The 70,186-nt window shown below is 43.6% G+C and overlaps 1 long non-coding RNA gene across 1 annotated transcript; it reads left to right on the forward strand.

The window, feature by feature from the left end:
* Nucleotides 1–32,619: 32,619 nt before the first annotated feature.
* Nucleotides 32,620–56,052, forward strand: LOC124622646. The gene is made up of 3 exons (XR_006980667.1): nucleotides 32,620–32,755; nucleotides 35,931–36,021; nucleotides 55,953–56,052. It is a non-coding gene; the product is annotated as an uncharacterized LOC124622646 (long non-coding RNA).
* Nucleotides 56,053–70,186: the final 14,134 nt, after the last annotated feature.

Consider the following 70,186-nt stretch of genomic DNA (forward strand, 5'->3'; position numbering starts at 1 on the left):
GGTAGAACGATGGGTTCGATGACGGTTTGGATGTACCGTGCACTATTCAGTGTCCCCTCGACGATCACCAGTGGTGTACGGCCAGTGTAGGAGATCGCTCCCCACACCATGATGCCGGGTGTTGGCCCTGTGTGCCTCGGTCGTATGCAGTCCTGATTGTGGCGCTCACCTGCACGGCGCCAAACACGCATACGACCATCATTGGCACCAAGGCAGAAGCGACTCTCATCGCTGAAGACGACACGTCTCCATTCGTCCCTCCATTCACGCCTGTCGCGACACCACTGGAGGCGGGCTGCACGATGTTGGGGCGTGAGCGGAAGACGGCCTAACGGTGTGCGGGACCGTAGCCCAGCTTCATGGAGACGGTTGCGAATGGTCCTCGCCGATACCCCAGGAGCAACAGTGTCCCTAATTTGCTGGGAAGTGGCGGTGCGGTCCCCTACGGCACTGCGTAGGATCCTACGGTCTTGGCGTGCATCCGTGCGTCGCTGCGGTCCGGTCCCAGGTCGACGGGCACGTGCACCTTCCGCCGACCACTGGCGACAACATCGATGTACTGTGGAGACCTCACGTCCCACGTGTTGAGCAATTCGGCGGTACGTCCACCCGGCCTCCCGCATGTCCACTATACGCCACTCGCTCAAAGTCCGTCAACTGCACATACGGTTCACGTCCACGCTGTCGCGGCATGCTACCAGTGTTAAAGACTGCGATGGAGCTCCGTATGCCACGGCAAACTGGCTGACACTGACGGCGGCGGTGCACAAATGCTGCGCAGCTAGCGCCATTCGACGGCCAACACCGCGGTTCCTGGTGTGTCCCCTGTGCCGTGCGTGTGATCATTGCTTGTACAGCCCTCTCGCAGTGTCCGGAGCAAGTATGGTGGGTCTGACACACCGGTGTCAATGTGTTCTTTTTTCCATTTCCAGGAGTGTATTATGTCCAACAAGATAGAAACTTAAAACGATTAACTTGTGTATTGGTACTGATGCAAAGATGAACTCGCAACATATTACTAAGGGTCGAATACAGGATACTAGAGTGAAACCTTGCTTATAAGGCCCTCATTAACCCAGATCTCCGGTTGTCCGTAAAGTTTTTTTTTAAGTGTAGTATTCGAAGAGTGGATAGATACCTCTATTGGGGCACAAAAAACGCTAATTCACTCCCGTTTTACAAGACTCTGACTGGAAAGTGAGGTACCAGTTGCCTCATTCTACCTTCCTCAGCACCTTTAAAAAATTTCCCAAAATGTTTGGCATGCCAATATGTTCGCGCTCTTTTTAACGTGCAAGTCACATTTCACTCGCACACGAACCCCTAACTGTAACTCAATCACGCCGCCTTGTCCATCGCTATTAATTCGTTCGTCCATCCAATCCAACTTGCCCTTTGTCACTCACACATTCAGCCAACTCATTGTCATCATCTTTTCGTGGCGCTGTTCTGTCACTGTCAACTACAGGGTGAGAATTATTGAACTACATAAAAAAACGTAAATTAGTTACAAACTACGGCGTGCACACACTTTATTCAATACGTAAACGTTACTACAGATACTCGGATTTAGGTTATGACATGTTTGATGTGCCTGCCATCGTTTGTGATGATGTGGCGCAGACGAATGGCGAAGTTTTGCATGACCCGCTTAAGTGTCGGAACATCGATGTTGTCGATGACCTCCTGAATGGATGTTTACAGCTCAGCGATGGTTTTGGGGTTACTGCTGCACACCTTGTCTTCAACATACTCCCACAAAAAGGAGTCGCATGTGTTCACGTCCGGAGAACATGGCGGCCAATCGAGACCCATACCAGTGGCCTCTGGGTACCCCAGACTCAGAATGCGGTCCCCAAAGTGCTCCTCCAGGACATCAAACACACTCCTGCTTCGATGGGGTCGAGCTCCGTCTTACACAAACAACATCTTGTCGAAACTAGGGTAATTTTAGATAATAGGAGAATATCGCACCGATTATTCTATGATCCGACACGCACACCACAACGTCGTCCGTTGAGGGTGAAGAGACTTCTCGCTCGCGAAATGCGGATTCTCAGTCCCACAAATGCGCCAATTTTGTTTGTTGACGAATCCATCCAAATGAAAGTGGGCTTCGTCGCTAAACCAAACCATGCAGGCGCATGCTATTCCCATCGTGTCCCGCAGCAAACTGTGCAGTTTGAAGGTCCCAACATAAACCATTCAGAAGCTATGACGATTTTATTTCATATGGCTAAATAATTGTCCCCCTGTATGTTCCGCTGACACTGTGTTCCTCTCTTTCTCTCACATTACCCTTGTCTCCTTCGCTCTTTCTGCTCCATAGTCACTGTCTGCTATCTTCCAGTATTTTTACTTTTCCGTCTCCCTCCCACTGCCGTCTCCTCTCTCAGCATAAAAAAGCGCAAATATGCCAAAATTTTGAAAGGTACTGAGGAAATAGAATGAGGCACTTGGTACCCCAATTTAGTCAGTCAGTCTTTTAAAACAGGAGCATATTACCCCTCTCTCTGCTCCGATAGGTGCATTTTTCCGCTGGTTCCTTTCTTTTCCTTGCTACAACAAGGCGTGTCACTCATATGAAAAGCACTTCATGGGTCAGGAATATTTTGATGGTTTACTTATCTGATATTGAAAAAAAAATAATAATTTTACACCCCAGAACAGATTTTACGTGCGAAAAAGTTTTGCATATGCTTCAGTACTACAACTTGGGATACCAGGACCCTTCTGATGATAACGGAAACACTTCATAGGATATTTCTCGGTACTACTTTATAAACTCGGTACTACTTTATAAACTACGATCTCGCCTCACACTGAATAATACGTGTTCACATTACAAATAGGGCAAATTTGCATCTCCGTATCTGAGAAACGGATAAAGATATCAACAAAATTTTCAAGGCTGTTCGAGGTCGAGGTATTAGGAAAACATCGTAAAAGTACAACATAGCCATCTTGGAATCCGCGGCTCGGTTTTGATAACCAAAAACCGTGCTTTTGAAGTGTTTCTCTATAACGGATAAATATTTCTTTTAAAACAATAAGATGGCACTTCTAGACAAACGCCTAGAAATTATAGCATTAGAATTTGAACAATTTAATGCGGTCGTTTATTATTTAGATTTCGCCTCACACCGCAATTTAGGTGCGTATTTTACGTGTACAAATAGGATAACTTCGAACGGATAACGATATCAAGAAATTTTCAAGCTTGTTCGAAGATCAGGATCTTAGGAATATATCGTAAAAGATTCGTCCATTAGCTGTCCATAGCCGTCCTCGGTTTAGGTACCCCAAAAGCCAAGTTGCTTCGCATTTTCTCTAGAACCGCCCATGAACTAAATGGTGCCTAAACAGCCGCTCAAGGTACACCATGGAACACATATAAAGCAGAAAGAACCAATCGATTTACTCTATTTGCGCATCCATTTGTTTAAGTTGGGGAAGTGTGTAGTATTCAAATTCTGACAATGTATTCCACGCTAGTTACAGTACGACTATCCTTCTGTGGGTATACAAATGACCCCTATCCCAGTGGCAATCCAAAACACTTAACCCCACCTTTCCATCAGTATTGGAAACTGAGGTATGAGTCCCAAAATACACCTGTTTTTATGCGCAGCGTTTTGGAACATACAATGACGGAAAAAAATAACAGCATCATAAAATAATTAATGTAGCATAATAAAATTTCGTGAATACATTTGTCTAGGTAACATATTTCAGTGATTAACAATGCAAGATCACAGGTTAATTTAAGCAGAAGATAAGCCATTGCAAATGTGAAAAGCTGATACATCAATAACCGGTGTAAAAGCCAGAACTTGACTGCAAGGAAGCAAAAGTGCATGCATTTTGTTGTACAGGTGCCGGATGTTAGTTTGTGGGATGGAGTTCCATGCCTGTTGCGCTTGGTCGGTCAATATAGCGATGGTTAATGCTGTTTGTGGATGACGTTGGAGTTGTCGTCCGAAGATTTTCCATAAGTGCTCGATTGGAGACAGACCTAGTGACCGAGCAGGAGAAGAAAGCATGTCGACACTCTGCACAGTATGTTGGTTTACAGCAGCAGTATGTGGGCGAGCGTTATCCTGTTGAAAAACACTCCCTGGAATGTTGTTCACGAATGGCAGCACAACTGATCGAATCAGGAGATTGACGAACAAATTTGCAGTCAGAGCACCTGGGATAACCACGAAAGTGCTCCTGCTATCATTCGAAATCGCACCCCGGACCAGTGTCTCTAACCCTCAACTGGCCTCTTCCTAACCAACACACGGCCATCAGTGGTACCGAGGCAGAACCAGCTTTCATCAGAAAACACAGCAGACCTCCACCCTGCCTCTCAATGAGCTCTCACTTGACACCAATGAAGTCGCAAATGGCGGTGGTTTGGAGTCAGCAGAATGCACGCTACAACGTGATTGTTTCGGATCTGTCCTTGATTACCGATTTGTAACAGTTCGTTGTGTCACTGTCGTGCCAACTGCTGCTCAAATTGCTGCAGCAGATGTACGAGGGTCACTCCAAAAGAAATGCACACTAATTTTGTAAATATACAGTTCTCATTCGACATGTGTGAAAGTTTTACAGTGTGTAGATACATCCTTCCCGCTTGTTATCAAACTTAGTTCAACCTGTTCCCGTGAGTGGTGCCATCACAGCATGTCTTCAAGATGGCTGCTACACTTGACGTTCGTCAGAAGCAACTTGTTGTCATAGAATTTCTGTGCTGTGAAAACAGGACAGTGGGAAACATCCACAAGAGGTTGAAAAAGGTGTATGGAGATGCTGCTGTCGATCGCAGTACAGTTAGTCGGTGGGCAAGCAGGTTACGTGCAGAAAGCGGACACGGCAATATCGAGGATTGTCCTCGCAGCGGCAGGCCTCGTGCTGCACACACTCCAGACAATGTGCAGAGAGTTAACGAATTGGTGACTGCTGACAGGAGCATCACAGTGATCGAATTGTCACGCTACGTTGGTATAGGGGTAGGAATTGTTTGCAGAATACTGAAAGTGTTGACGTTAAAAAAGGTTTGTGCCAGGTGGGTTCCCAGGATGTTGACAATGGCTCACAAAGAAACAAGAAAAACGGTATGCAGCGAGCATTTGAACAGTACGAGAATGGTGGAGATGAATTTCTAGGAAGAATTGTGACAGGTGATGAAACATGGCTCCATCATTTTTCACCAGAGATGAAGAGGCAATAAATGGAGTGGTATCATGCAAATTCACCCAAGAAAAAAAAAATCAAAACTGCACCTTCTGCTGGAAAAGTTATGGCTACGGTGTTTTTCGATTCTGAAGGACTATTGCTAGTGGACATCATGCCAAGTGGAACCACCATAAACTCTGATGCATATGTGACGACACTGAAGAAACTTCAAGCTCGACTGAGTCGTGTTCGACCACATCGGCAAAAGCAGGATGTTTTGATGTTGCGCGACAATGCACGGCCACATGTCAGTCAAAAAACCATGGAAGCGATCACAAACGTCGGATGGAGAACACTGAAACACCCACATTACAGTCCTGACCTGGCTCCATGTGACTATCATCTCTTTGGGAAACTGAAAGACTCTCTTCGTGGAACAAGGTTTGAAGATGATGACTCCATTGTGCACGCTGCCAAACAGTGGCTCCAACAGGTTGGTCCAGAATTTTACCGTGCAGGTATACAGGCGCTGGTTCCAAGATGGCGTAAGGCAGTTGAGATGGATGGAAATTATGTGGAGAAATGAAAATACTGTTCCTAAAGGATGTATCTACACACTGTAAAACTTCAAACATGCAGAATAAAAGATGGATTTAAAAAAAAATAGTGTGCATTTCTTTTGGAGAGGCCCTCGTAGTACGACGCGCCAGAGCCACACGCCGAACACGATGGTCTTCCCTATAGGCAGTGCCACGTGGGCGTCTGGTGACAATACTTGCGACCGTACACTCTCGTGACCACCGCTGCCAGCAATCATGTATAGTGGTTACATTCCTGCCAAGTATTTCTGCAGTATCGTAGACGGAACATCCAGTTTCTCGTAACCCTGTTACATGACCTAGATCAAACTCAGTGACGTGTTGATAATGACGCCTTTGTCGCCTTAAAGACTTTCTTGACATCAACTCGCCACGTCCAGTCTCAGAGGTAACTAATGCTCACGACCGTTAGAGCGGGTATTTAATGCAAACCTGATTTGCGTCCTCATAGTGGCACAGAGCTACTAGCGCCACTCTCACGCGACTGGCGCGAAATTTGAATATACAGGGTGGTCCACTGATCGTGACCGAGACACATATCTGACGAAATAAGCGTCAAACGTGTTGTGGACTGGCAAGACAGCCAATCCACAATGACGGGTAGCCGAAAGGCACGCGTTTAAGCTCACGCAGGCTGGCGTGAGGTCTGGAACAGTTAAGGGAATTTATAGTAGCAAAGAACGTAAGTAACTACTGGAATACTTAACTTTAATTCATAATTGGTGAACATCGATCTGACGGTACATGCATCACAAGATAAATAGCAAATGGTAATGGCGCCTTGCTAGGTCGTAGCAAATGACGTAGCTGAAGGCTATGCTAACTATCGTCTCGGCAAATGAGAGCGTAATTTGTCAGTGAACCATCGCTAGCAAAGTCGGCTGTACAACTGGGGCGAGTGCTAGGAAGTGTCTCTAGACCTGCCGTGTGGCGGCGCTCGGTCTGCAATCACTGATAGTGGCGACACGCGGGTCCGACGTATACTACCGGACCGCGGCCGATTTAAAGGCTACCACCTAGCAAGTGTGGTGTCTGGCGGTGACACCACAAAACGAAAATACTACAAAGAACGAAACTCGTCTAGCTTCAAGGTGGAAACCAGATGGCGCTATGGTTGACCCGCTAGATGGCGCTGCCATAGGTCAAAAGGATATTAACTGCGTTTTTTTTAAATAGGAACCCCCATTTTATTACATATTCGTTTAGTACGTAAAGATATATGAATGTTTTAGTTGGACCACTATTTTCGCTTTGTGATAGATGGCGCTGTAATAGTCACAAACATATGGCTCACAATTTTAGACGAACAGTTGGTAACAGGTAGGTTTTTTTAATTAAAATACAAAACGTAGGTACCAAAATGAGATTTTCACTCTGCAGCGGAGTGTGCGCTGATATGAAACTTCCTTGCAGATTAAAACCGTGTACCGGACCGAGGCTCGAAGTCGGGACCTTTGCCGTTCGCAGGCAAGTGCTCTACCAACAAAGCTACCCAAGCACGACTCGCGCCCTGTCCTCACAGCTGTACTTCTGCCAGTATCTCGTCTCCTACCTTACAAACTTTACAGAAACTCTCCCGCGAACCTTGCAGAGCACTTGCCCGCGAAACGCAAATGTCCCGAGTTCTAGTCTCGGTCCGGCACACAATTTTAATCTGCCAGGAAGTTTCAAAACGTAGGTACGTTTGAACATTTTATCTCGGTTGTTCCAATGTGATACATGTACCTTTGTGAACTTACCATTTCTGAGAATGCATGCTGTTACAGCGTGATTACCTGTAAATACCACATTAATGCAATAAATGCTCAAAGTGATGTCCGCCAACCTCAATGCATTTGGCAATACGTGTAATGACATTCCTCTCAACAGCGAGTAGTTCGCCTTCCGTAATGTTCGCACATGCATTGACAATGCGCTGACGCATGTTCTCAGGCATTGTCGGTGGATCACGACAGCAAATATCCTTCAACTTTCCCCACAGAAAGAAATTCTGGGACGTCAGATCCGGTGAACGTGCGGGCCATGGTATGGTGCTCCGACGACCAATCCATCTGTGATTAAATATGCTATTCAATACCGCTTCAACCGCACGCGAGCTATGTGCCGGACATCCATCATGTTGGAAGTACATCGCCATTCTGTCATGCAATGAAACATCCTGTAGTAACACCAGTAGAACATTACGTAGGAAATCAGCATACATTGCACCGTTTAGATTGTCATCGATAAAATGGGGGCCAATTATCCTTCCTCCCATAATGCCGCACCATACATTAACCCGCCAAGTTCACTGATGTTCCACTTGTCGCAACCATCGTGGATTTTCCGTTGCCCAATAATGCATATTATGCCGGTTTACGTTACCGCTGTTGGTGAATGACGCTTCGTCGCTAAATAGAACGCGTGCACAAAATCTGTCATCGTCCCGTAATTTCTCTTGTGCCCAGTGGCAGAACTGTTCACGACGTTCAAAGTCGTCGGCATGCAATTCCTGGTGCATAGAAATATAGTACGGGTGCAGTCGATGTTGATGTAGCATTCTCAACACCGACGTTTTTGAGATTCCCGATTCTCGCGCAATTTGTCTGCTACTAATGTGCGGATTAGCTGCGACAGCAGCTAACACACCTACCTGGGTGGTTGACGTTTCACATATGGCTGAACACTTCCTGCTTCCTTAAATAACGTATCTATCCGGCGAACGGTCCGGACAGTTGGATGATGTCTAGCAGAATACCTAGCAGCATACATAGCACACCCCCGAGCAGCATACATAGCACACGCCCGTTGGGCATTTTGATCACAATAGCCATACATCAACACGATATCGACATTTATCCGCGATTGGCAAACGGTCCATTTAACACGGGTAATCTATCACGAAGCAAATACCATCCGCACTGGCGGAATGTTACATGATACCACGGTTGTGACTAGTACAGCGCCTTCTATCACAAAGCGAAAAAACTGGCCCAACTAAAACATTCATGTTTCTTTACGTACTACACGAATATGTAATAAAAAATGGGGGTTCCTATTTAAAAAAAAAAAAAACAGTTGATTTCCGTTTAGCCTATGGCAGCCCCATCTAGCGGGCCAACCATAGCGCCATCTGGTTTCCCCCTTGAAGCTAGACGAGTTTCGTTCTTTGTAGTTTTTTCGTTTGCTACTTATTTCGTGAGATATTTCGCCCGGTCACTATCAATGGACCACCCTGTGTATCTTCGTTCAGGTATACAAACACGCCTACCATTTTTAGTTTATGTCGCACAAGCTCTACTACTTGGTGTTGCGATTTCTGTTTCCTTTACTGTATAAGGTAGCTCATGCTATCGCATGCGGACCGATACGCTGGGTGTAATAGCAGCAACAACGGAAGGCGACAACCATTAAATTCAACCAACCGCCGTACATCGTTCCTGGCACGGTGTCAGCTAACAAGTTAACATTGAGTTATGCAGCAGTAGTGTATTGCCCCATTTGTTGTTATTCTTCTTGTTCTGCCTTTTTCCGTTTTTCTACGGTGTCGCCATTGTTACATGTGTTGAGACAATTTTAGTGACAGTTGGTGGCCTGACTCCACCACTTCCCCTATGACCAGGGTTGCCATCCGTACCGAAATATCGGGACCGACACCGTTATGGACGTTCTTGTCCCGACACTCCGATAAGACCAAATTTTGTCCTGATTTTGCAAAATACTTTTACGAGCTTGGCTCAAGTATTGAAGTAACGCCACCTGTCAGCGCAATATGTTTTCAGTTATATGCGTATCTGAACAGCTTTTTAAAAACGAAGCATGACTTGGAAGAATGGATGGAGGTCTATACACTCCGTTGAAGAAAGGCGGATTTAAGTTCTTAAGGAAACCAAAAATCCTGAACGCAAACACCAACTGTTAAAATTATGTATTTGCTTTTTATTCCCACACACAACGCCACTGTGGAAAGAGTATTTTTGCTGATGTCGGCCCAGTGAACTCTCCTCCCCCCTTTCTTTCCCTCATCTCCCTGCCGCCGTTGGATAAGCAGCTGCAGCAGCAAGTCGTATACTCTTAGCTCATTTATTTGTTACATAGTTTAATTCTTAATTTCTTTGCGTGTTTTTGGTATTTGCATTGTTTAATTCATTTATTTCGGGCGTATTATAGTATTTGAGAGTTGTAGCATCGCGTTTTAGTACCTGAATAGTGTAATATCGCGTAGTCTCCTTCCGCCGCCGAGCAGTGTGTCAGCAGCGCTCAAGTAGCAGCATTACTGCATTTACTAGGCAATCTTCTATTTTAATATCCGTTTAAATTTTGTGTCGAATTGTTTGTGCTCTCTGTAGATTAGTTCAGACGTTCTTTGCACAAGTTTTTAGCATGGGTAGGGACTGTAGCTGCTGTGTTCGGATGCAGGCTGAGTTGGCATCCCTTCGCTCCCAGCTTCAGGCAGTGTTGGCTTCGGTCACACAGCTTGAGGCTGTTGCCAATGGGCATCACTGTGGGGGTCCGGATGGGGGTTTGTCGGGGACGGCCAGCTTGTCCCACGCATCCCCCGATCGGACTACGACTGTGGCTGCCCGGGATACTGCCCACATTGAGGCTGATCCCTCACCTGTGGTAGAGTGGGAGGTCGTCTCGAGGTGTGACAGGGGGCGAAAGACATTCCGGAGGGCTGAACGGAAGGCCTCTCCAGTTTGTCTGACGAACCGGTTTCAGGCTCTGTCTCAGGCTGATACTGATCTTCGGCCTGACATGCCTGCTTGTCCTGTTCCAGAGGTTACCCCTCAGTCTGCAAGATCCGGGCAGTTGCAGAGGGTGGGCTTACTGGTAGTTGGGAGCTCCAACGTCAGGCGCGTAATGGGGCCCCTTAGGGAAATGGCAGCAAGAGAGGGGAAGAAATCCAATGTGCACTCCGTGTGCATACCGGGGGGAGTCATTCCAGATGTGGAAAGGGTCCTTCCGGATGCCATGAAGGGTACAGGGTGCACCCATCTGCAGGTGGTCGCTCATGTCGGCACCAATGATGTGTGTCGCTATGGATCGGAGGAAATCCTCTCTAGCTTCCGGAGGCTATCTGATTTGGTGAAGACAGCCAGTCTCGCTAGTGGGATGAAAGCAGAGCTCACCATCTGCAGCATCGTCGACAGGACTGACGGCGAACCTTTGGTACAGAGCCGAGTGAAGGGTCTGAATCAGAGGTTGAGACGGTTCTGCGACCGTGTGGGCTGCAGATTCCTCGACTTGCGCCATAGGGTGGTGGGGTTTCGGGTTCCGCTGGATAAGTCAGGAGTCCACTACACGCAGCAAGCGGCTACACGGGTAGCAGGGGTTGTGTGGCGTGGACTGGGCGGTTTTTTAGGTTAGATGGCCTTGGGCAAGTACAGAAAGGGCAGCAGCCTCAAACGGTGCGGGGCAAAGTCAGGACATGCGGGGGCCAAGCAGCAATCGGTACTGTAATTGTAAACTGTCGAAGCTGCATTGGTAAAGTACCGGAACTTCAAGCGCTGATAGAAAGCACCGAAGCTGAAATCGTTATAGGTACAGAAAGCTGGCTGAAGCCAGAGATAAATTCTGCCGAAATTTTTACAAAGGCACAGACGGTGTTTAGAAAGGATAGATTGCATGCAACCGGTGGTGGCGTGTTTGTCGCTGTTAGTAGTAGTTTATCCTGTAGGGAAGTAGAAGTGCATTGTTCCTGTGAATTATTATGGGTGGAGGTTACACTCAACAATCGAGCTAGGTTAATAGTTGGCTCCTTTTACCGACCTCCCGACTCAGCAGCATTAGTGGCAGAACAACTGAGAGAAAATTTGGAATACATTTCACATAAATTTTCTCAGTATGTTATAGTCTTAGGTGGAGATTTCAATTTACCAGATATAGACTGGGACACTCAGATGTTTAGGACGGGTGGTAGGGACAGAGCATCGAGTGACGTTATATTGAGTGCACTATACGAAAATTACTTCGAGCAATTAAACAGAGAACCGACTCGTGGAGATAACATCTTGGACCTACTGATAACAAACAGACCCGAACTTTTCGACTCTGTAAGTGCAGAACAGGGAATCAGTGATCATAAAGCCGTTGCAGCATCCCTGAATATGGAAGTTAATAGGAATATAAAAAGAGGGAGGAAGGTTTATCCGTTTAGCAAGAGTAATAGAAGGCAGATTTCAGACTACCTAACAGATCAAAACGAAAATTTCTGTTCCGACACTGACAATGTTGAGTGTTTATGGAAAAAGTTCAAGGCAATCGTAAAATGCGTTTTAGACAGGTACGTGCCGAGTAAAACTGTGAAGGACGGGAAAAACCCACCGTGATTCAACAACAAAGTTAGGAAACTACTGCGAAAGCAAAGAGAGCTTCACTCCAAGTGTAGCAGCCAAAACCTCTCAGACAAACAGAAGCTAAACGATGTCAAAGTTAGCGTAAGGAGGGCTATGCGTGAAGCGTTCAGTGAATTCGAAAGTAAAATTCTATGTACCGACTTGCCAGAAAATCCTAGGAAGTTCTGGTCTTACGTTAAATCAGTAAGTGGCTCGAAACAGCATATCCAGACACTCCGGGATGATGATGGCATTGAAACAGAGGATGACACGCGTAAAGCTGAAATACTAAACACCTTTTTTCAAAGCTGATCACAGAGGAAGACCGCACTGCAGTTCCTTCTCTAAATCCTCGCACAAACGAAAAAATGGCTGACATCGAAATAAGTGTCCAAGGAATAGAAAAGCAACAGGAATCACTCAACAGAGGAAAGTCCGCTGGACCTGACGGGATACCAATTCGATTCTACACAGAGTACGCGAAAGAACTTGCCCCCCTTCTAACAGCTGTGTACCGCAAGTCTCTAGAGGAACGGCAGGTTCCAAATGATTGGAAAAGAGCACAGGTAGTCCCAGTCTTCAAGAAGGGTCGTCGAGCAGATGCGCAAAACTATAGACCTATATCTCTGACGTCGGTCTGTTGTAGAATTTTAGAACATGTTTTTTGCTCGCGTATCATGTCGTTTTTGGAAACCCAGAATCTACTCTGTAGGAATCAACAAGGATTCCGGAAACAGCGATCGTGTGAGACCCAACTTGCTTTATTTGTTCATGAGATCCAGATACAGGCTCCCAGGTAGATGCTATTTTTCTTGACTTCCGGAAGGCGTTCGATACAGTTCCGCACTGTCGCCTGATAAACGAAGTAAGAGCCTACGGAATATCACACCAGCTGTGTGGCTGGATTAAAGAGTTTTTAGCAAACAGAACACAGCATGTTGTTATCAATGGAGAGACGTCTACAGACGTTAAAGTAAACCTCTGGCGTGCCACAGGGGAGTGTTGTGGGACCATTGCGTTTCACAATATATATAAATGACCTAGTAGATAGTGTCGGAAGTTCCATGCGGCTTTTCGCGGATGATGCTGTAGTATACAGAGAAGTTGCAGCATTAGAAAATCGTAGCGAAATGCAGGAAGATCTGCAGCGCATAGTCACTTGGTGCAGGGAGTGGCAACTGACCCTTAACATAGACAAATGTAATGTATTGCGAATACATAGAAAGAAGGATCCTTTTTTGTATGATTATATGACAGCGGAACAAACAGTGGTAGCAGTTAGTTCTGTAAAATATCTGGGAGTATGCGTGCGGAACGATTTGAAGTGGAATGATCATATAAAATTAATTGTTGGTAAGGCGGGTACCAGGTTGAGATTCATTGGGAGAGTCCTTAGAAAATGTAGTCCATCAACAAAGGAGGTGGCTTGCAAAACACTCGTTCGACCTTTACTTGAGTATTGCTCATCAGTGTGGGATCCGCACCAGGTCGGGTTGACAGAGGAGATAAAGAAGATCCAAAGAAGAGCGGCGCGTTTCGTCACAGGGTTATTTGGTAACCGTGAAAGCGTTACGGAGATGTTTAGCAAACTCAAGTGGCAGACTCTGCAAGAGAGGCGCTCTGCATCGCGGTGTAGCTTGCTGTCCAGGTTTCGAGAGGGTGCGTTTCTGGATGAGGAATCGAATATATTGTTTCCCCCTACGTATACCTCCCAAGGAGATCACGAATGTAAAATTAGAGAGATTCGAGCGCGCACGGAGGCTTCCAGACAGTCGTTCTTCCCGCGAACCATACGCGACTGGAACAGAAAAGGGAGGTAATGACAGTGGCACGTAAAGTGCCCTCCGCCACACACCGTTGGGTGGCTTGCGGAGTATAAATGTAGATGCAGATGTAGATCTGTCCAGGTCCCCCGCCCCCCATTTGCCCTTGGCTGTGGTATGTCATCTTCGTGCCAACGTTTTAGTGCAGTGTTTCAAGTAAGTTTTAAGTGTTGTGTGTCTTTTCCGAAGTGTTGCGAACGGAAATCGTACTGTCGCTGGGTGTGATTTTTCTATCTCTTGCGCACAGAAACCAGACTGTCACCGTGATTTTTTAATTGTCTGTCTACTATTTTACCTGTCTGCTTCCTGTGTATTTTATTAGCATCGCCAACCCTTTGTTTTATGTTTTCACATCCACAATTTTCCGCCATTTTACAATTTAAGTCACCGTTTTTATCGCCTGCTTTTATTATTTATTATCTTCTTCTTATGTTTTAAAAATTCTGTAGGCCGAAGAACGGCGTACTAAGCTGCTGCCACCCCGCTCCCTTCGGGGGGAATCGAAACTCTATAAACGAAAAAAAACAGTGGACTAATGAAAGAAACCGATTACTGCCAGGGACTGTGGAATCTTACTCTGGTACCGCGCGCCGTGGAAATTGAATCCCCGCCAGACGTCATGGACATCGAACACCCCTGGAGGTCTCTGCAACATCGCGCCTTAAGCTGTGGCGGCGCGCGCCTCCTGGCCCGCTTTTAGTGTGAGGGAACACATGGTCCCAGGGGCCAATAGCGGCGCCCCCGCTAGAGTATTTAAGCGCCTGCCTCTCGCTCAGCCAGCAGGACAGCACTGGGCCGCCATACAAACTGCGCTCACCACACTGTTTACACCCATACATGGATAAAACGCCACATCCGGCTCCCATCGCGAACAACCAAGACACTGGCGCAGATCCTGTTCTGGAATGCAGACGGGATCAACAACAAAAGTGCGGAATTCGCCGCGCGCGTGGAGCGTAAGGGTATCCTTATCGCACTACTGAGCGAGACTAACAAGGGGAGGCCGCCAATTGTGAAATTCAGCTTCGATTCATACTGCGCATAATAACAGCTCATGGCCAGAGGTGTAATGTGGCAAAGCACCAAGATGCGCTTCTCAGCCGTTGTCGAGAAAATAGACAGTTAAAAGAAACCGTTGCGGTGAAATACTCTCTACGATTAATAAATTCCTTCAGCATCGTGGCGCAGCTGTAAGCGCTGGGGTTTGTAATCCGAAGGTCGCCCGATCGAATCTCGCGGCATGCAAATTTTTTTATTATTTTTTTTGTAAGTGTTGTGTGTCTTTTCCGAAGTGTTGCGAACGGAAATCGTACTGTCGCTGGGTGTGATTTTTCTATCTCTTGCGCACAGAAACCAGACTGTCACCGTGATTTTTTAATTGTCTGTCTACTATTTTACCTGTCTGCTTCCTGTGTATTTTATTAGCATCGCCAACCCTTGTTTGCTCAAACCACGCAACCAACTAAACTTCACCGGCTACTGCGTTACAATTTTCAACAACAGATGGCGCTGCGGTCTGGGAAACACTATAGTATGATATTTTCCACATATCCACCATGCGTAGCAATAACATGGCGTAGTCTCTGAATGAAATTACCCGAAACCTTTGACAACGTGTCTGGCGGAATGGCTTCACATGCAGATGAGATGTACTGCTTCAGCTGTTCAATTGTTTCTGGATTCTGGCGGTACACCTGGTCTTTCAAGTGTCCCCACAGAAAGAAGTCACAGGGGTTCATGTCTGGCGAATAAGGAGGCCAATCCACGCCGCCTCCTGTATGTTTCGGATGGCCCAAAGCAGTCACACGATCATCGAAATATTCATTTAGGAAATTAAAGACGTCGGCCGTGCGATGTGGCCGGGCACCACCTTGCATAAACCACGAGGTGTTCGCAGTGTCGTCTAAGGCAGTTTGTACCGCCACAAATTCACGAAGAATGTCCAGATAGCGTGATGCAGTAATCGTTTCGGATCTGAAAAATGGGCCAATTATTCCTTTGGAAGAAATGGCGGCCCAGACCAGTACTTTTTGAGGATGCAGGGACGATGGGACTGCAACATGGGGCTTTTCGGTTCCCCATATGCGCCAGTTCTGTTTATTGACAAAGCCGTCCAGGTAAAAATAAGCTTCGTCAGTAAACCAAATGCTGCCCACATGCATATCGCCATCATCAATCCTGTGCACTATATCGTTAGCGAATGTCTCTCGTGCAGCAATGGTAGCGCCACTGAGGGGTTGCCGCGTTTGCATTTCGTATGGATAGAGGTGTAAACTCTGGCGCATGAGACGATACGTGGACGTTGGCGTCATTTGGACCGCAGCTGCAACACGGCGAACGGAAACCCGAGGCTGCTGTTGGATCACATGCTGCACTAGCTGCGCGTTGCCCTCTGTGATTGCCGTACGCGGTCGCCCTACCTTTCCAGCACGTTCATCCGTCACGTTCCCAGTCCGTTGAAATTTTTCAAACAGATCCTTTATTGTATCGCTTTTCGGTCCTTTGGTTACATTAAACCTCCGTTGAAAACTTCGTCTTGTTGCAACAACACTTTGTTCTAGGCGGTGGAATTCCAAACCATGTTGTCTACAGCACACTTGCACGTTGTGAACAGCACACGCTTACAGCAGAAAGACGACGTACAGAATGGCGCACCCACAGACTGCGTTGTCTTCTATATCTTTCACATCACTTGCAGCGCCATCTGTTGTTGAAAATTGTAACTACTGTAATTTCGAAAGTTTGTCCGCCTGAAAATGTACTGTTGTCCCAAGCATATTGCAACAAACGGTGTATTTCTATCGCTGCTCGTTTAGTTTTTATTGCCATTTCAAATGTACCGGTCATTTTTGAAACACCCTGTATATATATATATATATATATTTGAATTACCAATGTATATATATATATATATATATATATATATATATATATATATATATATATATATATTTGAAGTACCAAAAAAATAATTAAAAAATTTGCATGCCGCGAGATTCGAATATAATTCCCGCCAATCAGTTGGAACAATTACGCATATAATAAGTTGTTGAAAGTCGTTTGTCGTGGAAAAATAATACTTGAAATAAAACACAATATCACAAATAATATTCAAGTGGATACAATTTATTGAAAAGTTCGGTATACACTCGCACATAATTAACAATTAGTGACCAGAAGTAGCTGGAGTATCGGAGGAACCAGAGTAACAGTTATCATAGAAACATGGAAAGCAGAAAACAGCACGTCATCGAGCACATCTGATGAACGATGCGTTTTTACAAGAACAATTGTTTTTTAAATTATCTGTTGAGAAACGCACCTGATTGACATTCTGAAAAACTGTTCCATCGTTCGTCAGGTTTGATGCATACCACGCGTATCGTATCATATCGGCAAAAATCGGAGAAGAGAATTGGTGGTGGACGATCGACTGGATTTTTATACAATCGTCTCAGGAGTTGATGTCACGGTTTCGCTCGATTAAAAAAGCACAATTTTGATGGCGCTTGATCAAATTTTTTACCTGCCGGTAAAAATACACGTCACACGGTTGGACGAGAGGAGTGCACTTTGGAGGAATGACTTTTATAGTGCACGTTGGTAACTTCTTATCATCCTGGAACATCTCATCGTATAATGCCGGGTTCGTTTGCCCACCCCAAGAGTCGATCAGAAGGATAAATTCTTTCTTTTGTACGTATGGTTGCAAAGCATTACGCAAGAAGTCCATGAACAAACCCGTTGTTAGTTTACCAGATTTGGTATACTTCTTGGCGTACTCGTCGACTGTCTTCTGCACTCTGGGTCCAAACGTACCTGTGGACTCTTGGAGGCATACGAAAACAAGAGACTAGACTCGTCCAGACATCGTGATTGAATATTGTGCCGTATACGAATGCGTCACCTTGTTCATGTCCTGTCGGGTTACCAGAACAGCCTTTTTGTTTGTTTGTTTGTGTGTGTGTGTGTGTGTGTGTGTGTGTGTGTGTGTGTATACATTTGTATTACAAAAAAAACAAATAATAAAAAAAAGTTGGATGCCGCGAGATTCGATCCGGCGACCTTCGGATTACGAACCCGAGCGCTTACCGCTGCGCCACGACGTTGTAGGAAAGTATTAATCGTAGAGAGTATTTCACCGCAGCGGCTTCTTTTAACTGTCTATTTTCTCGACAACGGCTGAGAAGTGCACCTTGGTGCTTTGCCACATTACACCTCTGGCCATGAGCTGTTATTATGCGCAGTATGAATCGAATCTGAATTTCACAATTGGCGGCCTCCCCTTGTAAGCTCAAACCACGCAACCAACTAAACTTCACCGGCTACTGCGTCTATCGTACCGACCGACCGGACGGCTCCGGTCATGGCGGAACAGCCACCATACACAAAGACATAGAACACACAAACATAGTGCTCCCTGAACTTGAAAAACTAGAGGCAACCGCCGTCAGGGTCATGTTCAACGGAGCCTACACTACACTGGTGTCAGTATACAACAGCCCTAAAAACATCAAAACACGCGACATCAGCACAATACTCAACATATCACCGCGCGTTATCGCCGCTGGAGATCTTAACGCAAAACACCCGGACTGGAACTCACGAATACGAAACTCCAACGGCAAGAAACTATACGAACACGCACTAGGACGAAACTACATCACACTAGCGCCGACCGAACCGACGCACATTCCCTACCGGAGGGGACATAGGACAGACGTGTTAGACATGGCCCTCATCAAGGACATAAGAACGACACTCAACGTTGCCGTTGAAAACAATCTGCCCTCAAATCACCAACCCGTTTTACTGTACATTGAAGAAACACTGCAGCACATGGAACAACGCAGGATGTTAGACTACAGGCGGACCCAGTTCAAGGAAACGCTTGACAGTCGCATCCCACCCACCCACGCGATTAACAAGACAGCCCAAATTGATGAGGCAGTTGAAACCCTCACCGACGCCGTCCAGGTCTCAATAGCAAACACCATACCAATCCGCACACCACAACAACACAGTGCTGCCCTGCCCCAGGAGATCCTGGGCCAAATCTCAATGAGGAACCGCCTCAGGAGACATTGGCAGCGTACCAGGCGCCAGCACTTCAAACAGCACATTAACAGGCTCCAGGGTATAATTCGGGAAAAAATACAAACATTTAAGACACAACAGTGGGTCCAGAAACTCAAAGGGCTGGACACCACGCGACCTGGCGTGTGGCAGCTGGCCCGACACTTCACCAGGGAGAAACTGTACACCCCCACGTTAGAAGGGCCCGACGGACCAGCATATTCTGCGGAAGAAAAAGTGGAACTGATGGCCCTCACACTCGCAGCGTCATTCACACCGAACCTGGGTCCCTCAGACCCAGCGTTCACACTTGCTACGCACCAGGAGGTCACACGCATTTTGGCCAAACCAGCGCACATCATCATCCGACAAGCTAGTACAGCTGAAGTCAAATGGGCCATCATGCATACCACCGCTAGGAAGGCCCCTGGTCACGATGGCATTCAAAACCGTGTCCTCCAGGAGTTCGCGGACAAAGCTGTAGACTACCTAACACACATCACGAATGGCATACTCAAGCACCAACACTTCCCCGCCTTTTGGAAGACGGCCAAGGTCCTGATGTTCAGGAAGCCGGGGAAAGACCACTCCCTCCCACAAAATTACCGACCCATCAGTCTGCTGAGCGCGCTCAGCAAGATCGTTGAGAAGGTAATATTAAAACGACTCACCAGGCACTGCATCACAAACGACACCCTGAGACCGGAGCAATTCGGTTTCAGGAATCACCACTCAACAGCACAACTCCTCCGCGCCGTTGAATACATAACACACGGATACAACACAAACAAAGCAACTGGGGCGGTGTTCCTGGACATCGAAAAGGCTTTCGATCGTCTATGGCACAACGGCCTAATACGCAAACTTAGCGACGCAGGGTTCCCCGACGGGCTCGTACGTCTCATACACTCATATCTCACGTACTGGAGTTTCAACACCGACGTGCAGGGCGAACAATCGACACGACATGGTATCCAGGCAGGAGTACCCCAAGGAAGCATCCTAGGGCACTTACTGTTTAACCTCTACATTAACGACCTCCCAGCTACACACAACACTACGGTAGCAATCTACGCGAATGACACCGCCATCCTTGCGCAAGATTGGAAGCCGTCTAACATTAATTCACGACTACAGGCTGCACTCAGAACGGCGGAGCCTTGGCTGGTGAAATGACGTGTTGGAGTAAACGTCGACAAGTGCGAGGCCGTTCTGTTCACTAGAAGACCGAAGCAACTGCGCAAACATCAGCACTGCTATCCAATAACACTACACACACGCCCGATACGTTTCCGCGAGATGGGCAAATACCTCGGTGTCTGGCTGGACAGGAAACTACTATGGGGGGACTACATTCAACACGTGACCAACAAAGCTAACGCGAGGCTCAAACAACTCTACCCTATGCTTAACAGGCGTAGCACACTGGACAGGAGGGTGTCTAAGTCCATGTACACGACACTTATTCGACCCCTGATGACGTACGCAGCCCCTGTCTGGGGATACGCTGCGCCAACTCGCCTGCGCCGTCTGCAACTCATACAGAACAAATTACTCAAAATCATAAGCAACGCTCCGCCCTACACACGCATCGCGGACCTTCACCGGGAATACCGGCTAGATACCATCTTGCAGGTATTCCTAAAACTCTCCACACGACTGTACAATAACACGAGACACTCGCGCAACCCGTTTATCCTTTCTCTGGGTAACTACGACCACAACCATAGATGGAAGCCTAACAGACCAAAGACATTACTGGCTAGGAACCAAACATCTATGGTCCATAGAACGCTAACACGACAGTACTGGCGAGCCCCTGCAACACAGCTATTATTGGCAACCCCAGATGTTCGACCAGCCGAAAAACAGGCAACCGCAGGGAAACTGTACACAGCACGCAAACCAACCACACATACCCCCTACACCGTCTGTGAGCCGATATAATCACACCTTGCATGCACTGTCGCAGATAGCAAGCCGCTACTGCCCTTACTACCCGTCCTACTGTCGCAGAGGTTTTTTTCCCTTGGTGCTAGCCTTGGTACTTTTTCTTCCTCTGCTCTTACAACCGCTACCCTTCGATCGCTTTCGTCCACTTTCTATCTCCTGATGGATCATGTTAATGAGTAATCTTACCCAGACGCATGGACAACGTCACAGCCCGCATCCTGTGACTCCTGATTCAAAAACTAATATGTTATACGGAGGTGACAGTAGAACTTTTGGTTTGGTCACCACGTTGGTGTGGGCGTGGAGAGGCCCCGTCCTTTACTTTACCTTTACCCGCTCAGCCAGCGAGTCTAATCGTTGCGTGAGTCTCGACACATCGTCTCGACATCAGACAACGTGTTTACCGTTTTCTGTTTTCATTACTCGTCGACGTCTGGGATTCGTTTGGTTGTCTCTGTCACTCCGTTGCTTCTTTCGTGTTGTCGTCGTAAGGGCTCCCTCCATCGCCCGTCGTTGTTTTGTGTCCGTCCTTTCCGTTGGTTTGTTTGTTCGCGGGCCGCTCTCCGTTTGGTCCCGCCGCGCTTTCTCGGCCACCCCGTTACCGTTCCGGTCGCGGTCACAACAGGTTACAACACTTACGTTGCTAGTTTAACTACGAGCTGACTTCCACGGATTTTTATAAACATGTAAAAGGGAAAAACACTTGCTGGAATAAGCGAAATATTCAGAAAAACTTGTATACCAGCTGCTTCTGCCTCATCATTTTCCATGTCATTGTGTTCTAAATAAAAAGTAATTATATATATACTAAGATGGTATCTGTTCTTTCGGACATGTCCGAAAGTGTCCGAAAGAACAGATAACATCGGTGACCATGCAGCTCGTTGGAATGAAATTACGATGAAATGAACGCCCTTAGCTGCTTACAGGCGTTGACATACGACAACGGGGACAGGTGAAAATGTGTGCCCCGACTGGGACTCGAACCCGGGATCTCCTGCTATCCTCTGTGTCCTCGGTGGCTCAGATGGATAGAGTGTCTGCCACGTGAAAAGTAATTATATTAAATAATTTTTTATTTCATTTCTACATGCTCATCTCACTGTGTCCCGACAAGGTCCCAATTAGATATGGCAACCCTACCCGTGGCGGAATTTGCGTGCCTCACCTGTCTGCGTCTAGAGTAAATCTCAAGTGTGAGAACGTTTTTTGTGGAGGACTTAGGTACTGGCCCAGTATTCACCAAGTTGCATGTGTAAAAGCGTCTAAAAGAGACAACCAGACTGGCAGCCTCACCTCTCCGAATGCCGGAAGCAGTGCGTTCATTCGCACAGCTATCCAGGAATTGCCCCGTCTGTGGCCTGTGTGAAATTACATAAAAAATAAAGAAGGTGGTTGATGCATTGCATAAATAAAGGTGTATTATTGGAAAAAAATGTTTCTGAATTTAAATTGGAACTTCAATGGTGTCCGATTGGAAGAATAACCGGAAATAATTGGAGACTTTTGTTTTAAAGTGCTGCTTTCTTACGAAATTACCGCCATTTGTTCATCTGTAGGCAGTGACGATAGTGATGATGGATTATCGGACTAAGTTGGCGCTCATTATGAAGACATAATTACACCTACAGAGGCTACAACTCATCTGGATAAAACAATGGGCTGTTTGAAAAGTGAGATGGAGACATCTTCGGCCGAACTAATACTGGTGAAACACCTATCGTGTTACACATAAATGACATATGATGTTAAAATGTAGGCTCAACCACCCGTCTCAGAGCACAAGCACTAAATCTTTTGACGCGTTTCCAAGGCGCAAGCCTTCATCAGCAGAATTATTGCACAAGCATCTTAAATGTGATAAAGACAAAAATATAAATATTAAAATTTCGTCGTCACTTCCCCTGTAACAGTGTCTTTGCGCTTCCGCATCATTCGTCCAGTCAATAAAACAAAAAAAAAACGAATCGGCATACCGGCAGCGTCACAATAACAGTTTTTTTGCGTGCATGATCCAGAGTTTATTTTATTGACTGTTCGTTTGTAAATCGTGAATGTAGAATACGTTTTAGTTAATAAGTCAGTATAGGGACTTCCTCTTCTTTAATCGATGTTCAAATCGACTGCTAGATTTATGCCTGTTTGTAGAATCGAGCCACATGCAACCACGACCACACGACACAACATAATCGCTACGGGTTCCACTAGCTAGTGGAAGTGGGGAGCAGGTTTGGTGTAACACCGCAATCTTTCTGTTGCATCCTGAAGTGGTGGTAAGTTCCTATGGGACCAAACTGCGGAGATCATCGGTTCGCTAGGCTTACACACTACTTACTCTAACTTAAACTAACACACACACACACACACACACACACACACACACACACACATGCCCAAGGGAGGACTCGAACCTCGGACGGGGGGAGCCGGTCGGCTACCCCGTGCGACTGTTATTGCTTTCTGAGCAACCCCCAGTTTTGGTATAGTTTTAACATTGAAAGTTCACATGTCATTGACAAAAATCAAAGCATATTACACACTGATAATAAACTGCAGACATTTGGGATCTTCGTGTACCAAAAGCACTCCATCTGTGTGTTTCTTCTCCTCTCCACACAACAGTTATCTTCAACTGCTCTGAAACCAAAGACTCGTCAGGCCCTTCAGTGGTCTGTCCTAGAATAAAACATTTTCTGTGAAACATCACCCTTGCCTAACATTACAGTCTACGAGCTACGATATTTCTTAATCTTCCTTTTACCATCTTGACATACATTTTATACTGCATATTTTGTACACTTATTTCACTGCAATTATCAGACAACTCTCTGTCGTCTTCCTCAGAGATGCGAATAAGCACTGTCTCAAGAACTGTCGCTGGTTCATAGTATTAGGTTAGTTCAGAAGTTCATAGCGGTTTTCTTTTGTCTTTTTTTACGCTATGGGGTTATTTACGGATTGTCATCTTTTATTTGTGGTTCACTGTTACTGTCTGAGTTTACATATTTTCATTTTGTCATTTGGAGTTGCGGACGCTAGAAAATGGTTCAAAAATGGTTCAAATGCCTCTGAGCACTATGGGACTTAACATCTGAGGTCATCAGTCCCCTAGAACTTAGAACTACTTAAACCTAACTAACCTAAGGACATCACACACATCCATGCCCGAGGCAGCATTCGAACCTGCGACCGTAGCAGTCACGCGGTTCCGGACTGAAGAGCCTAGAACCGCTCAGTCACAGAGGCCGGCAAGAGTAACAATCGGGAAGGCTGTGATGCTACTCCGCGATAACGCCAGCCCCCATTCGGCTACACTGACAAAAAACACTATACAGGAGTTGGGTTGGGAAGTCATTCCGCATCCACCGTATTTATCTGATCTTGTGCTCTAGGACTTTCATCTTTCCGGCTCACTATCGCACAACCTTCAAGGGACTTCCTTTCCGGATGAAAATGCGTTCCGAGCATGGCTGAACGAGTTCTTCGCCTCAGAACCACGTGATCTCTACAGTCGCGGAATAGAAAAGTTACCCCAGCACTGGAAGACTATTAAATAACGAAGTAAAGTACACTCCTGGAAATGGAAAAAAGAACACATTGACACCGGTGTGTCAGACCCACCATACTTGCTCCGGACACTGCGAGAGGGCTGTACAAGCAATGATCACACGCACGGCACAGCGGACACACCAGGAACCGCGGTTTTGGCCGTCGAATGGCGCTAGCTGCGCAGCATTTGTGCACCGCCGCCGTCAGTGTCAGCCAGTTTGCCGTGGCATACGGAGCTCCATCGCAGTCTTTAACACTGGTAGCATGCCGCGACAGCGTGGACGTGAACCGTATGTGCAGTTGACGAACTTTGAGCGAGGGCGTATAGTGGGCATGCGGGAGGCCGGGTGGACGTACCGCCGAATTGCTCAACACGTGGGGCGTGAGGTCTCCACAGTACATCGATGTTGTCGCCAGTGGTCGGCGGAAGGTGCACGTGCCCGTAGACCTGGGACCGGACCGCAGCGACGCACGGATGCACGCCAAGACCGTAGGATCCTACGCAGTGCCGTAGGGGACCGCACCGCCACTTCCCAGCAAATTAGGGACACTGTTGCTTCTGGGGTATCGGCGAGGACCATTCGCAACCGTCTCCATGAAGCTGGGCTAGGGTCCCGCACACCGTTAGGCCGTCTTCCGCTCACGCGCCAACATCATGCAGCCCGCCTCCAGTGGTGTCGCGACAGGCGTGAATAGAGGGACGAATGGAGACGTGTCGTCTTCAGCGATGAGAGTCGCTTCTGCCTTGGTGCCAATGATGGTCGTATGCGTGTTTGGCGCCGTGCAGGTGAGCGCCACAATCAGGACTGCATACGACCGAGGCACACAGCGCCAACACCCGGCATTATGGTGTGGGGAGCGATCTCCTACACTGGCCGTACACCACTGGTGATCGTCGAGGGGACACTGATTAGTGCACGGTACATCCCAACCGTCATCGAACCCATCGTTCCACCATTCCTAGACCGGCAAGGGAACTTGCTGTACCAACAGGACAATGCACGTCCGCATGTATCCCGTGCCACCCAACGTGCTCTAGAAGGTGTAAGTCAACTACCCTGGCCAGCAAGATCTCCGGATCTGTCCCCCATTAAGCATGTTTGGGACTGGATGAAGCGTCGTCTCACGCGGTCTGCACGTCCAGCACGAACGCTGGTCCAACTGAGGCGCCAGGTGGAAATGGCATGGCAAGCCGTTCCACAGGACTACATCCAGCATCTCTACGATCGTCTCCATGGGAGAATAGCAGCCTGCATTGCTGCGAAAGGTGGATATACACTGTACTAGTGCCGACATTGTGCATGCTCTGTTGCCTGTGTCTATGTGCCTGTGGTTGTGTCAGTGTGATCATGTGATGTATCTGACCCCAGGAATGTGTCAATAAAGTTTCCCCTTCCTGGGACAATGAATTCACGGTGTTCTTATTTCAATTTCCAGGAGTGTATATTATTGAAGACTGACGTCTCTGTTACGTGTATCTGTTGTGTCTTTAAATTTATGGAAAACGCTAAGAACTCATACACCAACCCAATATCTTGAAATCTATGTTTCTCTTCTACTGGAGAACGTTTAGAAACCCCAAGTTACCCATACTTGTAATTATTCATCCTTTAGTTTTTCTTGAGGCTTCTGCTAATTCCTGAAACTGTAACTGGCTAAAGGTGATACAAATATCTGTTTGACACACTCCCGTTTTCCTGTCACTAGGCTCTGATCATGGGCATCCGCAGAGATTTATCCGGGAAGAGACGGGGGGGGGGGAGGGGGGATGCTCAAAAATTGTCATTTTTCATATAAATGGCTTCGTCAGTTTCGACACATGTCGTGCTATAAGAACTACATTTTATAGGTGACACAAGAAACTTATGCCCCAGAAAATTGATGATTATGCCCTCAGTATATAAATAAAAACACCTTATTCCAGATTCCAGAGTGGGTGAGAGCAAATGCGCCTTCTTGCCTCCCCCCCCCCTTCCCCTTTCGGACGCCATAGCTGTAATGCCCACTGGGTAATCACACCTCATATTGTTCGCACTTGTGTGCACACTACACACCCATTTTCCGCAGTTTGAAATACTCTACATGTGGACACAAATTATTTTTATTGAACTGTCTTTTCCTCTTTCATTTATATGTCGTACACGTTGCTTAATTTTCTTGACAAGGGACTAATCGCTTTATAATTTTTTTTGTGAATCTTCCTTCATATAATAAAACTTGAGTAAATTTCCTTCGATCAGGCTTGGTGATCAGAGAAAAAACACGAAGATGTGGTTCTATATTCTTTCTCGTTGTTTCTGATAATGCTTAATTGAGTTATTTCACGTTACACACTATTATTCGTATTTAAAGAACGACACTCTTTAAGAGAAAGTCCAGTAGTCGATAACGAGCCTTAGGAACAAATGAACAAATCGTGTTTTGTTTTCTTTGTAAGACCTCAGCAGATATATTTTACCATCACCATACTTCGTACTTTGGGTTATCTGTATGATTTGGAACATAATAATGTGGTTGACCTTATTGATCGTGAAACACGGTAGTGCGACTGAGTTCTTGTATGGAATGAAAAGAAAGAAAAAGACAAACCCACTCCCAACACCTCATAGATAATTACTTCCCGCAAGTATAAGAGAACTGACAAACTTAATACTGATTCTCATACACATTTCATCAACAGCTGTATAGGCTCCAATCCTCTCACTTCTAAGACAGCGTTGGTCGGTACAGGATTTAACACATCACATTCTACGCCTACGTCTACTTACATACTCTGCAAACCACAGTACGGTGCTCGACGGAGGGTGCCTATTATGCGATAGTTCCCTAATATGAGACACCCCAACTGTGTTCATGTTAGGGGTTGCTCTCTGGTGGAGAGTTTCTTAAACACGTCTACTGCGTGCCAGACGACGACACAGCGAGTAGGACGCCATAGTTGAGCCGGACACTGTACGTAATTTCTTGCATTTGGAGTTTTTGCGACATCGATGTTAAGACAATATTTCAGCTTAAGGATAAGTGGATATTACTGCACTCTTTTCTTGTTGTTATTTATGACGGTATTACCTGTAATTACTGACAATTAGGTTCATTTTCCAACGAACGTTGTTAGCAAGTGCGTGATTCTTTGTGTAAGATGGCGAAATTCCTAATATGCGATAATATGGGGATCCAAATACGCGACATTGTGTCGCATATTACGATACCTACCGCATATTGGGGGAACTCGTTCTCCCACGATTTGTTATATGTAATTTACGCAATACTATCATGAGATAACAATATTTTATCATTTATTGTAGTACAATTTTGGCAACTGCGTTTATTTTAATTCGATTAAATTATCATAAACAGGGATTACTTTGACTATTCATATAACCAGAAACTGGAATGTTTTCTGGAACTTTCTTTCAAGGCAGTATTTTGCTCAGAAGTTGATCAATATTACTCCAAATCCAAAGTACTCCGTTCACAGTACTTATAAAAAATAATGTAACAAATAAAATCATAGAAGTTGAAGTCCTTTACGAAGTATATCTGATTATTGTATTTATTCTTTGTAGATGGCATTGGCACCTAAAAGGAAATTTTTGGTGGCCCTTACGAGAAATGTATGTTGGCGGCAATAGAATCAATCTGCAGCCAGCTTCAAATGCCGGTTCTTTAAATTCTCTCAGCAGTGTTCCTCGAAAAGAACGTCGGCTTCCCTCTATCGATTCCTGTTTCAGATCCTGAAGCATCTCCGTAACACTTGCATGTTGGTCGAAAGTACCAGTAACAAATCTAGCAGCCCGCATCTGAGTTGCTTCGCTATCTTCCTTTAATCCGACCTGTTGCGGATCCCAAACACTCCAGCAATACTCAAGAATAGGTCGCACTAGCGTCTTATATGCGATCTCCTTTACAGATGAACCACACTTTCCCAAAATTCTCCCAATAAACCGTAGTCGACCATTCGCATTCCCTTCCACAATCCTCACATCCTCGTTTCATTTTATTTCGCACTGCAACATTATACCCAGATATTTAAATGGCGTGGTTTATCAAGCAGCGCGCAAGTAACGATTTATTTGAACATTACGCATTTGTTTTTCCTATTCATCCGCGCTAACTTACGGCTAGTTGCCATTCATCACACCAATTAGAAATTTTGTCTAAATCATCTTGTACCCTACTTCAGTCACTCAACTTCGAAATCTTCCCGTACGCCACAGCAAACAACTGCAGATTGCTGCCTACCCTGTCCGCCAAATCATTTATGTATATAGAAAATAATAGCGGTGCTATCACACTTCCCTGGGGCACTCCTGACGACACCCCTCTCTCTGATGAACACTCGCTGTCGAGGATCTCGGCAGAACACGTGATAATCAGTAACCTTTTACCAGCCCTCCTTGCTCCCTCTGCCATATTCTAGATTCCAAAACAGTCACCATTAAAGATGGGTAGTTCGCGAACGAACGGGTGCAAAGGAACGGTTCACCAAGATGAACGAAAGGACCGAGGAACGAATTCCAAGGAACGATCGGTTCATAGTTCACTTCGGTCGTGGCGGTCTACTTATAGTTCCCGGGAACGAGGAACGATCGGTTCATAGTTCACTTCGGTGCCGGCGGTCTACTTATAGTTCCCGGGAACGAGGAACGATCGGTTCATAGTTCACTTCGGTGCCGGCGGTCTACTTATAGTTCCTGGGAACGAGGAACGATCGGTTCATAGTTCACTAGTGCACTTCGGTCGCGGCGGTCACTTCGGCAGTTCTCGTTCCAGCCTCGGACGCGTGCTCGTCTCAATCTCGGTCTCCCTCGGCCGCACTCGTCGTTCTTCGCATGACCACCTGTCTCAGTTCCACACTGACTGCTCCTAGTTAGTTCAGTATCCAGTTGTTCGTTTCGTTCACTGCGCTCGCCCATTTTACATGTGTTCCAAACTGTTCTTGCACTTTGTTCTGGCTATTCAGCGTCCACGACCAGTAAACAAAAAGTATTTTATAGTTACGTGAATTACATAAAAATTACGTTGTATGTAAAAGGTACGTCTTTTCAGGTAACGAAAGGGCATATCAGCTCACTTCATTATATCGATGAACAGCAGAAGACATACTTATAACAAGGCAAGTTTTTTTGTTATTCATATATTTTTTTGGTTTCATCGACTTGATTTAGCAGCTAACTTTCAATAATTTGCTTAATTTTTAGTGTAAGATAATTCGTATAAAACGATTTTCGTGTATCTTTCATATACAAAACATAACATTTAGGAAGGCTCTAATTATTTTTAAGTTTGGTTGTTTACAATTTGCATAAGCTGCTAGTTAGGTTTCTTTGAAGAAAAAAAAAGTTGGTTGTGAGTCATTTTGGCTCAGTAGAAAAAGCGGTGCCTCTCCATTTGAAAAGAGATAGATGATGATGTTTGGTTTGTGGGGCGCTCAACTGCGTGGTTATCAGCGCCCGTACAATTATCCAATCTTTGCTCAGTCCAATTTCGCCACTTTCCTGGATGATGATGAAATGACGAGAACAACACAAACACCCACTCATGTCGAGGCAGGTGAAAATCCCTGACCCCGCCGGGAATCGAACCCGGGACCCCGTGCTCGGGAAGCGAGAACGCTACCGCGAGACCACGAGCGGCGGACTGAAAAGAGATAGATTGCCAAAAATCGTATTTACTTATTATCTCAAAAACATTTGTTCAGAAGGAGCTTTCAAACCAAAAACTTTATTACTGCGAACTTAATTATTATTATTATTGCTGCATTAACTTTAATAATGCAACATAAAAACTTAATTTTTACTAAGCGTGTGACGCAAGTATGAGAAAACCACATTTTATTTTATGCTTCCATAAACTCTCTACTTCGCCTACGAACTCAGAGACAACGTGAAGTATATATAGGGTGTAAACGATTATTATTTACAACGTGGCATAGCTATGTAGTGGAAATCGAAACGAAGAATTTTATACAAGTCAATTGTGGTCTAAGTTGGAAACAGCCACCAACAGGTTTACAAGACTACATGTGCTATAGCCCACGCTCGTCGCGTGAGATTTTCGTGTTCTCTTCTCCAGCTCTCTACACATCGTCATCGATTGTTTCGAAATTGTTGCTTGCATTAGATTGTTATTTCTTCACTGCCTAGCTATGACACGTTTGTCTCTTTGTTATATCTGCTCGTAACGGGCAACACATCGTCCGTAATTGGCATGCAGTCTGTATTCGGGCCCGGTTTTCCGTGCGCCACCCTATATTATTTCCCTGCGATCAGCCACATAAAGCTACGGTTGGCTAAACGATAGGTTCTGCAGAATCACAGAAATTACTTCTAAAAGTGTGTAAGAATTCTGTAATGAATAAAAACTCTACACTCCAGGGGGGAGGCAAGTGCCCCTCTTGGTGCCCTCCATCCTTCAGTCACCTACACTACTAGTTTCCAGTTTTTCTTAAGAACCGTATACCAAGCACAAATGAACGGTGAACGAGTAAAAAATGAGCGGTTCCCAAAAAAGAACGATCAGCAGTGAACTAGTTCCCAAGGATGAACGAGTTTGCCCATCTCTAGCCACCACCAACATAACTGGGGAGGCTGCTATTTGTTGATTCGTAGCAAGGTACAATCCAAATTTTCCAGGCTCTAATCCCAGATGAACTGAAAACTTTCTATCACTTTGTATGACTTTCTGACTTCTGGTAGTCGTTCTGTATCTAGACTGCTGCACATGAATCGTTATACCGAACACTGTCAACGAAATACAACGCTGCACTTTACAGAACTGCTCAGGTTTCGACTTTTCAATCTTTAGGTTTGTCATCATATGAGCTGTGATATGAACAAATGCACAAAATATGAACACAATTTTCAAACTCCATAAAAGAGCCATAAGAATAATAACCAAAAATAATAGTCGAGCTCATTGTAAAGATCTGTTCAGAACACGGGATTTTAATTGCTCCATGTGAATACATTTACCAGTCAGTTGTACACAACAAAAATAGCATTGGTAATTACTGCACAAACAGCTCTGTCCATGGCCGTGCAATAAGAAATAGACTCAACTTACATTTACCAAGAAAAAATAAACATAAAACTCAAAAACGGCATTTTCTACCAAGGAATAAAACTGTACAATAAATTACCAAAAGAGATTAAAGAAATTTCAAAAATACACTTATTTAAAAAGGCAGCTAAAAAGTACCTGTTATGCAATACATTTTATACATTGAATGATTACTTAGCTAAAACAGAGTAGGGGTTTGATAAAAAATGTTATACAAATAAATAATAGTAATAATGATTATAACATATCCAACATTCCACATAACACCTTCACTTTATGTTTTTCCTTCTTTTTTTCCTTTCTAGAAATACCTACCCCCAAGCTATGCATGGCACAGTACTAACACCTCTTCCTCTTTCTCAGCTCGACATCTCACTCATTATCGAGGGATACTGACTCAGTTTTTCAGGACAGCAAATGGGAAGTTGCGGTACAGAAAATGGCCCAGAGATCACTAGTGTGTATGTGTGTGTGTGTGTGTGTGTGTGTGTGTGTGTGTAGTGTTCTGAAAATATGTGTGTATAGGTGTGCAGTGACTGATAGTTGGATACGAGTGAACAATGTGGCATTACATTATTCAATAAGTTATTTGTAAAAAAGTATTGTATACCAGGAGCAAACCTAATAATTGTCTCTAACTAGAAGTCTAGAAGTATATGTGTATACGAATTAGCTTATTTTACATTGATCTAAATTTGTAAATACTTTGACAGGTCCTCTATCCTTGTAAAAAGAGATCTACGGATGAATAAAGCTACTACTACTACTACTACTAACAGTGATTAAAACGAGTCCTTTTATTTTTCTCAAGATACTCATACGTTAGCCCATCGTTCAAGAGTTTTTACAAAAGTAAACAAAAGAACATGATTCTGTATCGCATAATAGATTCGCTAACGACAATGTCGCGTAAGGAAACAGCCTGTCCCTGATACGCGACACATCCTATACTTCCCTACGCGCCTCGAACGTTCCACAACGCACGATATCAGTGCAAGTGCGGCTGCAAAAGTGGCGACTGCTGCATCACGCAACTGTGTGACGGAAGTCTGCAAGTGCAGGTTGCACACGGCACCACAGCAGGGCTGTAGCGTATATGAAGACAACGACGTGATTATCTCATACACCACTCGAGACGCTGCTGTTTACCTGTGGATGACTGAAATGCCGCCTCCTGCCTGCTGTGCAACTTGCTGCGGGACCACCGAGCGTAAGTTAATTTACACTGACCGTGGCCATCTTCTCAGTAAACCACGTTGCTGCGGAATGTGTCACTTCCAGAGCTGATGAATAGCCGCTTCTGTTGCTAAAAAGTTCGTTATTTTTCTGCCGGCTTCAGCTTTTATGTTGCAGCCATTTTCTGGTGGAATCTGAAACCGTCATTGTAAATGCAAGCAAACTTTGGACGTAATGAAGTAACCAGTGTTTAAATAATTTACATAACAGGAATGGAGAAGTTTCGACATGAAAAAGCATTAAGTCTACTCACGTACAGTATTAGCACAGAAAAAAGAAACGCATAGCTTACATTGTACTGAATAAAAGTGAAATCAAAAGATTACGAGGGCAAAAGTCGGAGAGATTTAAGACTGATGCTTCCAATAAATACAGTAAGAAAAGTTGGTGAGTCGTGACTATAAAACCTGAACATTCTGATAAAAGTAGGTTATGGCCATGCTTTACCATTAAGAGAAATTCTATTTCGACGTGCTAGAGTTTTTAAAGTACGTGTTTTACCAATAGAAAACTAAAGGCAGTTGTTTCGATTTAACGCAATTCTAAAGCAGTTGCAGTAGCCGGTGCGTTCAGGTATGTATTCTAAAGTAATGTGTTCTAGCGTGAGCAGTCAAAAGTTAGAACACAGGAAACTGTAGACGCTGCTGGCGTACCGTGGACTCAACGTACACTAATAACTCCTGAAAGCAGCTAAGAAATTGTTTAGTGCCTTTAACGCTAGATAACTGAACTCTCGTAAAATTTTGGATTCCAGTAGGGTAAAAAACAGGACTTCTGTACTTAATTTGTAATGTAACAGATCATAAGCGATTTAAATTAACTGATGCATAACCTATAAATTATGACTTTCTTTGAAAAAATGTGGAGTAGGACACTTTACGATGGTTTAGCAGGAATGAAACGTGTTCCCCCCTTTAGTGATCTAGGACTAAAGGAAGGTCCCTGCTTAGACATTTTGCACTTCCTGTCGATCTCATTCTTGAGATGTTTGTATTCCTTTTTGCCTGCTTCATTTACTGCATTTTTGCATTTTCTTCTTTCATCAATTAAATTCAATATCTCTTCTATTCTCTCCTTGTCTAAACTATTTATCGTCCACGTTTCACTTCCATACATGGCTACACTCCATATAAATACTTTCAGAAACGACTTCCTGACACTTAAATCTATACTCGATGTTATCATATTTCTCTTCTTCAGAAACGCTTTCCTTGCCATTGCCAGTCTACATTTTATATCCTCTCTGCTTCGACCATTATGAGTTATTTTATTTACCCAATGTTAACTGGAATACTCTCTTTCAAATTCTGAAGGTGGCAGGTGTAAAACACAGGGAACGAAAGGCTATCTACAATTTGTACAGAAACCAGATGGCAGTTAACAACAGTCGAGGGGCATGAAAGGGAAGCCGTGGTTGGGAAGGGAGTGAGACAGGGTTGTAGCCTCTCCCCGATGTTATTCAATCTGTATATTGAGCAAGCAGTAAAAGAAATAAAAGAAAAATTCGGAGTAGGTATTAAAATCCATGGAGAAGAAATAAAAACTTTGAGGTTCGCCGATGACATTGTAATTCTGTCAGAGACAGCAAAGGACCTGGAAGAGCAGATTAACGGAATTGACAGTGTCTTGAGGATATAAGATGAACATCAACAAAAGCAAAACGAGGATAATGGAATGTAGTCGAATTAAATCGGGTGATGCTGAGTGAATTAGATTAGGAAATGAGACGCTTAAAGTAGTAAAGGAGTTTTGCTATTTGGGGAGCAAAATAATTCATATTGGTCGAAGCAGAGAGGATATAAAATGTAGACCGGCAATGGCAAGGAAAGCGTTTCTGAAGAAGAGAAATATGTTAACATCGAGTATAGATTTAACTGTCAGGAAGTCGTTTCTGAAAGTATTTATATGGAGTGTAGCCATGTATGGAAGTGAAACGTGGACGATAAATAGTTTAGACAAGGAGAGAATAGAAGCTTTCGAAATGTGGTGCTACAGAAGAATGCTGAGGATAAGATGGGTAGATCACATAACTAATGAGGAGGTATTGAATAGAACTAGGGAAAACAGAAATTTGTGGCACAATTTGACTAGAAGAAGGGATCTCTTGGTAGGACATATTCTGAGGCATCAAGGGATCACCAATTTAGTATTTGATGGCAGCATGGAGGGTAAAAATCGTAGAGGAAGACCAAGAGATGAATACACTAAACAGTTTCAGAAGGATGTAGGTTGCAGTAGGTACTGGGAGATGACGCTTGCACAGGATAGAGTAGCATGGAGAGCTGCATCAAACCAGTCTCTGGACTGAAGACTACAACAACAACAACATCAATAAAGTGGCGGAATACATCCAGGAAACTGTTGTTTCTTACTGTCCTCCACTCGTTGAGCGTCTTTTCCTCAGCATTTTTGTCGGATGGCGTAAACTACTATTTCTTAAAATATGTTTATAAAACATCCCTTCTTCACTATATGAAGAACTCCGACGTTGTTTCCAATTCTGTGCACCTTCTGACTATCTTGCACGAAGTGAGCTGTTACGACGGATTTACTGCCGAAGTTTTTCCGTTTTTGTTTTCTGTGTTCCATGTATAGTGTTTTAAAATTCCTTACCAATTTTCCGACTTACAGAAAGAGCAATAGGTTTCGTATACGGTAAAAGTCTACGTTTTAAATTTCATTTCGAAATGTCAATTTTCCTATAATGTAAATTATTTAAGCAATGATTACATTATTATGTAAAACATTTAGTTGCATTTGTGATATCAGTCCCAGATTCTGCTATGAAATGGCTTCAATATAAAAGCCGAAATCGGTCATGGACTAAAATAAGGAGCATTTCGGCAACTCGAGCGACTACTCATCACTTCAATACACAGTTGTGAAGCAACATCGCTCTCGAAACATGGACAAATTAATAACTTTCATAAATGTTCGAAAGTGATGTACAAGTTATATATAGCTACCCAATGGCCACCATAAGGCAGTAGACGATACGGTGCAAATTGTTGTAAGTTAGGTATCAGCTTGAGTCACCCATTATGCAGCTCGTAAAAAGAACGACCTGATGCAACGAGATGTCCCATGTAATTGATATATTTGTAAGTGTATACAAAGCCAAAAAATAATGGCACATTTTATTTTTGCAGCCTGCAAAGCTGACTGTAAATGCAGCTCCTCTTGCACTTGTACAAAATGCCCCTGCGGGACCAAAGACTCCAGTGGTTCGAAGTAAACGAGGTAAGCTGTAGTTGACACACAACTTAGTCTCTTCGTGCCTTAGAGTTTAGGACTGTTTGATATACATGCACTTTAATAACTGGTTAATTATATTATTCTGACTTCTACAGACATTATTTTGCTTCAGATTTATCACTTGCAAGAACTCGTGTCAGAGAAAATAACATGGTGCAAACTATTATAAATAGACATTGGAAAAAACCTTTCTTAACGTTAACAGCATCTTGTAATCGTACACGCGTTGTATATCGTTTCAAAGAGAGAAATAGTACAAGAATAAGTGCTAAGCTTTAGGATCACTTAGTAGAATATCACTTCACTTACTCCTGTCAAACTACACGACTGTGTAGATAGGGAAAAAAATCCAAGATTTCTACTTGGGGCAGGGGGTGGGGGGGTGGGGGGGGGGGGGGGGGGAACACGACTTGATATAGTCATCTTGGTGCTAGTTCTCCATATGTACTTTTGCTTCTACCCAGCCTCATTTCATTTAAAATATGAGACACAGACGATTCTGTAATGTAAGTGATGATGCTGATTCTGGCGAATAAGCTGAATAAGCTATAGACAATGTTGTATATAATAGTTAGCTCCTTCTACGAGTAGTGAAAGTAGGGGGAGACAGAAAGGAGGGCTGAAGAACGAAATGGACAGGTTTCTAACTTTGGGCAAGGGAGTGGATTTGAGCACGGGGAACTTTGTAAACAAGAAGTGTGAAGTTAAGCACGAAGACATGGAAGAAAGTGGCTGACTGGTTGTACTTGTCAGGAAGAGAGTGCCCGATGAAATGTCGTTGCAATGGTATTTCCAACAGAGTACTAAAGGCTTGTTCTCAACAGATAAGCTGGAGTCTCAGCCACATATGTAATAGAAATGCTTTCTTTCTGACAGACTGAATTATGCTATTATTAGACCATTGCATAAAAATGGGGATAGGACTGTTGGAGCACCAACCGCCCAATCTCACTTCTGACAGTTTTATCAAAAATTCTTGAAAAAGTAATGTGTTCAAGAGTAGATTCACACATTTGTAAGAATAATGTACTAACAAAATCTCAATTTGGTTTCCAGAAAAACTCCAACACAAATTTTAATATGTGTATATACTTTAACTGATGATATACTAAATGCTCGGAATAACTGAATACCACTGGAATTTTTTGTCATATGTCAAAAGATTTTTATTGTTTAAATCATAATAGGCTAAATATTGCGGTATGAGTGACAGTACCGAAACTGTTTAATTCATATTTAACTGCAAGAGTGCAAAAGTTGCAAATAAACAATTCACATTAAGTACAAAAATCAGCAGATTCATCAACCTAGGGAGGTATTAAGAATGTGGTCCCACGGAGTCCAGTCCTGGGTTCCTTATTGTCCTTGTGAGCGTGTGGGTGCTATTCTGTCATTCTGCGCAATGGATTAATCTGAGATGTGCCCTTTACCCTGTGGCTCCTGCAAGATGCAATTTCCACCCCCACACTACTACAGAAGTCAGACAGACGCTCCTAACGTTCTAAAGAGAAATGCCTGAAAAACTTTCAGCAATAAATATCTTCTGGAGTCGTCCACTGTAAGGAAATGACGCAAAAATTCACAAAATTTATTACGTAACTAGTGGGATACTTGGGTACTGGAATAGTGCTAGTTAGTGTAAGAAAAACAAGAAACTAACGAAAATTATTATTTATTTTTGCAAAAATTCTGAGAAATTGCAATGGCACTTTTAGTTATGAACTTAACAATTTATTTCCAGGTTCTTTTCGGAATGTGAAGTTACCTCTCAAGGATAGGATTCGCTAATGAAATTTCTATAAAAAGTTTAAGATTGTTATTGACTTGGCAGAATGGCTGAGAGCCGCGCCTACTCAACTTGAATAATTATCCGTTAGAATGTTAGGTACAGTTGAGGCTGTCGCATGTGAAATGCAGTGAAGTGTACTGTTGTGGAGGAAATATGGGGCTCGCAAGAGCTGTAGCGCACAATACCGTAAGCTGTGATGACTGCTGTCTGCGCTGCTTGCTGCTGACAAATAAGATAACTCTCGTTCTATCTGGATTGACCTCCGCCAATCAAACTCTCCCTACGCCTTGATGAAGTCAAGGACTCCTATTCGCCCCTAGTCTAACTATTGGCGTGGTACACCGGTCAGATAACCAGTCCATCACGATGCCACTCACAACTTCACTGGCAGGCATTTCACTATAACTCTGTCCGTTCACACCGCACAATAAGTGTGGCAGCCAACACAGTGAACAAAGCTTAATCGCAAGGACTCAATATAGAGTAGCATTCCGATTCGCTCTCGACAGAGGTGCTCTCCCAGTGAAGTACTGAGGAGAGACTTGTTCCTCACTCTTTGAGTACGCGTACGAGCGCGCACGCTCTCGTTATGTGTTCTCGCTCCAAGAACAACAATGGAACAGCCCCTCTCCATGTCAGATGTGAAGGGGTATACCTTTCGGTCTCTTCCATTACTCCTTCAGCTCAAGGCGTCAGAAATATCGTCTGCCAATCAGCATTGCTCTTCTAAAACGGGAGGATAACGTTTCGTTTAAGGCGACCAATCCGTAGCAATCTGTAGCATCGGCGTTTGGCGTCTCCGTGAAAATCTCTGAAACTGCGTGCTATGTTGTAAAGAATGCGCGACACAGTGTAGCGGAATTTGCTTTTAATCCTAACACGGGGTCATCCCCCCTTTCACTCGCGCAAACGCTGTCCGCTCCACAGGCGGCCGCCGGCCGACGTAGATAGCTCCCTGTGAACACCTCTGAAGGGACCGGCGTCTGGCGTGTGGTGTTTGCCTCTCCCGAACTAAAAGCTTTTGTGACCGTCATGTCTTGATGTGTGTGTGTACGCCAGCCTCGAGTATTTCAACCACGGAGCGCTTACTTGTTATTTGCATATCGTTTACATGAATTCATACAACATTGACTTTATCTTATCGAATTTGGGTTCGAATGAAGCGTCTTGATGTGCGGAATATGATTGTGAGGGCGGAATATATAAGCAATGAAGGTCAGGAGACCATGACGTCTTACATCCTGAATATATATTAATGACTTATCACTCTATATTCATGAAAATGCAAAGCTAGTTCTTTTTGCTAATGATATAGGTATAGTAATCACACACAACAAATGAAAATTATCTGAGGTATTTTGAAATAACATGTTTTCCAAAATTATTAAGTTGTTCTCTGCAAATGGGCTCATTAAATAGTGGTAAAACACAGTGCGTACAGTTCTTCAGAGCAAATGGCATAATACCATTAATAAACATAAATGCTGAACAGAAATCTGTAGATAAGGGAGAATATTCCAAATTTTTGGGTGTGTGCATTAATGACAGTTTGAATTGGTAGAAACACACTTGTGATCTGCTGAAACGTTTGAGTGCAGCTACTTAATGCTATTACGGTTACTGCACATTTTGCTGATTAACATATCAGTAACCCAGCTCCCTATGTCTATTTCCATGCACTGCTTTCATATTGCATCATATTTTGGGGTAGTTCATCATTAGGAAAAAAGTATTCATTGCACAAAGTATGTAATTAGAATCGTAGCTAGATCTGACCCATGATCGTCTTGCAGACATTTAAGGAAGTAGGGATATTCACACTGGCTTCACAATATGTGTATTCACTTATGAAGTATGTTTTCAATAACCCATACCAATTCAAGTGCAATACCATTGTATGTAGCTACAATGCTGTCAGAAAAATTTGACACAGAAAGGGGTGAATTACTCTTCCACAAATATCTTTTGTCACTTATCAAATAGCATCAAAAGTTTGACAGATAGGTAGCCAGGATTTAAAAACAAATTAAAAGAATTTCTGATTGACAACTCCTTCTACTTAATTTATAGATGTAAATTAGTAATTGTAAAATTATAAAAATTCGATTATGTCTTGTAAGGAAATCTATTGTTGAAGTGAAATGTTCCACAGCATTACAAATTGTCGTATTCATGATCTATGGAACAAGTACTAATCTAATATAATGTAAACAGAATGTGTAGTATTGTGGGATTTTATGAGGTGCATTCGAGTTCTAAGGCCTCCGATTTTTTTCTCCGGACTGGAAAGAGATAGAAACATGCGCATTGTTTTAAAATGAAGCCGCGTTCATTGTCAACACGTCCCAGAGATGGCAGCACCGTACGGTAGATGGAATTTTACTGCCAACGGCGAGAATGAGAACTGTTTTAAATACTTAAAATCGCGACGTTTTCCTTACTTGAACAGCGTGCAATCATTCGTTTTCTGAATTTGTGTGGTGTGAAACCAATTGAAATTCATCGACAGTTGAAGGAGACATGTGGTGATGGAGTTATGGATGTGTCGAAAGTGCGTACGTGGGTGCGACAGTTTAATGAAGGCAGAACATCGTGTGACAGCAAACCGAAACAACCTCGGGCTTGCACAGGCCATTCTGACGACACGATCGAGAAAGTGGAGAGAATTGTTTTGGGGGATCGCCTAATGACTGTTGACCAGATCGCCTCCAGAGTTGGCATTTCTGTGGGTTCTGTGCACACAATCCTGCATGACGACCTGAAAATGCGAAAAGTGTCATCCAGGTGGGTGCCACGAATGCTGACGGACGACCACATGGCTGCCCGTGTGGCATGTTGCCAAGCAATGTCGACGCGCAACGACAGCACGAATGGGACTTTCTTTTCGTCGGTTGTGACAATGGATGAGACGTGGATGCCATGATGGTGTCCATGTTCTGGGACAGCGAGGGCGTAATCCTTACCCATTGCGTTCCAAAGGGCACTACGGTAACAGGTGCATCCTACGAAAATGTTTTGAAGAACAAATTCCTTCCTGCACTGCAACAAAAACGTCCGAGAAGGGCTGTGTGTGTGCTGTTTCACCGAGACAACGCACCCGCACATCGAGCTAACGTTACGCAACAGTTTTTTCGTGATAACAACTTTGAAGTGATTCCTCATGCTCCCTACTCACCTCACCTGGCTCCTAGTGAGTTTTGGCTTTTTCCAACAATGAAAGACACTCTCCGTGGCCACACATTCACCAGCCATGCTGCTATTGCCTCGGCGATTTTACAGTGGTCAAAACAGACTCCTAAAGAAGCCTTCGCCGCTGCCATGGAATCATGGCGTCAGCGTTGTGAAAAATGTGTACGTCTGCAGGGCGATTACGTCGAGAAGTAACGCCAGTTTCATCGATTTCGGGTGAGTAGTTAATTAGAAAAAAAATCGGAGGCCTTAGAACTTGAATGCACCTTGTAGTTGGGTGGTTATTATAAAGGACCTCAAGGCTGCTTTGCAGTCGAAGGTTATTCGGAGGTATTTTAGTGTGTCACATGAATTGAATGGTTATGAATTATGAGTTGGAAATCAGAAAGACAGAAAAGATAGATGTTTAATCGTATGATAATTACCTGAATTAGATTCGTTCACAGGCATCAGAGTTTACACCAGGAGGTGAAGTTTTTCACCTGCATCTGAGTTTGGGAAGTTTGGAAGGCTGAGTGGAGAACAAGGAAGATGGTGCCACCGGTATACTGGAGTAGATAGAGAAAATCAGATTGCTTAGACATATAAATTGTCTAAAAAGAGAAGAGGAATGAGGACACGCTATTGCCATAGGTGACTGTTGTAGATGGATGTTAGGACAGAGAATTCAGAATGACCAATGTTGCCAAAAGGCAACAAAGTTTCATATAGGATACTTCAAGGCATATGATATTGACTGAGATGTCTTGCTAGTACAGGAGCTGAATATGAAACATGCTGGCAGATTAAAATTGTGTTCCGGATTGGGACTCGAATCCAGAACCTCTACCTTTCGAGGGCAAGTATGCTACCAACTGAGCTACCGGAAACGACTCACGATCCTCATTCGCAGGTTTTCTTTCGCCAGTTCCTCATCTCCTACTTCCCAGATCTGCCAGGAAGTTTTAAATCCCCACACACTCCACTGTAAAGAGAGAATTTATTCAAGTGGTGGGTGTGTCATACACAACTGGCGGTATTTTCGAAATTTAGAGAGACAAACAACCTGTCGAAATACATTTGCATGTAATTATAAGTAGGATGGCAAAAGGAGGAAGTGGAGGCGGTCAGGCGAGGTGAAAGAACTGATGTCTGCAGAGTGTCTGCGACTGAACTCATTCTGTGTTTGGGAATGGGAAAGGGTATATTATGTCCTACATTTTTGTAGACATGTTGAGGTTGGCTAATAGGTCAATACGACGATGTTTCATTAGGATGATGGTTAGTTTAGTGTTTTGAATTCACTCAGATTAGAAATAACTATACAAAATTGTAGCTACTTAGCTACTGTGAAGTGTGTCTTGTGTTATAGGAAGGAGAAAAGACTTTCAAAAAAATCTAACGGTAGTGATTTGGTTGTTGCCAGGCACTGTTTTGTGTTTAATATCTTGTTCTGTAATTGGAACGCTTAATTTTGTTTAATTTACAGATTTTTCTACGTTCTTATTTTCCAAATACTTTTTGAAAGTTTGTTGTGCCCTTTCTGAGGCTACAACTACATGAGATTCATCTGTTTATAACTGGATCAACAGGCCAAATATATTTCCTGCATTATTGACAACGCTGAAAAAGTAAGATGTCTGTTCCCTCAAATACCTGTAGCCACTTTCCACCTAGTTTTTTACCCTTATCCCTCCTTAACCTATCCAGATGTTTCCTTGCCTTATCTAGTTCAGCTTGAACATCATTAATCTTCTCCTCTTATTCCACAAATTTACGATCTCTACAGCGTATTCTATAATATTACCGCAGACAGCGGCGCCCACAGTGGGGGACGAATGGGGACAGTTGCCCCTAGTGAGAATTGGCGAATGTGAAAAAGAGCATGTAACAGCTGGGCCCGGATTTTTATGAACTAAAATACCTGGAAAATTAGAACTAAAATGACGTAAAAATATGGATAAAAGTTACATAAAAATAAAATAACACACTTATTGAGTTATAATATATATTAAGATTAAGGAAAAACTTTGTAGGATGTTGGAACTGTAATTACAAAACAGGATAATGAATACAAAACTGCTGTATTTTTCTTTAAGAAAAGCTCATTGTCATTGTGCGCTGTCCCACTTATAACACAATGCTTAAGCTCATCTAGAAGAATTCCATGATGTACACTATCAAAAGCCCTTGAGAGATCACAAAAGATACCATTGGGTGATGTTCGGTTATTCAGAGCACTTAATATTTCGTCAGTGAAAGCCTAAATTTCATTGCTCGTAGTCAGAAAATTTTCCAATATTTGCTGAATCAATTGGAGTGAGCACGCTGATATTTTCCTCTTATTTCAAGAAGGAGTCTAAACAATCGAACACGAATATTGATACTTCACAAATGGGTATTACGTTTGGTACAATATCGATACAAAATATCGATATTTTTGTTCCATCCCATAACTGGCACAAGTTAACAACAGTGATGCGACAATGACAATAAGTAGACGAACCATCAATTTATTATCAATATGTACGAATAAATTTGTGAACAACATTGTTGCGTTTTTCCTAGAGGCAAGTGCATTGTTAGTTCTTGCCAACCAGAAAACAAAGATTTGTTGTCATAAACGGACGTCAAACATAAACACGTTAAAAATGAAATAAACTCTTAAAAGGACATCATCCTTGAATAATAAGTACAGCACAGTACCCACATGACGAAAAATAAAAAATTAAATTTACCTTTCTATAGGTAGAATATGCGAAATTGCAGTATTTGTGAACAACGTGCAGCATGTGAGGAATGAGAGATTAGATGTCAATAAAGTCTAAGCATCACTTATAATGAAATGAAGCTGACGAACGAATGAATGACAAAACTACATGTCTATGCGCCTATGTGATCACATTAAGATGGACATCCATGGTGAGAGTACCGTGTCGAAAACGTTGCCACCTTCAGGAACGAAATTCGCCAGCAGAGTCCCCACTTCACAAGGTGCGAACATTTAATAAACGGCAAATGCCTATTCGTGTAACAGAACAGTTGCATGGCAGAACACACCCGATAAAAGCTTACTCCTTCAAAATTCAAATAATGGTTAACGATACCAATTTAGAGCAATGTATTGTGTTGTATTTCTTTTCATATGCTGAATGGGTGTTCATTTACACGGCACTGTCGCTGATCGATACATCGATATCTGTCGGTAAGAGGAGGAAGTCGTCTCATTGAAACTACTCCCAGCACCTGCTGCACTCACTGCGTAACTGTCACGCAAAAGCCTTTATTTATAGTCCGTGAGACGAGTGATTGGTACTGACAGTTCGGGCGGGCAGACGGCGCTGTTGCCGAACGTGGCTCGCAGCACGCGGCGCCCTGTCTGCTACACGCATTCTCTAGCAGCAGAAATAAAAGCGAGACAAAATACAAGTCGTATTGGTACGCGTGAATTTATTTAAAGTTGATGCTTGAAATATATTAACTCGAAAACTGATAAGAGCTATTTAGTACAAGTATCTAAGATGCTGAAACATAATAAAGTTATTTGTTAAACTTCACAACTGAAATGAAAACTATTTTCGCAAGTTGTTGAACATTAGCAGTTTTGGTTTCCATTGTTAGGTATTATCATTATTAATTTGTTCTACTACAAGCTACAGAATAATTGGTCAGTGTATTAAGAGTTATAATTTGAAGAAAGTACTCACAATATGATGATCTGGTTGTAGATCGATAGCAAACTCCCTCCTTACATTCCTGAATACGTTGTAGTTACTGTAATGGAAAAACACCACTCACATCACTGTCAGAATCTGATTTGACATTATCTTCCTCAGCACTACTCGAACTATCACTGCTCTCTCCCAGATATATAATTAAATTTTCGATGCATTCTTCCACAACCCCTTCGGTTTTGGCCGCCTCTGATGGCACTTGCATTGCTGTTTACAATTTTAGCCCACGTCTCGCTTGTCACTTTATTGATAGCTGCTGGAAGGAGAGTTTCCACTTCAGAGATCGTGAATTTTTTATTGTTTGCAGCAATGTAATTTTTTATCTGCGCCCACACTCCATCAATTGCATTGAAGTGACAGTGGTATGGAGGAAGCCGAACGATTTCATGCCCGTGCCTTTTAGCAATCTCGTCAATTACGTATGTTGGAAATTGGGGTTTCTTTTGTGCCACAATTTCGAGCAGTTCCGCCTTCCTTAAATCTACTCTGAAATCTACTTTTCGCCGTTTCAACCACTGAATGATATTGTCTTTTTTTGTTGCCAAGATTGGTGCCTTATCGTGAACAACGGAATGATAAGGCGCATTGTCCATAACAGTCACTGATGGACTTGTCAGATTCGTCATAAGCGATGTCTCGAACCATTCTTGAAATACTACACTGTTCATTTCTTCATGGTAATCTCCCGTCTTTTTTGACCGAAACATTTTCAAGCAGTTTGGCACAAAACCTTTCGATGTTCCTGCATGTAAGACAATAATACGCCCTCCTTTGCCAACAGGCACTGCCATTGTCCCTTCGGGCGTTCCATCATTCCAGCCTCTACGTAAAGAATGGCTGGCATTGACCCAAGTTTCATCTAACCACACTATACTTTCGAATTCCACACCCATGATCCTGCGCAGAAATCTGCACGGCCATGCAACTACATCTGTCCTTTCCATTAATATTTTGCGTCCGTTAAACAGTGAATAGCTGAAGCCTATGTCTTTCAACACTGTACGCAATGAAAATTTGCTCCCTTTAAAAAGATCGTCTTTCTGAAGCGACACCTGTAATTTAGATAGAGTGGGATGTTCCCTTCTCTTATAATAGCTGTATATATGACGACGAATAGCGTCTTTCTGAAAATCGTCCAAAGCTGTCACCTGCTTATTTCTCGGTCGCTTCTTTCCTGGTGTGTGCAGCTTTGTTGTGCCACTCTCGTCACAATCTACACTATACTGTTCTTTCCCTATCTTTACAACAGTGTTCTTACTTATTTTCAATGCTGCTGCAGTTCTCTTCACAACCTGAACAACAGGAATTAAGGGCCCACCTTTGTCCTTTTCTTTCTCAAAGTAATCCCTCACAGAGCACACGAATTCACGGGCCTGGGTGTGTAGAACACTTTTCTTCCTCCGTTTCACTTCTTGTGTTGGGCTGGTACTACTCCCCGCACTAGACATTGTTTACAACGAAACGTAAACAAAGAAACACTAAAAACAACAAAAACGAAACAAACTGCGAACTCAACTTCAGACAAACGACGAACGACCGCACCGCCTGCACGCGAGACACTGGTAAGTTTCATAAGCGCGCGCGACCGGGTTTCAGAGCGGCAACGTGGCCCTTGCTACCCGCTCAAAGTCAGGCCGTCATTGGCTGCCTGCCTGCGGTCGCTAGGCAACGGAAAGACGCTACCGAGCTGTCAATACCAAAGACTCGTCTCCCAGACTATAATTCCATAACCAACACTGCAGATAAGCAACACAATTGAGCATGAACGTCTGTAGAATGCGCTGTCACGAACCTCAGTTAATCGGTATAGCGCTAGAGTGTTGTTGCCAGTGAATGAAGTTATCTCGCAGTTTCACCATATTCAACGATGAGCTGCAATTGAACAGTGGTGCGTGAATGTGGTTTACTTACAATTTTGTGAGATCTAAAAACATACTAACAGAGTGAAACAATGACCGATTCCGGAAGTTTTTTGTAACACATAAACGAATGAAAATCTAAACTCAGAGTGAGAGAAGTGAAAAATATGCTACATGCGATGAAATGTCACGAGAGTGTAAATCAGACTCAGATACCTTTACAAAAAATTCCAGGAATTTTGCTGATGGGAAAAATATAGACCTTGCAAGTACCTCTGCTGACTTAATTCCTTTGACTAAAAAGACAGTAATCTCCTGGTTAGTATTTCGGTGAAATTACGCCGAAAACCGCAGGCTGATAATTTCCTGGAACATAAGATTTCATTGAATCCTTGGCAACCTAACAAAAATTGTAATTTCAAGATGAAATTTATTCTGAGCAGTTAAAGGCGCGCTTTGTAAGTCGTGTGTGCTTTTCCGGCCACGGGTAACGCATGACAGCCAGCATAGGGCATTCATCAGTTGTCCACTGACCAATTTCAGAAATTTCAAAATCTGCAAAAATGCACATGAATTTGCACTAGCAGAAGGATACAGTTGAAAAGTCAAGAAATTTTGTCAATGTCCTGACAAACAAAACTAAGAGTGTAAAAGAACACGTCAATGAGAATCTTGCAACATTAATACAAAGTAGTCGCGCTTACTTGTAAGTTGACAACCGTTGTTTCTTGCGTATTGTTTTGCGCATTTCTTTACTTGCTTCTAAGAGGAAAAACGAATTCAGATTACGTTTTTTATTTTATTGCAGTTTGAATACAGGCAGGTGGCGAAACGTGTGGAAACATTTTCAAATTTCCCCTCAAACTGCCACCTATTTTTCTCATAAAACCCACAACGATTTTGATTCTGAAACAAACTGTACAGTTCTATGTTATGCATTATCGTAAAGGTTGTGCATGAGTGTGAACACGATTTTACCACATAAATCGACTTGAAAATCGAAAGTGAAGCTTATGGTAGTGGTTAGAAAGCGCAAAACGTGGGAATAGTTATCTATACGAAATTTGTAATTTCTGGGAAGCCATTAATTGAGAGAATAGGGTTTTACAGCAGAAAGTAAAGTAAATATCGGGAAAACGTAAAATCTGGGAATTTAAAACAGGTTTCACTGTAGTTGCAGGCTATTGTTAGCACTAAAAGTGCACTTAAAAACCAGTTATGAGCAGATAGCAATGTCCTCAGAATTTCGAAGTCACATGTAAGGGGAAATTATTTTGCCCTAGCTGACAGGAAAACAAACGGACCCATCTGACGGCAAAGCCTCACTTATTTGCCCATTTACCGTGTCACTATAGCCCCGTAAGTGGAAAAAGCAACAGCACCCATCATATCACACCCTGTAGCTAACAATCCTATAGCACGTCAAGCAATTTTTCGCATATGTTAAGTTATACAAATACAGGATGGTCCACTGATAGTGACCGGACCAAATATCTCACGAAATAAGCATCAAACAAAAAAACTAAAAAGAACGAAACTCATCTAGCTCGAAGCAGATAGCACTATGGTTGGCCCGTTAGATGACACTGCCATAGGTCACACGGATATCAACTACGTTTTTAAAATGGACCGTTTACTAATTGCGGAAAAGGTCGATATCGTGTTGATGTATGGCTATTGTGATCAAAATGCCCAACGGGCGTGTGCTATGTATGCTGCTCGGTATCCTGGATGACATCATCGAAGTGTCCGGACCGTTCGCCGGATAGTTACGTCATTTAATGAAACAAGAAGTGTTCAGCCACGTGTTAAACGTCAACCACGACCTGTAAGAAATGATGATGCCCAAGCAGGTGTTTTAGCTGCTGTCGCAGCTAATCCGCACATCAGTAGCAGACAAATTTCGCGAGAATAGGGAATCTCAAAAACATCAGTGTTGAGAATGCTACATCAACATCGATTGCACCCGTACCATATTTCTCTGCACCAGGTATTGCATGGAGACGACTCTCAACGCCGTGTACAGTTCTGCCACTGGGCAGAAGAGAAATTACGTCACGATGACAGATTTCTTGCACGCGTTTCATTTAGTGACGAAGCGTCATTCAGCAACAGCCGTAACATAAACCGGCATAATATGCACTATTGGGCAACGGAAAATCCACGATGGCTGCGACAAGAGGAACATCAGCGACCTTGGCGGGTTAATGTAAGGTGCGGCATTATGGGAGGAAGGATAATTAGCCCCCATTTTATCGATGACAGTCCAAATGGTGCAACGTATGCTGATTTCCTACGTAATGTTCTACCGATGTTACTACAAGATGTTTCACTGCATAACAGAATGGCGATGTACTTCCAAGATGATGGATGTTCGGTACATAGCTCGCGTGCGGTTGAAGCGGTATTGAATAGCATATTTCATGACAGGTGGATTGGTCGTCGAAGCACCATACCATGGCCCGCACGTTCACAGGATCTGACGTCCCCGGATTTCTTTCTGTGGGGAAAGTTGAAGGATATTTGCCATCGTGATCCACCGACAACGCCTGACAACATGCGTCAGCGCATTGTCAATGCATGTGCGAACATTACGGAAGGCGAACTACTCGCTGTTGAGAGGAATGTCATTACACGTATTGCCAAATGCATTGAGGTTGACAGACGTCATTTTGAGCATTTAATGCATTAGTGTGGTATTTGCAGGTAATCACGCTGTAACAGCATGCGTTCTCAGAAATGATAAGTTCACAAAGGTACATGTATCACATTGGAACAACCTATATAAAATGTTCAAACGTACCTACGTTCTGTATTTTAATTTAAAAAACCTACCTGTTACTAACTGTTCGTCTAAAATTGTGAGCCATATGTTTGTGACTATTACAGCGCCATCTATCACAAAGTGAATAAAAAAGGGGGTTCCTATTTTTTAAAAAACGCAGTTGGTATCCGTTTGACCTAAGGCAGAGCCATCTAGCGGTCTAACCATAGCGCCATCTGGTTTCCCCCTTCAAGCTGGACAAATATCGTTCTTTGTAGTTTTTGCGTTTGACGCTTATTACGTGAGATATTTGGCCCGGTCACGATCAATGGACTTCCCTGTATAGCTAGATGAAATTGGCAAAAAAAATGGTTCAAATGGCTCTGAGCACTATGGGACTCAACTGCTGAGGTCATTAGTCCCCTAGAACTTAGAACTAGTTAAACCTAACTAACCTAAGGACATCACAAACATCCATGCCCGAGGCAGGATTCGAACCTGCGACCGTAGCGGTCTTGCGGTTCCAGACTGCAGCGCCTTTAACCGCACGGCCACTTCGGCCGGCTAGATGAAAATTTATATAGTTCTGAATAAACCGATAAAACTCGTTCACAGGAATTATGCTCAAAAACACGAAACAGTACGCAACTTTGCTGATCCGTGACACTTAAATGAACACTTATTCTCATTACGTATGTTAAGGGGATTAACACTATTTACTTATCTCGAACTTGCATTGAGAAAAACTTTTCGCTTTTGTCGCTATTAAAATGTAAACAAAACCAAATTTTGGCCAAAAATACGCTGGACCGATTTCAACCAAACTTGGTACGCATATCCCTTACTGGCAGTCAACAATCGCTGTCAGGGTAAGAACCAATCTACCGATCACAGTTCAGTAGATATGTCACAAATCATGAGATGCGTGAAAAACTATCGCATCATGGATGACGTTTAAATTTATTACGTCTTTGCTACTAACTTTATTCGCAACACATTTTGCACGCAGTATGCACATGTCACTGAATGTACCTACACAAATATATCATTATACGATATATAGTTCAAGAGCTATGACGTTGTAAACACTCATATGCGCGAAAAATGCCGCATCTTTCATAAAATTTTAACATATTCATTCTTTTATACTAAGACACCCCTGGAATCGAGTCAATGAAATCCCTGACACGTGGCATCGTTTTTGACGGCTTTCAACTGCGAAACGCAAACAATGGCCGTCAGTAGAGCTATGAAGAGACGTTCCCAAAATCGTGTTGTGGACACGCGAAGTAGCTGCGCCCAGCGTACAGAAAGTGTCCAGGATGTTACACCAAAAACGCAATTCATTTTCTGTTTTCGTTCCTAATAGAGAATTGGCAAAATGAACACCTGGGTAATGCTGGGCTTGTCAGCTAGCAATACATTTCAAAAAGCTTTCAACTGCGAAGCGCAAACAATGGCCGTCAACAGAGCTACGAAGAGACGTTCCCATTTACAAAATCGTGTTGTGGACACGCGAAGTAACTGCGCCCAGCGTACAGAAAGTGTCCAGGATGTTACACCAGAAACCCAATTCATTTTTTGTTTTCGTTCCTAATAGAGAATTGGCAAAATGAACACCTGGGTAATGCTGGGCTTGTCAGCTAGCAATACATTTCAAAAAGTGAAACCTTTTATAGATGCCCCGCACTAATACTCGTATGTCCTCCTTAATATTCACTTAAATAACTATTATTACAAGGTTAGTTAGTTATCGTTACATGGAAACTAATACACTCCTGGAAATGGAAAAAAGGACACATTGACACCGGTGTGTCAGACCCACCATACTTGCTCCGGACACTGCGAGAGGGCTGTACAAGCAATGATCACACGCACGGCACAGCGGACACACCAGGAACCGCGGTGTTGGCCGTCGAATGGCGCTAGCTGCGCAGCATTTGTGCACCGACGCCGTCAGTGTCAGCCAGTTTGCCGTGGCATACGGAGCTCCATCGCAGTCTTTAACACTGGTAGCATGCCGCGACAGCGTGGACGTGAACCGTATGTGCAGTTGACGAACTTTGAGCGAGGGCGTATAGTGGGCATGCGGGAGGCCGGGTGGACGTACCGCCGAATTGCTCAACACGTGGGGCGTGAGGTCTCCACAGTACATCGATGTTGTCGCCAGTGGTCGGCGGAAGGTGCACGTGCCCGTCGACCTGGGACCGGACCGCAGCGACGCACGGATGCACGCCAAGACCGTAGGATCCTACGCAGTGCCGTAGGGGACCGCACCGCCACTTCCCAGCAAATTAGGGACACTGTTGCTCCTGGGGTATCGGCGAGGACCATTCGCAACCGTCTCCATGAAGCTGGGCTACGGTCCCGCACACCGTTAGGCCGTCTTCCGCTCACGCCTCAACATCGTGCAGCCCGCCTCCAGTGGTGTCGCGACAGGCGTGAATGGAGGGACGAATGGAGACGTGTCGTCTTCAGCGATGAGAGTCGCTTCTGCCTTGGTGCCAATGATGGTCGTATGCGTGTTTGGCGCCGTGCAGGTGAGCGCCACAATCAGGACTGCATACGACCGAGGCACACAGGGCCAACACCCGGCATCATGGTGTGGGGAGCGATCTCCTACACTGGCCGTACACCACTGGTGATCGTCGAGGGGACACTGAATAGTGCACGGTACATCCAAACCGTCATCGAACCCATCGTTCTACCATTCCTAGACCGGCAAGGGAACTTGCTGTTCCAACAGGACAATGCACGTCCGCATGTCTCCCGTGCCACACAACGTGCTCTAGAAGGTGTAAGTCAACTACCCTGGCCAGCAAGCTCTCCGGATCTGTCCCCCATTGAGCATGTTTGGGACTGGATGAAGCGTCGTCTCACGCGGTCTGCACGTCCAGCACGAACGCTGGTCCAACTGAGGCGCCAGGTGGAAATGGCATGGCAAGCCGTTCCACAGGACTACATCCAGCATCTCTACGATCGTCTCCATGGGAGGATAGCAGCCTGCATTGCTGCGAAAGGTGGATATACACTGTACTAGTGCCGACATTGTGCATGCTCTGTTGCCTGTGTCTATGTGCCTGTGGTTCTGTCAGTGTGATCATGTGATGTATCTGACCCCAGGAATGTGTCAATAAAGTTTCCCCTTCCTGGGACAACGAATTCACGGTGTTCTTATTTCAATTTCCAGGAGTGTAGATACGTATCCCGCTGCCGACACGGCTACCAACACAGCCAATAAATTAAAAATCTTCATATTTAAGCTTATTACACTACTGGTCATTAAAATTGCTTCACCACGAAGATGATGTGCAACAGACGCGAAATTAAACGGCAGGAAGAAGATGCTGTGATATTCAAATGATAAGTTTTTCAGAGCATTTACACAAGGTTGGCGCCGGTGGCGACACCTACAACGTGCTGACACGAGGAAAGTTTCCAACCGATATCTCATACACAAACAGCAATTGACCGGTGTTGCCTGGTGAAACGTTGTTGTGATGCCTCGTGTAAGGAGGAGAAATGCGTACCATCACGTTTCCGACTTTGATGAAGGTCGGATTGCAACCTATCGCGATTGCGGTTTACCGTATCGCGACATTGCTGCTCGCGTTGGTCGAGATCCAATGACTGTTAGCAGAATATGGAATCGGTGGGTTCAGGAGGGTAATACGGAACGCCGTGCTGGATCCCAACGGCCTCGTATCACTAGCAGTCGAGATGTTAGGCATCTTATCCGCATGGCTGCAACGGATCGTGCAGCCACGTCTCGATCCCTGAGTCAACAGATGGGGACGTTTGTAAGACAACAACCATCTGCACGAACAGTTCGACGACGTTTGCAGCAGCATGGACTATCAGCTCGAAGACTATGGCTCTGGTTACCCTTGACGTTGCATCACAGTCAGGAGCGCCTGAGATGGTGTACTCAACGACGAACCTGGGTGCACGAATGGCAAAACGTCATTTTTTCGGATGAATCCAGTTTCTGTTTACAGCATCTGATGGTCGCATCCGTGTTTGGCGACATTGCGGTGAACGCACATTGGAAGCGTGTATTCGTCATCGCCATACTGGCGTAACACCCGGCGTGATGGTATGGGGTGTCATTGGTTATACGTCTCGGTCACCTCTTGTTCGCATTGACGGCACTTTGAACAGTGGACGTTACATTTCAGATGAGTTGCGACCCGTGGCTCTACGCTTCATTCGATCCCTGCGAAACCCTACATTTCAGCAGGATAATGCACGACGGCATGTTGCAGGTCCTGTACGGGCCTTTCTGGATACAGAAAATGTTCGACTACCGCCCTGGCCAGCACATTCTCCAGATATCTCGCCAACTCAAAACGTCTGGTCAATGGTTGCCGGGCAACTGGCTCGTCACAATACGCCAGTAACTACTCTTGATGAACTGTGGTATCGTGTTGAAGCTGCATGGGCAGCTGTACCTGTACAAGCCATCCAAGCTCTGTTTGACTCAATGCCCAAGCGTATCAAAGGTCGTTGTTACGGTCAGAGGTGGTTTTCTGGGAACTGATTTCTCAGGATCTATGCACCCAAATTGCGTGAAAATGTAATCACATGTTAGTTCTAGTATAATATATTTGTCCAATGAATACCCGCTTATCATCTGCATTTCTTCTTGGTGTAGCAATTTTAATGGACAGTAGTGTATTTAGGAAGGTATAGTATTTGTTTTAAATGTATCAAGTATTTCTTTAACAATCATGTTTGCTTATTGTTACAGTACATTATTCTTAAAGCTGAAACACTGACTTACTTTCCGTTTCTGTTTTTTTTTCATGTTAATGATTCCAGTTCATTTCCTATTTTTTAATCTCATTAAATCATGAGTTGGATAGTAAAATTTTGTCGTCCTATGTCACTAAATAGCTAAAACGGTCACTTGGTCCCTGTTGCAAGTTGCCTATCTAACAGCTTCCACAGGCAACAAAAATTTGTTTTTCAGTACTTCATATCATTATTTAACGAGTTTAAAAATATAAAATCTTGTCATAATCTACTCATTAAGGCTGTTACACAATAAGTTAAATTTATAAATTGTGTATACGTCTTGGGGCAGTCTAACTCAAGACGTGTAAATTACTGCACCCAGACTAGATTCAGCCTGTCATTGAGAATACGAGCACTTAGCGACTTCAAACAAAATTTAACTGACTTGGTTTTGACTTTTTTTATTATTCTACGTGTTAATAATCCGAAACCAATAAAACCAACACAGTTAGGATTTTGTGTCTTCAATGGTAAACTTTATATATACTTAACCCCTGATGTTTAACAGATTAACTCATTTATCAAGTAATCAGATGAATTAAGTTGTTTATACGTGGGAATTCGAGTCTTTAAAGAATATGGGATGTGAGTTACAGGTTAGATAATAAACCATACTGGTGCATAAGAGGCTTTTAATTCGAAAAGTGTTCTAAAATGCTGGTTTTGTGGCTAGCTGTAGCCTACCTCGACGAAGTCTGTATTTCGTCTGGAGAGAACCAATACAGTGTGTTAATAACGAAGATACATGGGATCCATGGGATCGAGAAGGTGGCGTCATGCGGATACTATGACGTTCCTGTGATAATAGTATGTTGACTTCCTGTACATGCAGGTCTGCGATAAGATGCCGCTTTTGGACTACTTCGGTGGGATTGAGCGGCATGTTGAAATGGTTAGGGCACTAGCCTCGTATTTAGGAGAACCGGGGCCCGAGTCGTCATCCCGGCATCAACATTTAAGTTTCGGAGCTTTACTTAAATAGCTTAAGGTGAGTGCTGAGAGAGTGCTGAGGGACTTCCATTGAAAGAGCGGTCCCTGTCCTAACAGAGCTCGACTTCCATGTCCAGTGACCTCGCCGCCGATGGGTCGTTAAATACTGATATTCTTTTATTGGATAAGACGATGTTTCAGTAATGAAAGACTGTGGATAGCCTTCAGCATTGTACTTGGTCGCATGCCGTCCAATCCCTGCTAATTGTCGAGTAATTTGAAGCTCATCGACTGGCGCTAAAACCGCGCGACCGCTACGATCGCAGGTTCAAGTCCTGCCTCGGGCATGGATGTGTGTGATGTCCTTAGGTTAGTTAGGTTTAAGTAGTTTTAAGTTCTAGGGAACTGATAACCTCAGAAGTTGTCCCATAGTGCTCAGAGCCATTTGAACCAATTAAACTGGCGCTAACAAGTGCTCATGTCGTACAATCCAACACAATTTAGATGGGTCTGTAACAGTTCACACTCATTGGACTTAACAGAAACTGGTACTGGTGAGCATATTTTAGAAGGATGGCACAAACCTAGGTATGGAATTTCATGTTGTAATGATTTGGCCTTTCGCCAATACAAGGACCTTAGTCTATCCAACGAGAGTCCTTAAAACCTCGTGGGACTTCGTAAACATACGTTAGACTGTCATAAAAGCACCGTAAGACAGTTACGAACGGTCTTATCAGGTGCCACCTGTAAAGGAACACATAGATGTAGAAAATAAATATGATTCTACAAAATCCTTTTTATTGTTCACTGAACATTATCTTGAGAAAAGAACATGGAGATTTTTTGTAAAAAATTTTCTTTTTCTGTTGCAGGTATGATGACCTTCCTGCCGTCTGTTAACAGAAGTAATTACTTAAGTGACGTTTACATCTAGAAACAAGAAATTGTGATTAATAAAACGCTTAAAATGTACTGATATTGTCTCTCTTACTTTAAATGAGACCACATGCCCAATTTGTTTCCTTCTTTAGCCCTGTGACGACGACACGAATCAGCGATTTATGTGTATACTTCAGGACAAAACATGAACGTGAAAGAACAGTATATCTGAGATCACAGAAAACATGCAATCTGATAATTAATAAATCACACGTTTAGCGAAGCTATATTTTAGCTAGCGAACACGGCAGTGCTTTGCACTCGCTAAATATGTACAGGAAGTGGATATAAGTCGTAATCTCCTTCTTCCCCTCTCTTTGTCCATCTCCTCCTCCTCCTTTTCTTCGTTTACCTCCTCCCCCCACTCTCCATCTCCTACTCCCCCTTCTCTTCATTTACCTCCTCTTCTCCCCTCCACTCGCCACCCAACTCCTCCTCCACTCTCTCTCTCTCTCTCTCTCTCTCTATCTATCTATCTATCTATCCATCTCCTCCTTCCTTCTTTTCATGTGTATTTACTAACCCCCTCTCTGTCCATCTTCCGTTCTCCCTCTCTCTGAGCTTGAACCTTGTTTATTGTTATTGCCAACGAAATCCTGATTGGGAACTGAAGTCGCTTAAAATGAAGGAGCAAATCGGTTGGTATCATTGGTATGGGGCAGTGGGTCCTAACCTGGGGGGTAATTACCCCCTGAGGGGTAAAACGAAATTTTCTGAGGGGTAAAAAATAAATGATTAGATTCTTCTTTAGTCAAGAAACTAATTTATTTTCAAAACGTCATTACTATTATCACAATTTAATAAGACTCTAATATTGATTATATAAGTTATCAATAATTACTTTTTCTCAATTAGTTGGATTACTGCGGTGGAGGTTACAGACTCCTCACATAGTGCACCCACTACACACATATGTTGTGCTTTGTCCCGCACATCACTGATGATAAAAGTGAGATACATACCTGAGAAATGCTAAATATTCAATAAAATTTCTTCTCCAAGCTGTAGGCAGTACCTGCAGTAGTCTAGAAATTGCTTCCTTACTTGCTCCGAAACAGATAAATGAATTAATTGACAGCACGATACAGCAGTAACTACATAAGAGCTACTATAGTGCTGTACACAGTTTTATTACTTTTACTATTATTATTATTATTATTATTATTGCTATTATTATTCGAGTGATTAGACAGAAAATTAGACAGAGAAGTCGTCCAATTTCTGCCAGTTCAGAAGTAAGGAGTGCAGCTACGATTTACGAACAGTAGATACAGTGCACTCATCTGAACTTTTAATTTTAAATCAGGTTGCAGTGTGAAGGTCAAGCAAGTGCCGCAATGGAGCAGAGTAATGCAGGGGAAGCATTTTTGTAACAAGAGTGCACCCTCACTGTGCACAGTTAGCTCTCTTTTCTGGGGAGGAGGAGCTGTGGGTAGCATTTGCGCTGCACCACGAATTCCTTCGACATTCATCCTAACACACACACACACACACACACACACAAACAAACAAACTAAATATCATTCATCTTTCATCATTTTAAAAATAAGTGTTCCAAGAAAAGTCTTCCATTCTACAGTTTAGGTAGATGCTGAAGTTGGTGGTAATGTGAGGGTGAGTGGCAGGGCAACAGATGGCAGCAGAGGGTACTAGGTCTGATTGCCCATGGGGACTTTGGCTAACAAAGGTTGGAAACCACTGGTGTAGAGGATATTCGAGAGACCTCTGCAGCTGCTGATTTGTGAGCCTAGTAGCTTCAATAACAGTATTTCGAATAGTTCTAATATGCAAACCAATAGGATTACAAAGTTTCGAACTATTCAGATTCCGTAGTAGTATTCTGATCATGAGCTGATAATCCACAAAAACAAGTTTCATGTTTTCTATTAAAAACTACTCTGCGAAGATAACAATACAGCAAATTTGAAACAAACCGGTCAACAACTTTTCTATACCTTTAGTAACAACGATCAATAAGGACTTGTTTTTACGTAGTAGTATAGGTGCTGAAAGCAAGGGGAAACTACAGCCGTAATTTTTCCCGAGGACATGCAGCTTTACTGTATGATTAAATGATGATGGCGTCCTCTTGGGTAAAATATTCCGGAAGTAAAATAGTCCCCCATTCGGATCTCCGGGCGGGGACTACTCAAGAGGACGTCGTTATCAGGAGAAAGAAATCTGGCGTTCTACGGATCGGAGCGTGGAATGTCAGATCCCTTAACCGGACAGGTAGGTTAGAATATTTAAAAATGGAAATGGATAGGTTAAAGTTAGATATAGTGGGAAATAGTGAAGTTCGGTGGCAGGAGGAACAAGACTTTTGGTCAGGTGAATACAGGGTTATAAATTCAAAATCATATAGGGGTAATGCAGGAGTAGGTTTAATACTGATTAATAAAATAGCAGTGTGGGTAAGCTACTACAAACAGCATAGTGAACGCATTATTGTGGCCAAGATAGACACGAAACCCACGCCTACTACAGTAGTAAAAGTTTATATCCCCACTAGCTCTGCAGATGATGAAGAAATTGATTAAATGTATGATGAGATAAAAGAAATTATTCAGATAGCGAAGGGTTACGAAAATTTAATACTCATGGGTGACTGGACTTCAACAGTAGGAAAAGGAAGAGAAGGAAACGTAGTAGGTGAATATGGATTGGAGCTAAGAAATGAAAGAGGAAGCCATCTGGTACAATTTTGCACAAAGCATAACTTAATCATAGCTAACAGTTGGTTCAAGAATCATGAAAGAAGGTTGTACACATCGGATAACCCTGAAGATGCTAAAAGGTTTCAGATAGATTATGTAATGGTAAGACAGAGATTTAGGAACCAGGTTTTAAATTGTAAGACATTTTCAGCGGCAGATGTGGACTCTGACTACAATCTATTGGTTATGAACTGAATCATAGCTAACAGTTGGTTCAAGAATCATGAAAGAAGGTTGTACACATCGAATAACCCTGAAGATACTAAAAGGTTTCAGATAGATTATATAATGGTAAGACAGAGATTTAGGAACCAGGTTTTAAATTGTAAGACATTTCCAGCGGCAGATGTGGACTCTGACTACAATCTATTGGTTATGAACTGTAGATTAAAACTGAAGAAACTGCAAAAATGTGGGAATTTAAGGAGATGGGACCTGGATAAACTGAAAGAACCAGAGGCTGTGGAGAGTTTCAGGGAGTGCATAGGCAACAATTGACAGGAATGGGGGAAAGCAATACAGTAGAAGATTGGGTAGCTTTGAGGGATGAAATAGTGAAGGCAGCAGAGGATCAAATAAGTAAAAAGACGAGCGTTAGTAGAAACCCTTGGGTAACGGAAGAAATATTGAATTTAATTGATGAAAGGAGAAAATATAAAAAATGCAGTAAATGAAGCAGGCAAAAAGGAATACAAACGTCTCAGAAATGACATCGACAGGAAGTGCAAAATGGCTAAGCAGGGATGGCTTGAGGATGTTTGTAAGGATGTAGAAGCTTATCTCACTAGGGGTAAGAAAGACACTGCCTGCAGGAAAATTAAAGAGACTTTTGGAGAAAGGAGAACCACTTGCATGAATATCAAGAGCTTTGATGGAAACCCAGTTCTAAGCAAAGTAGGGAAAGCAGAAAGGTGGAAGGAATATATAGAGAGTCTACACAAGGGCGATGTACTTAAGGACAATATTATGGAAATGGAAGAGGATGTAGATGAAGATGAAATGGGAGATACGATACTACGTGAAGAGTTTGACAGAGCACTGAAAGACCTGACTCGAAACAAGGCCCCCGGAGTGGACAACATTCCATTAGAACTACGGACAGCCTTGGGAGAGCCAGTCCTGACAAAACTCTACCATCTGGTGAGCAAGATGTATGAGACAGGCGAAATTCAAGAAGAATATAATAATTCCAATCCCAAAGAAAGCAGATGTCGACAGATGTGAAAATTACCGAACTATCAGTTTAATAAGTCACAGCTGCAAAATACTAACGCGAATTCTTTACAGACGAATGGAAAAACTGATAGAAGCCGACCTCGGGGAAGATCAGTTTGGATTCCGTAGAAATGTTGAAAGACGTGAGGCAATACTGACCCTACGACTTATCTTAGAAGAAAGATTAAAGAAAGGCAAACCTACGTTTCTAGAATTTGTAGACTTAGAGAAAGCTTTTGACAATGTTGACTGGAATACTCCCTTTCAAATTCTGAAGGTGGCAGGGGTTAAATACAGGGAGCGAAAGGCTATTTACAATTTGTACAGAAACCAGATGACAGTTATAAGAGTCAAGGGGTATAAAAGGGAAGCAGTGGTTGGGAAGGGAGTGAGACAGGGTTGTAGCCTCTCCCCAATGTTATTCAATCTGTATATTGAGCAAGCAATAAAGGAAACAAAAGAAAAGTTCGGAGTAGGTATTAAAATCCATGGAGAAAGAATAAAAACTTTGAGGTTCGCCGATGACATTGTAATTCTGTCAGAGACAGCAAAGGACTTGGAAGAGCAGTTGAACGGAATGGGCAGTGTCTTGAAACGAGGGTATAAGATGAACATCAACAAAAGCAAAACGAGGATAATGGAATGTAGTCGAATTAAGTCGGGTGATGCTGAGTGAATTAGATTAGGAAATGTGATACTTAAAGTAGTAAAGTAGTTTTGCTATTTGGGGAGCAAAATAACTGATGATGGTCGAAGTAGAGAGGATATAAAATGTAGACTGGCAATGGCAAGGAAAGTGTTTCTGAAGGAGAATAATTTGTTAACATCGCGTATAGATTTAAGTGTCAGAAAGTCGTTTCTGAAAGTATTTGTATGGAGTGTAGCCATGTATGGAAGTGAAACGTGGACGATAAATAGTTTAGACAAGACGAAATAGAAGCTTTCGAAATGTGGTGCTACAGAAGAATACTGAAGATTAGATGGGTAGATCACATAACTAATGAGGAGGTATTGAATAGAATTGGGGAGAAGAGGAGTTTGTAGCACAACTTGACTAGAAGAAGGGATCGGTTGGTAGGACATGTTCTGAGGTATCAAGGGACCACCAATTTAGTACTGGAGGGCAGCGTGGAGGGTAAAAATCGCAGAGGGAGACCAAGAGATGAATACATTAAGCAGATTCAGAAGGATGTAGGCTGCAGTAGGTACTGGGAGATGAAGAATCTTCCACAGGATAGAGTAACATGGAGAGCTGCATCAAACCAGTCTCAGGACTGAAGACCAGAACAACAACAACATAGGTGTATAAACTTCATATGTAGATATCGAAGATAGGCAATGAAACCTCACAACTCCATTTCGTTAAATTTTGCAGGTGAAGCAAAAACGGTTTCTTAAAAAATAATATAAAGCGATATAGGAAGTTGCTAGGAGTGTAACTGTATAGTAGAAGCCTAGTTATTGACAGACTAGGCAAATCCATGCAGTTTCAAATCTCGCTTTGATTATGTAGTTACTGGTTACTGGAATTAAGAGTTTTCACAGACAGATGGAGATACGAAGTTTTCATTGCCTACCATCGATGTATATTAATAAAGTACAAAACCAACAGTGTACAACTGTAGCATTGGAGAACTGAATGAATGTTGTACTTTCATCTTCATTTAGATGTGCTCCTGAAGCACTGTAGACCAACTGATGCTGTTAACTCCGCAGTAATACACAGTGATGAGCCAAGTCATAATGACCGCTGCCCACCACGGTGGAGTTGTGAGCATGGCGTGATGCAACCAGTGGTTCCTCCGTATGAACCCCTCCAAGACCCAGGCGATCATCAAAGCCTGCACCAACCGCTCTTTCCGTCTCCATGATTTCTATCTCACCATTTATGGCCGTCCTGTCCACCTCACTCCTACCCTCAAATACCTTGGCCTCAACCTCGACCGCCACCTCACCTGGACTCTCAATCTCCTTACCATCCAAAACAAAGCTCACAACAGACTCTGCCTTCCACCATCCTTCACACCTACAATTCCTTGATCCGCCCCATCCTTTGTTACACCAGCTTGGATTTCTGCCCCTCCCAGGTTCTATAAATCCGTCCAAATCGTCGAACGCAATGCACTCCACCTCGCCTTCCGTCCCCCACATGCGTTCTCTATGACCTCATCTCCTTCCCCCACCTTCTCCTTTTCCTTGAACACATCCACACCCTATATATTTTCCACTGCCTCGATCCCCATCACCCCCTGGTGTCTCCCTTCCTCTTCACCCCCAGCCCGTTGCCACGCCTTTACCATTGTGTCCCACCCTCTCTCCATCTCCACACCCTCTGCCTCCTTTCTCAACACAACTTCCAGCATCTACCTCTCCCAGATGATGAGCTTCCCCCTGACGTCTACCCTTCCTACCAACTCTAACCCCACCTTCCTCCTGTCCCCTCCTCAGGGCCCCCTCTCCTCCCCCTCCCTTCTCCTGAGTGGCTTTCCCCTCCTACTCCCCCTCCCTCTCCTGTGCTTCCCTTCAGTGTGTCTGTACTCCCTCCTGCCTTGTCTTCCCTCTTTATCTCCCACCCCACCTGTCTCCTGCTTCTTGGTGCACCCCCTGACACCCCTACTCTTTTCGTCCCTCCCCCTCCCCTGCTGCACCTTGCTCTCCCCTCCTTTTCCATCCTCTCAGGCCACTCCCTCGGCAGGTCCATCCTGGCAGATTTTGTGGTGTCACCGCCAGACACCATACTTGCTAGGTGGTAGCCTTTAAATCGGCCGCGGTCCGTTAGTATACGTCGGACCCGCGTGTCGCCACTGTCAGTGATTAGAGACCGAGCGCCGCCACACGGCAGGTCTAGAGACTTCCTAGCACTCGCCCAGTTGTACAGCCGACTTTGCTAGCGATGCTACACTGACAAATACGCTCTCATTTGCCGAGACGATAGTTAGCATAGCCTTCAACTATGTCATTTGCTACGACCTAGCAAGGCGCCATTACCCGTTTATATTGAGATTGTAATTATGTATCATCAAGACCGATGTTCTCCAATTATGGATTAAAGTTAAGTATTACATCAACTACGTACTTTATTTGCTACTATAAATTCCCTTAACTGTTCCAGACCTCAGGCCAGTCTGCGTGAGCGTAAACGCGTGCATTTCGGCTTCCTCCAAACTCCGTGAATTGGCTCCTGCCAATACACAACAGTTTTATTCTTCGTCATGTGTGCTCTGTCTCTCCAAGTGGGTTTAAAGTATTTTGTTCTGGAGTGTTTCTTTTAATATTGTGGCCGACTTTTAACCTGTGTGTGTGACTTCTGTGTCTTTTTTATGCTCTACGAATAGCCAACTGAGTTTTTTCACTTTATGTAGACTTTTTTTAATTTTCCCCCCATTAACATCTCCAGGTCAGTGTATTTTTACCTCCATTATCTCCCCTTACTGTGTTTTTATGTCCCCCATTTTTATCGTCATTTTCTTCTAGTATTAGCTGTCATGTCACTCGGCTCAAGAGCGAAGGATTGTGCCGCTGACAGCCCTCCCCTGCCCATATGGGGCAGGGAATGAAATGACAATAAAGAAAAAAAATTGTGAGCATGTGAGGTGGTAGGGAATGTACATAAACAAAGCACAGACGATTGCAGAGTCATTCTAGCAACGATTCTGTTGCAGCTGGAGAAATCCACTGACCGGAACAACTGTGGCTAAAAGCAAATTGTTATTGCTTGACAACAGGGAAAGAGCATCTCCGAAATGGCGAAGCCGGTTGGTGTTCGCGTGCTGCTGTCATGAGTATGTATAGAAAGTAGTTGGGACGTCTACACCCCATCACATAATGCAAAGGCCAGAGGCTTACTTGCTCTTCGATGCAGTATAGGTGGCGCCAAACACCATCATTAATTACAATTGCCATAGGCTCAGGTCTTAGGTCCTTTACTGTTCTTGATATACATTAATGACTTACCATTCAACATTGATGAAGATGCAAAGTTAGTTCTTTTTGCTGGCGATACAAGTATAGTAATAACATCCAAAAACCAAGAACTAAATGATGTAATTGTAAATGATGTTTTTCACAAAATTATTAAGTGGTTCTCAGCAAACGGACTCTCTTTAAATTTTGGTAATACACAGTATATACAGTTCCGTACAGTAAATGGCACAACTCCAGTAATAAATATAGACTTTGAACAGAAGTCTGTAGCTAAGGTAGAATTTTCAAAATTTTTAGGTGTGTCCATTGATGAGAGTTTAAACTGGAAGCAACACATTGATGGTCTGCTGAAACGTCTGAGTTCAGCTACGTACGCTATTAGGGTTATTGCAAATTTTGGTGATAAAAATCTCAGTAAATTAGCTTACTATGCCTACTTTCATTCACTGCTTTCGTATGGCATCATATTCTGGGGTAAATCATCGTTGAGTAGAAAAGTATTCGTTGATCAAAAACGTGTAATCAGAATAATTGCTGGAGCCCACCCACGGTCATCCTGCAGACATCTATTTAAGGATCTAGGGATCCTCACAGTAACCTCACAGTATATATATTCACTTATGAAATTTGTTGTTAATAATCCAACCCAGTTCAAAAGTAATAGCAGTGTGCATAGCTATAACACCAGGAGAAAGGATGATCTTCACTATGCAGGGTTAAATCTGACTTAGGCACAGAAAGGGATAAATTATGCTGCTACAGAAGTCTTTGGTCGCCTACCAAACAGCATCAAAAGCCTAACAGATAGCCAACTAACATTTAAAAATAAATTAAAAGAATTTCTAGATGACAACTCCTTCTACTCACTGGCTGAATTTTTCGATATAAATTAAGGGAAAACAACAACAACAACTTAAACATTAGTGTCATGCAATATTTTGTGTAATGTAATATCTTGTACAGACATCTTTTATTAACCTGACACGTTCCACATCATTACGAAGTGTCGTATTCATGATCTATGGAACAAGTATTAATCTAATCTAATCATCGGCATTGCACCATTGTTCAATGGAAATGAGTCACTTGCTCGGATTAACCACGGTTTTCCTTACACCGTGTCGATAGTCGTGCCTGGATACGCTGTCAACTATGCAAAGCTCTGCTTAAAAACTGCGTGGCGCCACAGTCAAGGCTGGCCGCAAGATGAGACGCAGGTCCGTGCGGTGACGCAGGGTGACTCACGGCGAGTTTTTGCGAACCACACAACTGACTCGCCCTGCGCAAGTTAGAGCGCAGCGTGACGTGACGGAGTTCCTGCGCTTGGTGACCCTGCGGACCGCAGTTTCCTGTACGCAGTTTACTGCGAGGCTCACGGTGGTTCTGGCTGTTGGTAGTTCGAAATGGAGGAAAAGGTAATTGAAGCCGTACGTGTTCGCAAAGTTCTGTATGATACTAGCCATGAAGATTACTTGAAAACGAAGCTGAAAGCTGCGAAGTGGGAGGAAGTGGCCAAGGAAACGGACATACGAAATGGTAAGTTGCATTGTAATTCGTTGTTAACATTCCACATTGACATTGTTAAAACTCTGTAGCAAATTTTCGTGATGTGATCTGTCCTGGTTAAATGTTTATCAAAAAAGATGCCTAGGTTCCTTACAATATCATTCCTTACTAGCGTGTAGCCCTCCATATCTACCAGTGAAAAAGGAATAGAGGGATTTAACCACGTCTTTGAGAATGACACAAAGTTCTATGAGCACTGTTTAAATTGATTTGTTGTTGGATAGTCCTGATGACTAATAGGATTCTGTTTCTGCTAATGTCTGTATGCGAAAATACGGTTTCTGCTAATTGATAATAATGAAATTTGCCCACTTCTCGCTATACAGGGTGAGTCACCTAACGTTACCGCTGGATATATTTCGTAAACCACATCAAATACTGACGAACCGATTCCACAGACCGAACGAGAGGAGAGGGGCTAGTGTAATTGTTTAATACAAACCATACAAAAATGCACGGAAGTATGTTTTTTAACACAAACCTACGTTTTTTTAAATGGAACCACGTTAGTTTTGTTAGCACATCTGAACATATAAACAAATACGTAATCAGTGCCGTTTGTTGCATTGTAAAACGTTAATTACATCCAGAGATATTGTAACCTAAAGTTGACGCTTGAAACCTCCGACGTTCAGTTGCGTGTTGTAACAAACACGGGCCACGGTCGACGAGCAGCATATCTGCAGGGACATGTTTACGATGACGACCGTGTTTACGAGTGTGGCTGTAGCGCACTATTTTGGTTTGGTCTAGCTGTCGCAGTGTCCGCATGTAGCGCTTGCTGCTATTGTTATCCTGCATTCGTCTCCGCACGCAGACCAACTGTAGTACACCGTGTTACCAGACGTCTGTGATAGTGTAGTGTTGTAGGAACTGTGACCATGGTGTATTCGAACTCTGAAAAGGCGGAGATGATACTCATCTATGGCGAGTGTCGACGAAATGCAGCTGAAGCCTGCAGGGTGTATGCAGAACGGTACCCGGACAGAGAGCATCCAACGTGCCGCACATTGCAAAACATCTACCGCCAACTGTATGCTACAGGTATGGTCGTAGCACGCAAACAGGTCCATAACAGGTCCGTCACAGGAGAAGCGGGTGCAGTTGGTGTGTTAGCTGCTGTTGCGATGAACCCACACATGAGTGCACGGGACATTGCGAGAGCCGGTGGACTGAGTCAAAGTAGTGTCATGCGCATACTGCATCGTCACCGTTTTCACCCGTTTCATGTGTCGCTACATCAGCAATTACATGGTGATGACTTTAATCATCGAGTGCAATTCTGTCAATGGGCATTAACAGAGAATGCGTTGCAGTTCTACCTGTTTACCGATGAAGCGGGTTTCACAAACCACGGGGCAGTGAATCTACGGAACATGCATTACTGGTACGTGGACAATCCTCGCTGGCTCAGACAGGTAGAGCGACAGCGACCGTGGACTGTAAATGTATGGTGCAGAATCATTGGCGACCACCTCATTGGTCCTCACTTCATTGCAGGGGCCCAAACAGCTGCAACATACATCGCGTTTCTACAGAATGATGTGCCAACGTTGCTCGAAAGTGTCCCACTGGAAACGCGTCGACGTATGTGGTATCAGCATGATGGTGCACCTGCACATTCCGCAATTAACACTAGGCTGACCCTTGACAGGATGTTCGACGGGCGTTTCATAGGATGTGGAGGACGCATAAATTGGCCAGCCCGTTCTCCTGATCTTACACCTCAGGACTTCTTTCTGTGGGGTTCGTTAAAGGAGAATGTGTACCGTGATGTGCCTACAACCCCGGAGGATATGAAACAACGTATTGTGGCAGCCTGCGGCGACATTACACCAGATGTACTGCGGCGTGTACGACATTCATTACGCCAGAGATTGCAATTGTGTGCAGCGAATGATGGCCACCACATTGAACATCTATTGGCCGGACATGTCGGGACACACTCTATTCCACTCCGTAACTGAAAACGGAAACCACGTGTGTACGTGTACCTCACCCCTCATGGTAATGTACATGTGCGTCACTGAAAAAGACCAATAAATAGGTGTTAGCATGTGGACGTAATGTGCTGTTCCAGTCTCTTCTGTACCTAAGGTCCATCACCAATCCGTTTGGATCCCTACGTAATTCGGTGCTCTCCGATACACACGATCGAACAGCGGAGGAGTGGTACTCAAGCGTCAACTTTAGGTTACAATATCTCCGGATGTAATAACATTTTACAATGCAACAAACGGCACTGATTACGTATTTGTTTATATGTTCAGATGTGCTAACAAAACTAACGGGATTCCATTAAAAAAAACGTAGGTTTGTGTTAAAAAACGTACTTCCGTGCATTTTTGTATGGTTTGTACTAACCAATTACACTAGCCCCTCTCCTCACGTTCGGTCTGTGGAATCGGTTCGTCAGTATTTGATGTGGTTTACGAAATATATCCAGCGGTAATGTTAGGTGACTGACCCTGTATATACAGTAGCCCTGGCGACAGCAAGGGCTTTTCTCACCAGCTACTCTGCCCCTTATGACTCACGCCATATGGTCTTCCTCGTGCCTTCTTCGGCGTGAAAACCTGTAGCCAGCCAGCTAGCCAGCCACTCTTACCAAACTTTGTTAAACATGTAAAAAACAAAATTTAATAAAAATCTCTCCCACATAAGGGCTTACAACCACGTCAGTCAACAATAAAAGCTCCGGTATCCTTCAAACCATGGTCTCAACAAACAAAACGATAACAATCCAGATTAGGTGAAAACAATTGCACTGAAATCTTAAACGACACCGCTGTTATGTTTTAAAAAAATAGCAATCGGCTTCTTTGTATCTCGGATTATTCTTTATTATTGCTCAATATTGGCAAGGACATATTTAAAAACAACTGTTGACGAATGGAATCAGGTATCTTGTAGCGTATCACTTATCAGGAAATGAAAGCAAGCCGAAAAGAACGGATTCCATGCTATGCACAAACCGTTCTGGAAAAAAAAGACATTGTTTAGAGGTCATAAATTTTAACTTCTATCTCAGTGTTATAATAGTTCTCTACTTTTTATAAAGGCATGTGAGAAATATTCATTATATTTTTATCAAACTAAAATTTTTGTGGGCGCGGAATGTCTGTGGTTGCTCCAGCACTGGCGCATCCACGTAGTCGGCGCACATGCTGTACAATCGTTACACTGGGGCAGTAGGTACTGTGTGTTTACATGGCCCACTTGTAGCAGGCCTAGCGATATGAAAGGCATGTCCATGGGCGAGGTTTGGAAATTGGTGGGGTTAGTGTGAGGTGGTTGAATTTGCAGGCTGTACGGGATGGTTTATAATAATAATTTTTTCGGATAAATGAATTAAATTTTTTTATTAATATTGATCCCAACTAAAGAAACTGCAAAAAGGTGGGAATTTAAGGAGATGGGACCTGGATAAACTGACTAAACCAGAGGTTGTACAGGGTTTCAGAGAGAGCATAAGGGAACAATTGACAGGAATGGGGGAAAGAAATACAGTGGAAGAAGAATGGGTAGCTCAGAGGGATGAAGTAGTGAAAGCAGCAGAGGATCAAATAGGTAAAAAGACGAGGGCTAGTAGAACCCCTTGGGTAACAGAAGAAATATGGAATTTAATTGATGAAAGGAGAAAATACATAAATGCAGTAAATGAAGTAGGCAAAAAGGAATACAAAGTCTGAGGGAATTTCGCCTGTCTCATATATCTTGCTCACCAGATGGTAGGGTTTTGTTAGGACTGGCTCTCCCAAGGCCGTCAGTAGTTCTAATGGAATGTTGTCTACTCCTGGGGCCTTGTTTCGACTCAGGTCTTTCAGTGCTCCGTCAAACTCTTCACGCACTATCTATCGTATCTCCCATTTCATCTTCATTAACATCCTCTTCCATTTCTATTATATTGTCCTCCAGTACATCACCCTTGTATAGTCCTTCTATATACTCCTTCCACCTTTCTGCTTTCCCCTCTTTGATTAGAACTGGGTTTCCATCTGAGCTCCGGATATTAATGCAAGTGGTTCTCTTTTCTCCAAAGGTCTCTTTAATTTTCCTGTAGGCAGCATCTATCTTACCCCTAGTGAGATAAGCCTCTACCTCCTTACATTTGTCCTCTAGCCATGCCTGCTTAGCCATTTTGCACTTCCTGTCGATCTCATTTTTGAGACGTTTGTATTCCTTTTTGCCTACTTCATTTACTGCATTTTTGTATTTCCTCCTTTCATCATTTAAATTCAGTACTTCTTCAGTTACCCAAGGGGTTCTACTAGCCCTCGTCTTATTACCTACTTGATCCCCTGCTGCCTTCACTACTTCATCCCTCAGAGCTACCCATTCTTCTTCTACTGTAGTTCTTTCCCCCATTCCTGTCAATCGTTCCCTAATGCTCTCCCTGAAACCCTGTACAACCTCTGGTTCTTTCAGTTTATCCAGGTCCCATCTCCTTAAATTCCCACCTTTTTGCAGTATCTTCCATTTTAATCTACAGTTCATAACCAATAGATTGTGGTCAGATTCCACATCTGCCCCTGGTTCCTAAATCTCTGTCTTACCATTATATAATCTATCTGAAACCTTTTAGTATCTCCAGGGGTTATTCCATGTATACAACCTTCTTTCATGATCCTTGAACCAAGTGTTAGCTATGATTAAGTTATGCTCTGTGCAAAATTCTACCAGATGGCTTCCTCTTTCATTTCTTAGCCCCAATCCATATTCAGCTACTACGTTTCCTTCTCTTC

Source organism: Schistocerca americana, chromosome 7 (genome assembly GCF_021461395.2).
Source record: "Schistocerca americana isolate TAMUIC-IGC-003095 chromosome 7, iqSchAmer2.1, whole genome shotgun sequence".
Classification (NCBI taxonomy): domain Eukaryota; kingdom Metazoa; phylum Arthropoda; class Insecta; order Orthoptera; family Acrididae; genus Schistocerca; species Schistocerca americana.